The sequence below is a fragment of the Miniopterus schreibersii genome (genome assembly GCF_964146895.1).
Source record: "Miniopterus schreibersii genome assembly, chromosome: 2".
NCBI classification, from domain to species: domain Eukaryota; kingdom Metazoa; phylum Chordata; class Mammalia; order Chiroptera; family Miniopteridae; genus Miniopterus; species Miniopterus schreibersii.
This window is the reverse complement of record NC_138102.1, coordinates 111,847,366-111,919,454: the sequence shown is the minus strand read 5'-3', so window position 1 is coordinate 111,919,454 and position 72,089 is coordinate 111,847,366. Positions and strand designations below refer to the sequence as shown.

General features: G+C 38.1%; 2 protein-coding genes across 2 annotated transcripts; both read right to left on the bottom strand.

Moving 5' to 3' along the window:
* Positions 1 to 20,029: 20,029 nt before the first annotated feature.
* CCER1 (coiled-coil glutamate rich protein 1) lies at positions 20,030 to 21,223 on the bottom strand (the record flags this gene model as incomplete). Its single annotated transcript, XM_081127760.1, has 1 exon — positions 20,030 to 21,223. The coding sequence occupies one exon, from the start codon at positions 21,221 to 21,223 to the stop codon at positions 20,030 to 20,032; it is 1,194 nt and encodes a 397-aa protein (XP_080983886.1).
* Positions 21,224 to 31,632: 10,409 nt separating this feature from the next.
* On the bottom strand, positions 31,633 to 67,707 carry EPYC (epiphycan). The gene is made up of 7 exons (XM_081128177.1): positions 67,614 to 67,707; positions 65,153 to 65,330; positions 43,073 to 43,244; positions 40,672 to 40,830; positions 39,624 to 39,826; positions 38,270 to 38,365; positions 31,633 to 32,277 (listed from the first exon to the last, which is right to left on the bottom strand). Exons 2-7 carry the CDS (start codon positions 65,315 to 65,317, stop codon positions 32,107 to 32,109), a joined length of 966 nt encoding a protein of 321 aa, XP_080984303.1. The 5' UTR covers positions 65,318 to 65,330; positions 67,614 to 67,707; the 3' UTR covers positions 31,633 to 32,106.
* Between the last annotated feature and the right edge of the window lie 4,382 nt (positions 67,708 to 72,089).

The window sequence follows — 72,089 nt, the reverse complement described above, 5'->3', positions numbered from 1 at the left end:
TAATATCTAGCACAATACCTGGCACATAATAGGTGCCAAATATTGAGTTGAACTGAACTGAACTAGGGAGTGTATAGGAAGAATTGCTCATTTAAAAAGGGTGAGAATTATGAGAATTTAACTTGAGTATGAACTTGGACCTAGAATCCAAAGGACAGGATCAGATAAGCAGAATCACAAACGATCACACTCCAATCTTTGTGTACATAAAAAATGTTCTCCCTGTGTGCTTTCTGTCCTCTCTGCTGCCTCAAAGTTCTACTAATAAACACATGCTATCACTTAAAAAATAAACTAAACTAAAATAAAAAACTGGGACCGATTTTAATAAGTTTAAATGAACGATGGTATCAAAGAGGAACACAAACATTAAATTGATTTAAGAAAGACTTTGTGTGCTGAAGTACTGAGTGGGGGAAATGGCTTAAAATCTATCATATAACACAAATTGAATGATTCAGCAGCATAAAGCAATTATTTAAAAAGCTAACATTATGCTGGAGTATATTAATAGCAGTATGACAAACTTATCATGAATAGTAATCCTTCTTCCATATTTGGCAATAATCAAAACTTTCCTAAGTATTTATAAGACTTGTAGAGAAATTGGAGCTTATTCAAAGAAGATCAACAAAAATGAAAATAAAACCATTAAAAAATGAAAATGGGACTATTAGAAAAGATGAAAGGGACTTGGGGACTCCAAGGAGGTCAGAGAACAGTAAGGAGGATCATGAATTAGAACTTGTCATCAAGCCCGGCCCAAAACTTGGCACAAGGTTCAATAAATAACTCGACTAATTAAAGTACTGATGCTGAGGCTCAAAGGAGAGAGATTTGTGATCCTGCATTAGTATAGTGGCCAAAACTGCATGAAATAGATTAAATTTCTAGAAATAGATAAAAGGTTATTTGAAGGAGAATCTGATGGTATCAAGTGACTAAACGCTGGAACAAACATCAGTGAGAGATCTTGAAACATTCCTTCACACTGATTTATTAGACTCATTTAGATGGCAAACCGCTTTGAATAACTTAGCTAAGTCCAGCCTAGAACAGACACTGGACTACTTGCCCTTTTAAGCACTTGAATAGAATTATAAGACCTACTTGCATATTACATTGTTTTCTGATCTAGAATGTCTGTGGCTATAGTTTTACTTAATCTATTTCTCCTGTGTCCATCATGACTATTTTCATATTTCCCACTTTCACTCTCACACATATTTTCCTAGGGATGATGGAGATGGTTTATTTTCTTCTTTTTTTTCTGACCTGGTAATAGATTTGAATGAAGTTACAGAAAGAAAGAACTCTTGATTTAGAAAGCTGACTCCACTTCTTGCATAAATAGTAATGGTAATAATTATTGTTATAGTATCTATGAAGGACTTAAATATTCCATGAACTAGGATGGGGATTTTATATGATTTATCCCATTTACTCCTAAAAAACATTCTCTGACCAAGGTAATATTATTATATTATCTTTCATGGGTGAGTGAAATTAATTGTTAAGTATAATTCTAAGTAACTGGAATTAAAAGGCAGAGTGGTGGTTCAAATACAGAATTTTCTGACTCTAGATCATAAATTAACCATCATTCTATTCTATCCTGTCCTATTCTGTTCTATTCTATTTTTTATGTTCTATTATATTATTTCACTTTTTTATTCAAAAGATATTTTATTTATTGAAGCACTTATTTATTGTATACCATGATTTCTGTTGGTGCTGGGCTATAGATTGGGTCCCCAAGGAAAGAGTCTGAAATGAAGACTTGCTTGCAGGAAGTTTACTGGGGCATACTCTTAAGAACAACATTTTGAAATAAGTGGAAGAAACCGAATTGAACAGAAGGAAAAAGATGAATTGTAACATGGTTGCAAAAACTTCTCAGCTGGACTCCTGGGAGCTCTTAAACTGGATGGCCCTTCACAGTCCTCTCAGATCGTGGCAAGGGGTCTGGGCTCCTCTCATCCACCAGGTACTGAGTGGGGACCTCATCCAGGGAAAATACTTACCTTGGTGAGGGAGATCCCCTTCATCAAAGGGCAATTTCAGGACAGGGACTCAAATTTAGGCCAGTCCCAAGTGGGATACAACAGTATAAAAACACATTGAGTACCTACACTCAAGATGCTTATCTACTAGTGGAGAAATGGGATAAACTGTCAAAATAATATTTTTTCTGTGGTAAATGGTGATATATTGTAAGGAAAAAAATATATAGCAGGGGAGAGGGAGTTCCAAAGTGAGGGTTGGGTATGAGACAATTTAGATAAAGCTTCATTAAGAAGGTGACATTTGAGAAAAAAATTGAGAGAGATGAGGGAGACATATATGAGGCTAGGTAGTGAAATAAATTGTGATTGCAGAGAACAGTGCCATGCCGGTTTCCAAGAAGGAGCGTGACAGCAATGTTTGAGGAACTGTTAGGGGAAGGGGTACAGCTGGCCAGTATGGCTGGATTTCAACCTGTAAAGAACAGAATGATAAGAGACCAAAGCCAAAGAAATAATAAGAGATAGGAGACCAGAAAATGCAAGGGGCCCTATGACTCCTTAAGGACATTGGCATTTATTCTGAATGAGTTAGAAGATTATTTGAAGGTTTTGAGCAGAGGTGTGAACAATCTGATAAACTGTAAAAAGTTTCCCTGTGTTAAATACAGACTATAGGGAGAGAAAGGCAAAAATAGAGTAAAGTTAAGCTATTGCAATAGTCCTAGGAATAACTGGTGGTTGCTAGCACCAGGGTGGTAATAGAGGTGATAAGAAGTGGTTAGATTTGGAAGGTGGAACCAAATACTTTTTTCATCAAGGCTCCACAACTTACTCTCTGGCCTTAAGCAAACCACTAATTTCTTAGAGCCTTGGTATACTTTCCTTAACACATAGGTCAATATATATACTCTATTGAGTGGATTGTGGGGATTAAATATACATCATGTGCTTCGCATAGGGCCTAGAACACTATGGATGCCCAATGAACACTACTTCTCCCTTCTCTTGCCTCCCACCTTCATCAATGTTTTGTTTTTTTACTTTCATCACTTCATTTGGTCTTAAAATATATACTCTAAGGCAAACATTATTACCTTTGATTTTAAAATGAAGACATATAATTCCATTAATTTAAATAATTTATATAAAATTGTGCTTAAAGTTAATGAAACATCTCTGGACTTAGCCCTAGTGTTATCAGAGACTTTGCACAGGTGGAATTTCTCTGTTGCTAGTGGGAGTGGGGCTTTTACAATATCTTGAGAAAAAGAATTTTCTAAGACTTGCATGGGAGAATGAGTGATTTTATTTGCATAGAGTTATATCCCTTGGTTTGCAAAGTCCTATTTCCCTTAAACCAGTCTTGGAAAATGTGCAGATGGGGCCTCAGTAGAGCTAGAGGCAAAACCAGTGTCCAAAGTTTCCATTCCATGGCGTTGTTGAGTCCAGCACAGCATCAGGCCAATTCTGGTCCATCAGTCCATTGTGCATGGGTTCCACGTGCTGTGGGCCATGTGGGTGAACGCAGGGGAGTGTAACCCTGCAACAAGAAAGCCAGGAGCATAAGAGGGCCAAGAGCAAGAACCCCCTTTGTTTAGGAGCTTATGTATCTCAGATTTCATGCCCTTGCAGTGGCCGCACCTCTTCTGGCCAATGATTAGTTCCTAGGTGTGACTGATAGGCAGGTACCTTCCCATGTCACCTTACCGGGCATGTGCCTAAACTGCCTCTGTTCAATCCCTTCCCCCATCAATTTGAGGGGAATAGACCTGGAGAATGTTACACTGCAGCTTCCCGGTAAGGCTGTACAAATGGCATGCTTATATTATCTAGCCTTCCCTTTGCTGCTTTCCTGTTACTAATAACCAGGTTATTACAACGGCATCACTATTACAGTGGACCTTCAAGTGTAAAATGGGGCTTCCTACAGGTTAGTGTTTGACTTCTTCTAGATACCCCATAAGTCTCATAAGAAGCAAAATGCACCCTACTTTTTGATGAATTTCAAAAATGTGTTCTCCAAATTTTAAATTTTAAAGGTTTCTTTTAAAGAAACATATGCTATCCCAGCTGTCTACATTGGGTAAAACAGACACTGACATAAGAAGAAAATAAGGAACGGAATATAACATTTTAGATACACTTGAGACTTTTGAATGCTATGAATGCAATTAAATCAAGTTAACATGCAAGTATAAGAACTGTGGAAGAGTGAAACTCCCTGTAATACATGTAGAATTCCAGAATTTCAAAGACAATAGTCTCTGCAACACATGTATTATTAATAGGCCAGAAAAATCACAGGTTATTAAACAAAAAACAAAATGCTGGCTGTATCTTATATTGGTATATTTAAAGTCACATGTCTATTTATATGATTTTTATATAAGATTTCACTATAACAAGTTTTACAATGTTGTTCTTCTTATAGCAACAATGTGAATAATTATACAGAACAGTCAGTGCATGTCTCTGTATGTTTTATTTTCTCTTGGTCAGAACTGGAGATATTGCAGTAGGTTATGGTATTGTTGAAAATGGTCCAAATCAGTAAAAAAAAAAATAAGTCAGTAAAAAAAACACACACCAAAAAACATTAGACCTGCTAATAGCTAATCCTGACCCTCCAAGTGGAGCCAATAGCTTAAATACAACTATTTTTTATATAATAGACTGATAGGACTGATATTCAATATCAGTCATTGTATGATTTATTTTTCAAAGTCAATTGGGTTTTGGACACAGATCACTGTAATTTCACTTTGTTCTCAAAACGGCAATAATAACGGGACTGCAAGGGCCCCAAAGGAAAACAAGGGCTTCCCAAGGTGCCTTCCCTCTCCAGATAATCTCCCTCTAACGTCTAACTAAAGACCTACTAAAAGGAGAGTTATGGGATCCTCAAATGAACCTCATAGTCAAAATCATAGTGGGAGCTTGTTAAACATTTAGATTACTGTCCCACTTGCAAACTCTCCCAAGTCAGGATCTGTGAGGTGAGACCCAGAAATCTTAATTAGTTCTCTGGATGACATTTTCACATACTAAAGTTTAAAAATCACAGATTCTAACTTCAGAAATAACACTTAAAAGTTACTGAAACTCACTGATCCTCAGTTTCCTTATCTGTAAATTGGGGGTAATTATATTCACCTCATAAGATCATTGTGAAGATTACATTATAGGAAACATGTGAAGCAAGCAATTATTAGCACTATTTTGATCACTGTTATTGACCCATAGTTTATGGTTTTCTGGGCTGGCTTAATGGAAAAACCAAGTGTGTGAGAATAGTTTCAAAAAGCAAGTCAAGTAATCATGAAATTTAAACATACTACTAATTAAAATGAAGCCAGAAAGGACTTGGCAGAGTAAAAGAACAATGTGTTGAAGAGTCTGAGAGTCTCAATGAGGTCAAAGAAAAAAAATGTTTAGTAACAACATGGAGAGTTGGCAGGACAGAGAGTGGAGAAAGAAGTGTGTTCCTTCTTCAAATTTCTAGTGTGTGTGTGTGTGTGTGTGTGTGTGTGTGTGTGTGTGTGTGTAAAATAGTGGGGAATGTGATGCTATTAAAAGTACATGACATCAACTACAAAAGTTGTGAAACATAGGCATGGGACAATTTGATATGGGACAATTTAAAACTCTCAAGACAAAATCAAAACCTTATTTCTATTGCACCCAGAGGGTCTGTTCTCTCCTAAAAAGCTGTGTCACTCATATTTATGAGCATAAGGTGTTAGAAAACAGAATGAGACAGGAAAGTTGCCAAGGAGTGGGGAGTTAAAATTTAAGATTGCATTGGTCTAGTGGTTCCTGGTTATGACAAGATCAAGGTACAGTGACAAAATTAAGTGACTAAGGTGAAGTTGAAGGCTAATGGGGTTGAGGTCAAGCTCCTGTGAAATAGCAATTTGTCATTTGAGTTTCCAACATAGCTGGGAGGATGGCCGGATTTGGGGATGGAGAGAAAGTTTGTGCTCTGAAGGCAATAAATAATCAGAGGAAGGTGGGTAATGCACAGCAAGCTGGCAGATGTGACAGAGGGGCAAAGGTCCTGGTCATGATGTGCACCTCATTTCCATCAGTTCGAAAGAGTAATGGTATATAAGTGGGCCACATTGTGAGGCTGGGGTTATGCCTCCCGGCCCCGCCCCAGTTCCCATGAACATGAGAGGGTAAGCAGTGCATGCTCAGGCAGCTTCCAAAAAAGCCAAGTTCCCGGAGGAGCACCAGATTTCACGAAGCTGGAAGGCTGTGTCCTGGAAAAAGCTGAGGATGCTGGGAAAGCTGTTTCCCATGTGGGGGGCAAGCCTGGCTTCCGGAGTGTGGTCCTCGTGCTCTCAAGCAGGGACTCTCTCTCAAAAGCGGATCCCACACTTTGGGCTTTATGTTCTGTAAACATCACCTTGATATTTTTATTAATTTTATCTTTGAATTCGTGTTTTGTAAGTGAAATCTGTTGCGATGATGGAGAATGCCTGGGGGCTGAGAACCTCCCTTCTTGCCTCACCTGTGTCCTGCCTCCCCACTGTTTCCCTGAACAAGACCTCAGCCAACACTGCCCCACACCCTACCCCCCTGCCAGCAACTGCTGCTGCCCCCGGTGGGGCACTAGGCAAAGGCTTGGGGGCCTTGGGGGTGGTCAGGAGTGCAAACCCCACGCTGGAAGCTGTAGGGCAGACTGGACTCCTATGAGGGGCTGTACTTGCCTTTGCCCTGAGGGAGCATGACATGAAATAATTTTTTAAAAACCACTGTGATTGGTTTAAAAAGAGGCCAGAGAAGAAAGAAAAAGCTCCCCCTCCCCACACACACACACTGCATTTTACACAAGGGGATCCACATTTACATTTTGCACTGGGCCCAATAAATTGTGTAGCTGGCCTTGACTGGAGGTTTCCAAAGGTAACGGGAGGATTGTAGGAGGAGAGCAATGGTGTGAAAAGTGATTAGAGAGGGGACACAAATGAGACTTTAGCAGAGGATGGATTGATCAACTGAGATAACCAGGGACAATGGACTTTGCATTTTGAGCAGTGGCCAAGGATGAGATTGTGAGAGACATGCAGTTACTCTGTCAAAGATCCAAATGGATTCTGGCAAAAGTTTTAGAGGGAGTGCACTGAACTCCAATGCCTAACTTTATTGCTGATGGCCTCTGCTCAGGGTACCAAACAGAAAGTGAGAGGTTCTGATAAGTTGGTTCAATAAGTCCTTTCCCAGGGGCTATTTAGTCAGAAAAACTTCACTTCAATTTTGAAACAGCTCCTCTTGTTGAAAACAGCAGTACATTCATGATATGTGTGGGCAGGTAGAGGCCAAGGGAAGTCCATGGGGACAGAATTTGGGTCTCATAAAGAGTTGGATGCAGCAAAAACCTACCAAGCTTACAGAGGAAAAAGAAAAGGCTAAGAGTCCTGGTTTTTCAGTTACCAATTTACCCTAATTAAAGGCCTCAATTTCTTTGAGATTTACTTGTAAAATGGGGAAGATGGAAATTCCTGCTTTCTGACTGCCCAGGATTGTGAAGTGTCAAAATACATAATAAATGTGACATTGCCTGGCAAGTAGCTACTTAAATGTTAATTGGAACTTTCATTCTGTATCTGTTTTCTTTGAAGGATAGGATACTTCAAATTACTCTGGAGGCATTTAGGAGAGAAAGGCTGGAGACCTGCTTTATAACCGCCAGCCCACACCTCTCTTTAAGGTTAAACCTTAGGGTGGAGTGATGAAAAATGTAAACACAAACAAAACAAGAGCAAAAGATGAAATTCCAAAGTAGGAGAAAGCTGTTTATATACACAAATGTCAAGTGTGAATGGGTGAGTATCTTATCCTAGATATTAGGATAAGAAAATGTGGGTTTTAGAATATTTTTCACTCCATATCATTTACCTACAACTAAGTATCTGACCTTTTTCAATGTCATTGCCTCTTTCTCCTTTAAAATGTGTTATGGAAGCATCTAAAATGTAAGTGGGCTTCACCCTACTTACCCACCTTCCCTCTTTTACCAGTGAAATGCCCACAAAAGAGCATCTGAGGACAGTGTGAAAAAAAATTACTAAAGAGATCAATAAAGCATTTCATTAAATAATAATGTCAGGATTTTCAAAAATGAGCTATAAGCAGTCCAGAAACTGAAATTTGAGTAAAATATTTGTCTCCCCAATAATTAACCAAAACCCCAGCTTAATTCAAACCAATGTTTTTGAAAAGTGTTTTTTCAAAAGTATATTTACATTTTTTAAGTAGATATCTCTTCAATTTTGTGATATTTTGGAGACAGATTTAATAACATATTGTCTCCCCCCTCACACACCCCTTAGTGAACATAAGAGCTAGAGTAGGATATAAATATTCATGCGAGCTCAATTCTCTTAGGTAGAGGTGCTGGCATTCTCTTCTTTGAAAAGATTGCCACCTAGGGGAAATTGCAAGTTAAAGCAACATCTGCAATGCACCACACATGTTGCATAATATCTAATTAGCTATATTTAAGAAGAAAAACATAGTGTTCCCATATTTCAGCAAATGAAGTGAGCCACTTAGGAAACACATACTAACTAGTGGGCCTAGAATGTGTGTTTGTGTATAATTTTATTTTTATTTCTAAGTATCATTAGAATGTCATATAGCTTTTGTTTATATGTTAGGGTTTGACTTATAATTTCCCCCCCCCACGTATAGAAATATTTTTAGAAAATACACATCCTGGCATTATATTACATGGATAAAAATTGCATTTTGAGCAAATTATTTAATTCAAGTATAATCAGTAACTTTAATTAGTACCCTGAAAGTATTTAAGAGCCTAATGCATAAAGGAATTTCCACTTAAAGTCTTAGAAATAAGGAGAAAAACTTTTCTGCTTAAACTCATTTATGTCTGAAAATTTCTGACTAGGTCCCCACATCAGAGTAAGTGGAATGGGAGATAATTTATTTGGTTTATACAGGTAAAATGGCTATTTTTCTTTGCTTTAATTTCTGATATATTTGATAAATGTCTTAGACAATCACCTCACTTTCTGAAAACATATTTAACATGAAATATAAACCATGTAGTAGCTTTTACATGGTATGTTAAAAATACGGGAACTTGAAAGAAAACAAAAAATCTTTAAAGTAGGTTTAAATGAATGATTGAGCAGTTGGGGAAAATTTATTTTGTGTATTAAAAAGTTACTAACTTCAAAAGCTAACTTTTAAAAAGTTTCTAAAAATTATTTAAAATTAAATTACATGATCTGAATATAACAATTTTTGGTTAATTAGGTGCCTCTGGATTATAACTCTTTAATGCATCAAGAATTATGGAGTAGGCCTTAAATGGGGAGAAAACAACTTTATAGATTATTTGAATAAGTTTTATTGTTCTGTGTTTACCCTTTTAAATCAGTTTTCATACTGTTTGGTGACTGCCTATTAACTCATCAATCTCCCCCACCAAATGGTAAACCCCATGGGGGTGTAGACTACAGACTATGTTTCATATGCAGTCATTTCCAGAATTCTATTTGGTCAGTGTCTGTTCTGATTAACTAGTACCCAAGGTACCCATGGTTAAATACTTTGAATATAATTCTTAGATGTAGCTATAGCACTTAAAATAATGCCTAGCCCTGCCGGGCGTGGCTCAGCGGTTCAGCATTGACCTAGGATCCAGGAGATGGGGTTCGATTCCTGGTCAGCCGATCAATGACTCTCTCATCATTGATGTTTCTATCTCCCTCTCTCCCTCTCCTTTCTGCTCTCTGAAATCAATAAAGACATGTTTAAAAAATAAATAAATAAAATAAAATAATGCCTAGCATTTAGTAGGAACATAAAACACCATGAGTGAGTGAATGAATGAATGGCCTCACAAATGCATTCTACTCCCTGCTGTAAGTGTATTTTATGGAATGCACCACTCTCTCACAGAAAAAGAGAAAAACATAAAATTAAGAAGTTAATCTACCGTAGAATACATAATTAAAAATTGTAAGGCAAAGGTGAATATAAATTATTCTCATTGCTTTTTAGATGATTACAAGCCTAAACATCTTCATAGATAATTAGTAGACAATGGTACACCAAAGGGAGCTATTTTTTATATGGATTATATATGTATATATATGTGATTTATTTACATATATATTTTAGGAATCATTAATATTTTTGTAATAGGTTAGAAAAATTTCTCAGATGCATTAAGATGAATTATGAATTTACTTGGGTAAGTAAACAACATTTGATCACTGTCTAGTAAAATTATTTAAATTACTTGGCAATCCACATGTAATAACCCTAAGTTATGTTAAATTCAGCAAGCACTGAATATTTTCTGTTTGCAAAGCAGCTGTTATGAGTCTAAACTTTAGCATCTGTAATTTTCATATAAAAATGACTAATAATGAACATCTTAAATTCTTTAAAAAATATGCATTTTAAAATACACTTGCCCAGCCGGGCGTGGCTCAGTTGGAGTGTCAACCTAGGATCCAGGCGATCGGGGTTTGATTCCCAGTCAGGGCACATGTCCGGGTTGTGGGCTTGATCCCCAGTGGGGGGCGTGCAGGAGGCATCCAATCAATGACTCTCTCATCATTGATGTTTCTATCTCTCTCTCTCCCTCTCATTTCCTTTCTCTGAAATCAATAAAGATATTTTTTTAAAAAAAGTAAAATACACTTGACCTTAAGGACTTTAGTAAGATCTTTGTGGATCTGCTCTGTGTATGTAATCTGGACCAGTCACCTTCCTCCCTCCAGCCTCTATCAACAATGAGTCACCAGGTAGAATCCTCATCAAATCTCTTCCTGTTCTATTACTTATGGGTCATTTTTTTCTCTAAGTCAACAACTTTGCTAAACTGGATAAACAAATGTACACTAAAATATTTATTGGGCATTATTAATTGCCAAGTCTCTCCTAATATATGCAGAATTTAATAGTTTATTTATAAGGAAAAGCATTGTCTTAAACTAGAGGAGTAGTGAGGCTTAATGTTGGAGAGACTTAAGCTAGAGGGAACACAAACATGCCATTGACCAGTAGAAAGTATTTTGAAGAAAGGAGGGTTTTAAGGTACACCAAAATTTAAACTCCGTCTTTTGTCCATATTTAGGGCTGGGTCTGAAGGTAACCTTAGTGACATAAGAGTTGTAATACATTATGTGTTCTTATTTCCTATTGAGTTTCACCCATATTTCCTATTTAGATTCTTATTCTAGTTCCTGATACCTTCCGTATGGTAAGCTTTTCTCAGCTTTTACACTTGGACTCTTCACTATACCCATATGACCTCCCGATACTGGCTACCACTTTTATTTTTTATGCTGTATTTAATTTTTTTTCTAACTGACTTCCACGTGGCAGTCCTCGGGCTCTTCTCCTGCCAGTATTGAGTAATTTTCCATTTCCACCCACCTTCCATTAGTGACAGCTGATTCCTCATACAGAGAATTAAGAATTCTGCAATCAGAATGAGCTTTATGCTTTCACCTCTAGAAGAAAGGGGTCAGGGGCCAGGAAACTGCTCTAATGATGTGAATATTCTAGCGCAGTTTTCACTCTGCTTCTTTTCTCTCTTTAAAACTTCTCATCCCATAAATAATTTATCACAAACCTTTGGACACCAATTACTGAGAGTCAGTACCTTTCCAGGACAGTATTACAATATGCGATACAGCTGCAAAAGTTTGACTTGGTTATTGACTCAGAGTTATGTCCTTGAATAATCTGAATGGAATTTAAAATTTCATTATACTCTCCCCTCCATTTCACAGAGTAGAGTTAATGATATAAGGAAACAGACTCTGTGGCTTCCTACCTCTGTCACCTATTAGCTGCACAACTGTGGGTAAGTTGTTCAAGGGCTGTTAGCCTCAGCTTTCTCATTGGTAAACTAAGCATATGTGCTTAGCACAGGCCCTGGCACAGGTCTCAGCAGATGACAGTTTAAACATGGAGTAAAAAAAATGTTGGTCGTCTGAAATTTCTAACCCAGGTACTTTAAATTGTAGAATTACAATAAACTTAGAATGTATGTTCGGGTGCACTTTAAGAGGAGGATCATTGCTGTGAGCATTATTAATCAGTTCACATTCATGATTCTGTGGTCCAGCAAGTTGAAGCCAAGAGCTTTCTTGTTACAGTAAAGGATTTTGTGCCCAGTCCCTATGAGGCTCCATCTATCCACAGGGACCTGTCCATTGTGTAACAGAGTTCAGGGTGCAAGAGCTGGGGTGGGGTGCCTGCTCTCTAACAGCTCTTTCCTTGCTCACTGTTCTCCAGGCTTTTCTGCTGAAACTGGTTTTAAGTCACACATCATGAACAAGCCACTATACTTCCTTGTTAGAACTACCTAATAATCATAGTTCATTTCATAGATTTATTTTATTCATTTCATAGTTTCGTTAATTTTTTCCATGACATTAAAAATGTTTATTAAGGGCTTCTTAGATACATTGAAAATAGAAAATTAGTTTCTTGCCCTATAGGATTTTTAGGTAGAAGAGAACCACAGACAATTAACTACAATTTCAAAAGGATAATGAAATTGTCAATACAGTGAGCGTGAAGGAATTACAAAGCAGGAGTCCTACCCTTTCCAAAGGTGCTCTGGAGCAATTTAATGCATTCCTAGGAAAGTTGTGAATGTGGAAACTGCCTCTCAGGCTAAGGCAGAGCCAATCCTTACCACTGATTTATGTACCCAATAGAAGTGGTTAAGCAGCTGGAAAGAGCTGGAAATGGGGCAGTAAAGAAGATATTAATTATCCTCTGGATGCCAGACCAACAAATAAGCAGGTTTGTCTCTTTCCCTAATAAGTCGTGCTCTAATTAGTGGCTGTGATCATTAATAAATTAAGTGATGCTCAAGTGTCAGAAGAGAACTGACCATCACAAGTCTTGCATTTAAAACTAGGCCAGTGAGCCCGGCCGGCGTGGCTCCGCGGTTGAGCGTCGACCGAGGATCCAGGCGACCGGGGTTCGATTCCCAGTTGGGGCACATGCCCGAGTTGTGGGCTCGATCAATGACTCTCTCATCATTGATGTTTCTGTCTCTCTTCCTCTCCTTTCCTCTCTCTGAAATCAATAAAGATATATTTAAAAAGTAATAATAATAAAAAAAATAAAAAAAAAAAAATAAAACTAGGCCAGGGAACACATATTCTCACTTTTCTTTCTAAGAATTAAAGTATTAAGCATTATTTTATTTAGCAATTTGGATTTAAAATTTAAGCATTAAAGACAAAGTGTTGTCTTCTCTGCTGTTGATATTAAAGGACATACAAATATACTGTGTGTGCAGATTGCTGATGTTAGTGGTGTTAATGTCAAAATGAATTCAAAATAGATTTATTACAGGAATGCTTTTAGATAAACTATTATTAACAGTATAAAATTATTATAACCATATAAAATAATAATTCATAGAAATCCAAGGACACTTGTGAGTCTGTTTTCCCTCTTTTCTTTACAAACTTTGGTAGTTTATATCTATGGCTTAGTCTCATGGGTCAAAAATATGTTAAAAACCAAGGTATATGGTAACACATTCAAATAAATAATATAAATATCTTAATATGGTGGTTGTACCAATGCTTTTACAGCACCCATCTTATATGTATGAATGTATTACGTGTCCCAAAAAAACGCATCTCTAATATAACAGGAACACCAGGACCATTAGTTGACATTTAAATGTTTTACTTTGCCACTCGGTGACACCTATTAGTTGCACAGCATATGGTTCTGCATGGGAAGGCAAAATATAAAGTAAATGAGAGAAAAAATAGTTTTATTAACTTTGTTTTGTATTTAAGTATTTATGCCACAATATACCTTGAGATCTTGGGTTTATTGCAGGAAACTGTGGCATTCACAAAACTCTATTAAGGAAAACAAACCTTAAATATTCCTCTTTTAAGAAAAAAATAAAGGTGAACATTGACTTTGGAAAATCCACTGAGGGTGGGAGCAGATATAGTGCCACTTGTTCTTCACCTCAGCTTGTCATTTTATATTATAACCTCTCAGCTTATAAGAATGCTACAATCTATATAGATACAATTATATATAACAGAATTATAATATTGCTTTTGGTAAATGTTATATGAAATGTCTAATCTACTAGCGGCTTTTGTGAGAGCTGGTAAATTAAATTAACACCAGTTAAAAGTCTTAACTTACCAGAACTAAAAATGATATGTTAAAAATCTAAATGTATTCATAGAAGAGACAACTAAAATGTTTTATAACAGAAATATCAATCACTATAAAAAGTTCAAATGCCATATAAAAGCATCAGAAAATGACAATATTAATATCGTTATGTATAGCATAAGACAGAAGAACCTTCAACAATGTGGCATCATTCTGAATGACATACAATTATCTTACACACTTATAAAATTACCTACAAATTCTTATGAATATTTTCCTAAATTTTTTATTTTACTTTAATTATAGATAAGAAGTAACACAACTACATCTTAGACTAATTTATTGTACTCAGGTGTGTTTTTTCCCCCCAAATATGTGTATATTGGTACACATATACAAAAAATATTAAACAAGTTATCAGATTGTCATCTTATGATTTATACCAACTCTAAAACTACTACTAAGAATTATAATTGAGGCAGAAATACCAGTATCTTTTCCTTAGGTGCCACTATTATCAACCCCATATTGAAGAGACTATCCTCTCTCCAGCCCTCCTTGGAACTCGGGTCAAGCTTATGAAGAAAAGTTTGTTCCTGGACAGGTTGTTTTAAATAAAGCAACAGAGAGATAGGTTCCAATAACATGTGTACCCACAACTTTGAACTCAAAATAGAGTACTTGAGTCCCTACACAATTTACTTCTCTTGGCATTTCAGTTTCGTTATCTGTAAAAGGAAAGGAAAGCATAAGTTCACAGGATGCTCATGTTTAAAGGTGATGATGTATGCTACGAATCTTGCATATGCTCAACTGTTTTTTTGGAATCCTAGGTCTATGTTCTGAATAGCTTAAGTGTCCTAATAGGTGGCTTATATAGTAGGTATTCCAATATGTATTGGAATTTTCAGTAATTTAGGTATAGCATAAGACAGAACCTTCATCTTTAAGCATCACAATACATGTATTTTGAGTTTGAAAAAATGTGTTCTAATATCCATGCTTGTATTAGAAAGAATGATCCTGACTTGAATGTGTAATTCTTAGCACTAGCCATTAAGGTATCAATGTCAGCCATAGGAAGAAAGGAAACATCGTTTACTGGCAGTGGAAGGAGGAAATAAGGGCCGGAAAGTGTATTTTGAGGATGAATCCAGCTCCGAGATCTAATTGGTTCTCATAGTCTGCACAGTGGTAGGTGCAGCTCAAAGTAGTTTATCTGATTGCAGTTATCCAAGGAGAAACAGGGCAGAGTGAATGAATCACTTCTTCATCCAGTGAGATTTTACATTTAGGGTTGTTCTAATCATTAACATGTGACTTAGATATCGCACAATGTGGCAATGGTCTCATCTGTGCATTACTGAATACTTAATACAACTGGTGAGTATTGAATATCACTGCTCTGAGTACTGGCTAAGTATTGGCTCATTTAGTCTTCATAATCTCATTTAATCCCAAGACACAGATACTACAGGTGAGGAAAATGAGAAGCCAAAATGTCAGTAACATTCCTGAGAACACTAAAGTAACAACTAATGGAAGTTTTGAACCCCCAAACCACAATCTTAAACATGAAATTCATATGAGGGCTCTGCAATGGATCTAACCCCTAAACCACAGATCATCTAGGTCTTTAATGTGCCTGTATATCACTTAGAGATCTTGCTACAAGGTAGATTCTAACTCCGTAGGCCTGTATTGGAGTAGGGCATCTGCATTTCTAACAAGCTTTCAGGTGGTGTCAATATTGCTGGTGCCAAAATCATGGCACCAGACCACTGCATTTGCACGCTATTTTACCAGAAGCTAAAACTAAATTTCATGAACAAGTAGGTTACTCTTAGTTCAGTAGTAACAGCTAATTTATTGGTTATCTTAGTTAAAAAAAAATTGCGATGAGGTGAGATTTCCTGAGCCCTGTTAATGAATCTAGGCTGATCTCATGTTTAGAAATTGAAATGATAATTTTGATTATAAAATGTAGGTTAGTGTATAATAATTAACAGTGAGTTAAGTCTACAACACAATTCTTCTTAAATATTCAGTTATTTGGTCTTCACAATAGGCCTGAGAGGGAATGGAGATGACAACTGTGTTTGAGGAAAATGACACAAGGCTACCACCACAGGTCTCTTAGGCAGCAGTGACAACACACGGGTACCCAAACTCTTCTCCTCCATCAGCTGACCTTGATGTGGGACTATGTTCCATTAACTGGCTAAAAGTAAATAGGTGTAGGACAATGCTAGTACTAACACAGCTATGACAGACCCACATTCTGATCTTGCTTTAAATACACAGACAATCAAGGCCAATGTGATTCAGAAGCACTAAGAGTAATTTTCAATTGTGATTGTATTCATTTGAACCTCTCTAAATATAAACAACATAGCTGCATATATCATTTTATTATGCTGCTAAAAGTTAAAGACGTTTTCTGTTTAAAGAATTTATATTTTATTGATTTTTAGAGAGAAGGGGAGAGAGAGAGAGAGAGAAACATAGATGGGCTGCCCCCTACCAGGGGTTGAGCCTGCAACCCAGGCGTGTGTCCTGACTGGGAATCAAACGAGCAACCTTTCAGTGCACCAGATGACATTCAACCACCTGAGCCACACTGGCCAGCACAAGAAGCCCTTATCTTACTCACTCCCTTGCTCAAGACCACCTATGGGGTGATATCTGTATCATTTTCTTTTTTCTTTGAAGATGCTGTAGCTGGCAGGACTGGTTATTTTACCCTGTGTGCTTATTTTAATAAAACTAAATATGTTGGAATTGCTGTCTTCATATGCATGTTATAAAATTTTATTCAGAATTCAGAGTTGATTTCTAAATGTCAAGTATATTTAGCATCCTTACAGGACTAATATTTTCACAGAAAAAAATCTCTAACTTATTGTGGAGGCAAAGTAATGAAGATAAATCAAGAAATGCTGCTGTCAGTCACTAGAAAAGGAAAATGTCAGAATCTCTGCAAGTAAAAACACCTGAGAACAGACAGTAAAGATTCCTCAAGCCCAGGCCTTCTAAATAAACTGATGATTTACATCATTTTTTTGACAAATGACAAAGGAAATATCTCCATTCTTGAAAGAAATGGCTAAGTAGCACCTCATTACCATTTTGTTCACTCAACAATTTGGAAATCACTTTAATAATGAACTTACTTTTAAAAATTGTGTTTTCTTCAAGTGTACACTTACCTCTGAAACTAATGACTGGGTGTATTCTAAGGCATATTAACACTGATACTATTGAATCATCCAATTGTACTGAACAAGCTGTGCGGAAGTTCTCACGGGAGTTTACAACCACGGTTTCCAGTCGTGCTGAGCAACAATCACTAGGGCCCCGTTGCGGTGTTATCATGCGAGGGAGGTTTCTGAAGAGGGCAATAGGTGTACTGATGGCCAAACCCCGAGCCCCTGACATGATTCAGCTATTCCTTATCAGCTGCAGGGTTAGTAGGGGGACCAGCTCATTATCTGATGAATTCAGGGAAAGAAATCCTCACTAGTTGTATTATCCTTTAGTTTTTGCCGGTGCCTACTCAGAAGGTATGGATAGCCCGGAGATGACCAGATAATATGGCTTTTGCTTACCCCTCTCGCTTCTCATTGGCCACTCCTACAGGCCAGTCTGGTCCTCTGTCCTCAGTTCCTCAAAGGCACCAAGCTCCTCCTAGCTCTCGGCCTTTAGACTCTTAGCTACCTCTGCCCGCAGCTGCACTCTTGGGTTCTCTTGTGACATATGCTCTCATAGTGCTACATTTCCTTTAGAATAGTTGCAGTGAGTAATTTTTCTAACTCTTCATTTAATGTGTTTTTTTTTCTGCTGAACTATAAGCAACAGGAGAGTAGGGGAGGTGCTTACTCACCACTGTACCCTTACCACTCTTCAAAGAGCTTAGCCCCTAGGTTCAGTAAATGCTTCTCGGATAATGGTACGTGAACTAGGGTGAACTCCTGAGTCATGGCTCATGTTTTCATCTTTTACAATGACTACTGGGCAACGCCTCGTGTGTGTAGAGACAATGTGTTGAATTTTTAATGTAAAAGTAGAATCTTCGGAAGAATAAATTGGGAATAGTTCAGATGTGATTGTGAAGAAGTCAGTCCTAAATGAAAGGGTTTATTTAATAAGAACATAGTTAAGACTTGGTGATTATTTGTCATGGATAAAGTGTTTTGGAGCTATGCCTTGTAAAGATTTACTGACCAGTATAGGGATTGATCAGGAGCAGAATTCTTGGTTTCCCTCTACTTATATATATTAGAGATGCATGTGGGTGGACAATTTTAAACTACTTTTATGGGTAACTCAGAAATTGCATCTTGCAGGAATGATTTCTTAGAGTATAATTAAATGTTTGGTCATTCACTGCCATGGTTTGGAGTGCTTGGCATCATTTAAAAATTCCTACAATGTTTGCATGTTTTTCTTCTTCTGTTCATTCTGTTGGCTACTGAAGTATATCACTGAATAAATTTCTAATAGTTAAGAAGTGAGAAGCAAAATAATTTCATTTAATACTTTAATTATTTTTTTTTATTATTTTTTTAACAGGTTAAGCTTTTCACCCTGAAAGCTGCAATACACTGGGATATATGAGTAAAACTCAACATTCAGGTAAGATATCACCATACAGTCTTCAGAAAATAAATACTAAATTTTGGTTCAAACTATACTTGGAAGTACAGTTTGTCAAAGTAAGTAATTTTTGAAATGGCAGGCTCAAATTCTTCATCTAGGGAGTCCATCTATTCTGGAAATATGCTATGGATGGAAACTTTTTAAAGTTGAGAATTAAGTGCTCAGGAAGGAATTATTCCTTAAAAAAAAAAAACAGTCTAAATAAGAGCTATTCTTTTGGATGATGTATTTTCCCTAGGTAATTGTTTAGACATTAGAAATTAATTCATGCAAGCTTGCACTTACACATCTGTTTTACTCTCCTTTGTAAGTAAAGAAATGGTATTCCACCCCCAAAAGGGCAATAATCTTAAAAAAAAAAAATCCATTCTGCAAAAGATATTTTTATGGTTCCTGTGAACTTATGACAAGGAATATATCTAGGAACAAGGCTTCAAAATCTAAGCTATGTTCCATTGCTTGCAGTTACCTTGGATTTTAACTAGATGTGCAAGTTGACTTCTGACCATGGGGAGTCTTCTCCATGCATGGTATGGGTTGCTGAGGCCATGGCAGAGAACCAGTTCCACAGAAGCAACTTCATGTTCTTCTGAGGAAGATCCATAGCACTGTGGAACAAGAACTATAAATGAGCAATGCCACAGAGACTGCAAGTGGGGCTACCAAAATACAACCCTCAAAAATCAACTCTGAGGTGGAAAATCTACAAGAAAAAAGTTTAAATCAATAGTTTCAATAAAATAATTTAAGTTATCATGTCAAGAGCACTGATGCATATTCAGTAGAAAAGGCACACGTGCTTCTTACGGATGTAACCAAAATAGCTTTTGATTGCAAGCACATTAAGTAGATAATCATATAACTTTGTTACCAAAAAAAAAAAAAAGAAGTTTTCAGCAGTGCCAGACTTAAAAAGAAAATTCAGATGTCTAGAAAGGAAAACACCAAATGAAAACATTCAAACTGGAGTAATAAAAATATTTGGCCTTTAATAATTTTGAATTCAATTATGCATGAAAGCTCCACTTCCCCCGCCCATAGTCACACGCAAACACACCAATTTTTAAAATGTTTATAATGGCCAAAGAAAGGGTGTACAGGGATATCTTTATTAATGGAACTCACTTTTTAATTAGTTTTTAATTACGTCGCTAATCCATGTTGGCCTCACATCAGCTCCGTGCCGTTCTTCAGGTCCCTTTCTAGCAGTCGGTGTCCCGCAACACGAGGAGAGCTTCCTGGGGCACCTTGGCGATGAGCTGTTCCGGGCGCAGAAAGGCGCAGTCTATGAAGTTCTCCCGCTCCTCCTCGGCCGCCAGGAACGACAGCGGCATGTCCAGGGGCAAGTGGTTCTCCGCCGCCCTCCGCTCTTCCTCCTCCAGCCCCTCTTCCTGCTCGCCCTCTGCGTAGTCAGCCTCTTCCGCTTCCGCGTCCTCAGCCTCTTCCGCCTCCGCGTCCTCAGCCTCTTCCGCCTCCGCCTCCGCGTCCTCAGCCTCTTCCGCCTCCTCGTCGTCGGGGGTCGCCGCGTCCTCCTCGCTCTCGGCGCTGTCCGCGCTCTCCTCGCTCTCGGCGCTCTCCCCGTCCTCCTTCCCGTCGCAGTCCTCGTCGTACTTCTCCTCCTCCTCTTCCCCCGCCAGCTGCGGGGCCGGGCGCTGGTTCTCCTCCCCGGGGGCAGGGCTGAAGGCCAGGCAGGGGTTCTGCCCGAAGCCGCACAGGGCGTCCGGCAGCTCCGCGTCGTCCTCGTCGTCCTCGCCGCCGGCCGGGGCCCGCTGTCGCTCCAGCGCCTCCTGCTGCCGCATGTCCTCGTAGATCTGGTTCATGATGAACTGGGTGGTGTTGCGCGGCGCCTGCATGCCGGGCGCCCGCCACCCGTACAGGTTGACGGGCCGCAGCACCGGGCTCACGTCCACCCGGGGGCTCGTGGGCCCCGGGCGGCTGGGGTGGCGGCGCAGGCCGCGGCCCCTGCGGCCCCAGCGCTTCTTCCGGCCGGGGGGCCTCGCCCAGCCGGGGCTGCAGGGCCCGCGCCAGCAGAAGCAGCAGCACAGGCAGACGGGGTGCAGGCCGTACATGCGGGTCACCTGCACCGGCCCGGGGGGCTTCCGGTACCCCATGGGAGGTGGGCACCAGGGCCCTCCCCAGCACCCCCAGTTAGAGTACATGGCCCAGTAAGGACTTCGGGGTGGCTGGAACCAGGGGCCCGGGCCGTACCGTGGCGGCTTCGGCTGTTTCCGCTGCGGCTCGTACTCGCCTCCGGGGCCGTGGTGTTGCCGCCGCTTGTACACCGGGGCGCCCCTGCGCCCGCGGTGGCAGGAGGACCAAGTGCGAAACGGAGCGGGGGATGCCCAGCCGCCGCCCGGGTTTAGAGGCTCTTCCCTTTTATTGAGGGTCTGGGTCATGGTTCCGGGAGCTTCCAGAGGTCTAAGCGGAAGCGTCCTGAAAGCTGTCCTCAAGCTTGGCCAGATCTGACGTTCTGAGGAGCCTCGTCACCCCGTGTCTCCGCACAGCACCACGTGCCTGCAGCTGCGATCCCGCCTGTCCTCGCCAGGGGGACCCCTCTTCTCCGCTCGCTAGCTCACTCGCTCTTCTGTGGCACTCCCTTGTCCTTCGCACCCGGGGGTCTCGCCCAGGTGGGTTGGGTGGGACTGGCGCTGGGTAAAGAGGGTGGGGAGAAAGGTGTTGACGGGCAACATGAAGGGGCAGTCACTCCCGGGTCCCACACACACCCCGCCTCCGAAGAGGTTCGAGCTGGCGACCGGGGCAGGCGGGGGTTGAGCGTTACCTGGTTTCTCCCTCTCAACCCAGGTGCTTCTCCGCCGGCGTCCTGGCCGGACTGAGGTGGCGCGGGCAACGACAGCCTTTAAATACCCGCGGGAGCCCCCCACGTGCCACCGCGTCCTTGGTTGCCCCGGGCGACAGCCAATTGGAGTCGAGGTCGTTCCGCTGAGCGAGGAGGCCGCGTTCTGCGCAGAACCAGGCGCCCGGTGAACGTTCGCAGGGGGCTTGTGACGCAATTTTGGGGAGGCGGGGGTCGGTGGCTGGGTGTCAGCTGCCCTCCCCGGGGCCCGACGGGGGCCGTTTATTCGGACCCTTTGTGCCACCTCCGGGCGTGGGAGCGTAGAAGACGGCCCTTCGGCTGCGCGTGGGGCGCGCGAGGGACACCTGTGTATAATAAACGTGTATCCTCCCTCTTCGGGGGGCCAAGGGGGTAAAGAGAAAGCTCTTGGAGTCGGAGCGCTGGGCCCCGGTCCCGACGCTGCGGTCAGGCCCGCTCCTCTCAGAGCGGGGAGCCCTGGTGCGTGACACCCGCAGCGAGACCGCGAGCGTTTGTTGCGTGGCTGCTGCGCGCGGCCGCCCCTGGCGCGCAGTCCTCCCGCGGACCCGGTGCGCGGGGCATTGTGACCGCGCCTCGGCCCCAGGTTTGGGGCCTGAGACTTTAATGTGCCCAAGGTCGTGGGCTAGTGAACCTGAGGGCTAGTATTTGAGACTCGCGTGTTTAAGCCCAGAGCCTAAACTCGACCTCTGCACGGTACGCACGCGCCGCAAGCGGGGGCTCGCGGTGGGCAGGCGGCCCGGTGTGCGGAGCGCCTCGCTCGCGGTTCCAGGGGCCAGAGGTCCCTGCGCGTAGCCCGTGAGTGCCCGAAGACAGATCCCAGCGCGTCTTTCCTTTGGGCCCTTACTGGCCAGGCAGCGCGCACAGTGGGGGGCCTTTGCGGTTTTACGGTTAAGAACGTGGGCTTTCATTTAAGTAGACGTAAGAGCTACTCTGAATGATACATTTTGTGGATACATGTCATTATACGTTTATCCAACGCCATAGAATGTGTAACACGGAGAGTGAACCCTCGGAAACTGTGGGCGCTGGGCCACAGCCATGTGCCAGCCTAGGTCCTGGGTGGTAACAGCTGTGCCTCTCCGGGGATGTTTGTAACGCGGGCGGTGTGAGTGAGTGGGGAGGGAGCATACAGGAAATCTCTGTACCTATGAACCTAAAACTGCTCCAAAAAATAAGGGCTATTAAAAAAAAAAATAGAAGTGCTTTGACTTCGATTATTAACCTCTGTAAGCTTCCAGTTCCATACCCACGCCATGAATACCTACAGTGCTACTCCACGGGACTGTGGTGAGGGTGACATAAGATCCTGCATTAAAGCACTTGGTGCAGGTGCTCCGTAAGCACTCAGTAACTGAAATCTCATCATTATCATATTTAAATACTTTAGGACTTTTAAAGAAGTTGATATCGTATATGTAAAGATAACTACCCCTGTACATGATGCAAAAATAGGCATCCCCACCCTTGTGTCCTTTGCTTGTCCCACTTTTTAGAAATAACAGCTGCTGCCAGGCGTAATCCCAGAGTATATCTTCCTGATTACCTCCCTGTGGTGAGTGAAACTGCAAAATGGAACACTTCCCGCTGGGAACCTGAGTCTACATGCCTCCATTAATGACAAAGGAGTAAAATGTGCAGCGGCCCGGAAGCTTGCAAAGGCCACTTATGCATTCCTGGGTGAAAATGGAGAACAGTATGGGGGAGTTCCCGGACCAGGGCTCCAGCCATTGCCGGGGGACCTGTCGATGCCACTGGCTTCATTCAATTTCATTGGCTCTGTGGTTTGCCGAAGACAAGCCTCCTTGACTCGAAGTGCAGAGTACTAACACTTTTAGCCTCCAGCGTCCTTCTCTGGATGTAGACTCACACATTTGGCAGTTACTCTCCGCAGGCTCTGCTTAACTCAAAAGGGACTGGTGAAGTCCCAGATTTATTTTTCTAAGGACATGTGACATATACAATATTGGGCTTTAACTGAGAGCTTTAGAAATTGACCATGTGGCTATAGTGGAATTCCTATCAGTTTCTTCTTTGCTTTAAAATAGATGACTAACTGACAGATCATTAAGGACATAATTTTTTGATCAGTTGATGTAAATAACATGGCTTTATACACTGTTTATATGGTGATGTATATATTTTAATTTTCATTCTTCTATTAAAAACATTCATGTGGTATTGTCTCACCCCACGCTTCCTCTTTGTAAGAGACGCAGCAAGTTACAATGTATGATTTTCAGTTTTTGAACATATTGGCGTTATAATACAAATTGTTCATGTACTGGTTAATTACCCAAGACAATTAGCACCAGAACATGTCAGACACACCCTTCAGAAATACAATTAAGGAATTTTAAAGACATATTTTAATTGAACACGTATTCTTTAAACACTGCAAAATAAAATGGCCTGATTCTACATTAAAATGCAACACATTTACCATGTTTTTATATATTGTATTAGTTTTCTATTGCTTCATTAAAAGTTCACACAATCTTAATTACTTAAAACAACCTACATTTGTTATTTTGGACTTTCCAAGTGTCACGAGTCCAGGAGCAGCTTAGTTACGTCCTTTGCTTGAGGTCCCACCAGGCTGTGATCAAGGCATCTGGCAGTTTGGGTTCTCATCCTGGGCCTCAACTTGGGAATATCTGTTCCCAAGATTATGTTATTGGCAGAATCTGTTCCCTTGTGGCTGAATAACTGAGGGTCCTGCCTTTTAGCTGTCTGTTGGCTGGAGGATGCCTTCAGGTTTAGAGGCCACCCATAGGTCCTAGGGAACAACAGTAGCTCCTAGAGGCTGCCCACTGATCCTTGTGACCAGCTTCCTCAATACGGCTGCTTACATTATCAAGCCAGCAAAGGGGATCTCCCTAGAGTTTTCTAGCACAATAAATACACACACACGTGTGTATCATAACCACGGGCTTGACATTTGTGACATCCATCACCTCTACCATACCCTATTGGTAAAAAGCAAGGCCCAAGTCCTACCAGCACTCAAGGAGAGAAGATTAAACAAAGGGATGAACACCAAGAGGCTGGAAATAATTTGTTTGCCATGTAATATCAAGTAAGTTTAGCAACATATGTCCTTCATATTAACTAGTTACAACTTTATTTGGCCAGCTTTAATGCCATTGTTGCATTTCGAATTCTGATAGGTGTCATATGGTGGCATGGTTTTGCTATGCTTTATGTTTTACAGAGCATAATGTTATTAAGTTGGAAACACCCTGCAATCTTGTTGCTGGTTTTTGTGCTTTTGTGTGCCTTGAATAAATTCTAACACTTGATGGCAGTAGCAACTCATTCAAAATTCAGTCAGCAGGAGTCCCTATACAAAACAAACTATGAGAAGTTACTTTGTTTTTTATATTTTATTAAGCATGCCATATTCAAACTATCCCAGCTTGCCAATATTAATTGCTATTTATTCTGGTTCAGTGGAATTGGTTATATTTATTAGATTTTAACATTTTTCAATTGGCTTTTGGAAAGCAAACCTCAACCAATTAAACTTGTAAATAAAATTTTTTAGAGAGAAGTTGTATGTACCTGATATATTTGGACAGAGGAATTAAGTACAACAAATATTTTCAGATTCATCTTTGTAAGCAATGCACTGATATAGGATACAAAAAATAATAATATAAATAAAATGCATTGTGTGCACTCTCAAAGATTTATATTTTTCCACCCTGAAGATATTTACCTATAGCAGTGATTTTCAATCTTTTTCATCTCATGGCACACATAAACTAATTACTAAAATTCTGTGGCACACCAAAAAATATATTTTTGGCCGATCTGAGAAAAAAAAAAAAAAATTGGTACAATTTTGATTCATTCACACTAGACGGCTTTTGTTGTGTTGGCTGTTGACACATTTTTGTTTGACGATTTTAGGGAATGGAGGTTAGTGCCCTTGACTAAATAGTCAGGTATTGCATGTTTTAAAAATTCTTGCGGCACACCCATGTGCCTTTTGCTGCACAAGGTTGAAAATCACTGACCTATGGCAATTAAAACCAAAACGGTTGGCGCCATCTAGTGGTCACAGCGGTAAGCACAAGGTATTAACCTTTCAGGTTTTTCCAAAGTGAGATAAAGGGAGAGAAAAAAATTACTCATTCCTTTTTCTGGATAATTTGGGAAGTTGTGGAGTTAGTTTCCAAATTAGTGAAGCGTGTTGTGCATCTGGAAGTATTGGTATTTTTTATTTTTTTATTTATAAATAGAAATCCTCATATTTTAGCAAATTATAAAAATTAACTATAATGATATAACTATAAAGACAATGTTTCTACAGATTTATAGAGAAGTAAGAATTTTACACTCACAATAATACTATGTGTAGGTGCTATTCACTATTATTCTTTGAAAATATAATTAATCCTACAACAATTCAGGATTTTCAGAGGATTCACACAATGTAGTCATTTGAAAAATGTGTGCTCAGTAATAATTACTTAGGACTTTTAGCATGGAAATATTTGCTTATAAATAGTTTTAAAGCACATTATGGGGCGAGAATGAAGTGTCTTCCCCCATGGAAAATAACCTGTAATATTTAGAGAAAATAAATATGTGTAGCAAATAAATAAAAAAAAAATCTTAGTTTTAAAAAGACCGAGTTTAATCAGAGGTCAGTTTTAGAATTATAGATTTCAATTAAGAATGTGAGGCATTTGAAATGGTCCTTTAAATAAAATACATTTAGAAGGAATACTAAGTTGTTGTCATCACATTTTCAGGGTTATAGTAAGCACTTTGTCTTTCTAGAGTTCCTGGTGAATTACATCTGCAAAGTAGCCTTGTTCGTAGGCGGTCACGATGCCTGTGAGAATGTCAGTTGGCCCTATAAGTTTGCATAATAATGCTCCTTCCAGTATTTTTATCATTTCTTTCTTTTTTTTTTTTTTGCTACAACTCTCTGCCCCCCATGATTTTATGAAAATGGTGTACTGAGAAGGCTGTGAGAACAGAGAGGTATTCTTTGTTACTTCCTGGGGGAATCTGAGATCATCAATAATGTTCCTGCGGAGAAGGACTTTCATGGGCCCTTTCCTCCATAAAAAATAAAAATAAAATAAAAATTCTAGTTTGTCTCGTTGCTATAAAGATTAACATATTCCAGCCTAGATTCTTTATTGCATGTACATTATTATTATAGTCATATTTCCTTTTTATTGAAAAAAGTGAAGATATTTGCATAGATCCCTAAAATTATCATGAGCCCCAGGCACTGTGCTAACTGTGCCTATGAGTAAGTCAGCACTGCCCTGGGATTCTCCCTTTACCCTCATGGTCCTACGCATCTCACTCATCCCAACCTTCTGATCTTCCAGAGGCCAGGTATCTGGAGGACTACTCGACCCCAGAAACCTTTCTTCAAACATGACTGAATGATCCTGGGCCATTTGGAAGGCACTGTGATATGCAAAAAGATAATACTGAGCTTGGTATATATATTAGTCTGTTTAAGCTGCCAAAACAAAATATCATAGACTGATGGCTTAAACAATAGAATTTTATTTCTGAGTTCTGAAGGCTGGAAGTTCAAGATGAAGATCATAGCTGATTTAATTCCTTGTGGGAGCTCTCTTCTTCCTGGCTTGAAGGTGCTGACTTCTCACTATGTCCTCATATGGCCTCGCTTTAGTGTACACATTTGCTCACGTGCACGCACGCACACACACACACACACACACACACACACACAATCTGTTATTCTTCCTCTCCTTATGAGTCCACTAATCCCACCTCGAGAACCCCGCCCTCATCACCTTGGCTAACCCTAACTGAACTCCCAAAGGCCCCATCTCCAAATACCATCACATTGGGAGGTAAGGCTTCAGCATAGTCATTCATATCCCCAACACCTAAGATGTTGTGAATAAATACATGCAGAACACCTTAGTAGATGCCCGGTACATAGTTTGTGTCCAAAACTTGGTTGCTATTATAACAATGTGTGTATATTTATGGACTAACTTTAAAATAACATTTAGTATACTTCAAAGTTAAACTCAAGGCCTAAAAACTATTTTCAACACTACTGACTGAGGCATACTCTTGTAAAGCCCCTTTTAGTTCACTGTCTTCTTCTTTATAGCAATGGTGTTCTGTGGCTCCTAATATTTTAAATAAATTAACATTGTGCAAAGTTGCCACAATAATGCTATGGGCATTCTGGGAGCTACCGATTTGTCTACTGTCCGTGTTAATCATTTAACCTTGTGAAAGTGCATACATGGTGAGATCTAGCAGATGATTTTTCATTCCTCCATGTTACTTTCCCTCATATTTCCCACAAATGCAGGTAAAAGTAACACTAGAAGATAGTTTTGACTAAAACTATGTGTCTATATGTTAAAAATAACTTAGCAATGTGCTAGCATTGAGAATTTTGCTAAAATTCTGAATTTTGCTAAAGATTAATGCAGTTTCTTTCCTTAAACTGTAACAAATGATTCAAAACCAAATCATCTATTTGGCTGCCTCATTGGCATACAAAACTGAAAAGTTAGTGATGTTCTTAGTATGTTCTTTCGTCCATATAGAGAATAACTTTTATCTTAGAAATATAGTAGTAAAATGGCTTCATTAAATGTTACTATTTCCTTTTCATTATAAATGCCACTACCGATATTTTGTATATATTTCTAGGAAGATTTAAGGGTAGAGAAAGAAGGTCGTAGTCTATGGGGAATCACTATTTCCTTAATTCTCCTAGGATTTGGAGATAGTAGTAGGCAGAATTTTAAAGATGTCTTTTCAAGACCTCTGTTCTATGATTATTTAAACACTTATCTAGGTACAAGAGCAGTACCCAAACAAATGTTTGAATAACCAGTGAGCAGAGATCTTAGAAAGCAAATTGCAAAGCTGCAATGGTAAGCAGTATGGAGGTTCCTCAAAAAAAGTTGAGAGTAGAATTACCATAGGACCCAGCAACCCCTCTTCTCAGTTCTACCTGAAAAATTTGAAAACACTTATTCATAACGATACATGTACCCCTATTTCATTATTCACTGTGGTCAAGATGTGGAAACAACCTAAGTGTCCCTCAATAGAGGACTGGATAAAGAAGATGGGGTACAGATAGGCAATGGAATACTACTCAGCCCTAGGAAAGGATGAGATACTTCTGTTCGAGTCAACACGGATGGATCTTGAGAATATCATGCTAAGCAAAATAAGTCAGATGGAAAAAGTCAAGAACCCTATGACTTCACTCATATGTCATATATAAAACTGAAAGCAACAAACAAACCACAAGCTAACAAAAACTCATAGAGACAACGCTGTGGTGGTTACCGGAGGCAAAGGGGAGTGGTGGGAGGTAGAAAATGGTAAAGGGGGTCAAATATATGATGATGGAAGGAATTTTGACTTTGGGTGGTGAATGCACAATGCAATATACAGATGATGTATTGTAGATTGTACACTTGAAACCTATATAATTTATTAAGTAATGTCACCCTAAGAAATTTTTAAAAATTTAAAAACCGCAGATGTAGTTAAAGTCCCAAATCAGTTGACCTTAAAATGAGGTCTATCAAATGGGCACTTTAATAGCAGAGAGTTTTCTCTGGCCAGCAGCAGAAGAGGAAATCAACGAGATTAGAAGCACAAATAGGATTCAACATGCTATATCGCTGGCTCTGAAGATGGAAAGGGCCATATGATGAAGGTGGGCCTCCTGTAGAAGATAAGAGGGGCCCTTGGCTAACAGCCAGAAATGGGGGACCTCAAGAAATAAAGTCTTCCAACAAACTGAGTGAACTAGTGGAGGTAGACTATTTTTCGTATCTTCTGTGAAGAGCCCAGATGTCACTTTGATTTCAATCTTGTGAAATCCTAAGCACAGAACCCAGCTGAGTTTCTGACCTACACACACTGTGAGTTAATAAATGGGTGTTGTTTAAGCTGTTAACTTTGTGGGCAATTTTTTTTAGGCAGCCATAGCAAACCATTATATAAAGTCACAATGTTAGAATTAAATTCTACTTTTAATCCAATTCACAATAATGTAGTTATGAGGGAGTTTATCTAAAAAGTTAGAACAAAAACTCTTTCGATCAATTTCTAAATATCAGATTGTAGAGCTTGATGGCTTGATGGTTATCATAAGTTTTTAAACTTTTGAGGTATACAACTTATGATTAAATGCATGATTAGGTTTTCTTCATAGGTCTCAAGCAAATACATATTTGTGTTCATACTTTTATTATTTTTATTTTTAAATATATCTTTATTGATTTCAGGGAGAGGAAAGGAGTGGGAGAGAGAGAGAAACGTCAGTGATGAGGGAGTCATTGATGGGCTGCCTCCGGCCGCCTCCCGCACGCCCCCAACTGGGGATGGAGCCCGCAACCCGGGCATGTGCCCTGACCGGGAATCGAACCCCGATCTCCTGGATCCTAGGTCGATGCTCAACTGCTCAGCCACACCTGGCCAGGCTGTGTTCATCCTTTTAAATTGAAACAAGGAAATGCTTATGCAGCTAAAGTGGAGACACATTAAAACAATTCTCTTTAATTGTTGCACTACAGAAAGTCTAGATTTACTTACATTGTCTACAAATAATGGCATATGATGAATGATAAGGAGCAATGAAAAAAAATTTAGATGATTTAGATGCAGAAATATATTTGCGTAAAAGAGATAGTTGAAAATAAAAATATTGTCGGAGATACATTGCCAACTGTTTCACTTTTTACTTTATTAATTCAGAAATAAATTATGCAATGATAAAAGTTTTATATTAAACCATTTTAGCGAGGTTGGAGAGAATCATGCATTCTCTCAGACTGTTGGTGAAAATACAAGCGGATTAGACATTTTTCAGGGCAATTTAGTAACATTTATTAAAATTTAAAATAATATACTCTTTCCCCCTAGCTGGCTTGGCTCAATGGATAGAGTGTCTGCCTGCAGACTGAGGGCCCCAGGTTTGATTCCAGCCAAGGGCACGTACCTGGGTTGCAGGCTCGATCCCAGCCCCGGTCGGGACACATGCAGGAGGCAACCAATTGATGTGTCTCCCTGACATCTGTTTCTCTCTCTCCCTTCCACTCTCTGAAAAGCAATTGAAAAAATGTCCTCAAGTGAGGATTAAAAAAAATAAATAACCAAATAAATAATAAAATAATATACTCTTTGATCCAGAATTCCACTTCTATGAACTTATTTGTAAATGTACTCTCACATATGCACAAATATATTTATATCCACACAAGGAAATTCTTTGCAATTTTAGTGTAAATACACAAAAACAAAATGTGTATCTGTGTAACAGGCTGATAAGTGATTTGCAGAATCAGTAGAACTGTATGTGCTAAGGAAAATAATCACTAAAAAATATTTTGAAGTGAAACAAGCAAGGTTCAGAATAGTGATTATCTTTCATACTTAAAAATCCATGTTTACGTGGATAGATACGTACATAATGGTGACAGGTGTATACATGTAGTACATGAATATGTATATTTGTGTAAAAAAGGGGAAATTGCTTATATGAAAGTTTTTGTTTCTTATGGAAAACATTATAAAGGTCTGCAGGAAACCATTGACTAATTGTTTGTAGGAAGTGGAATGTGGGTTTTGCAGCTGGAAGTGCATTCACCTTTCATTGTATATTCTTTGTTTTCTTTCAGCTTTTAACCATATTCCTGCATTAGGATCACACATTTCAGGAAGATGAACTTTCTTCAGAAGGCATTTCTGACTCCTTCCCTAGTGTGTTATCATATCATCATCTATATTTTCCATTTTTATATTTAATTTTTTGACAGGCACAGAAATACACCAAAATAACTAGTCAGTTTAGCAAAGGTCTAAAATGAGTTGACAGGTCTGTAAGATGATAAAATATTATTATTAAAAGACTGAAGCTCTGTGCATAATTGCTATGGTTATTTGCATATTGTAATTATAATGAATGTTTTCACACAAGACCATTATAATTTTTAAATACTTTTATTATTTTCCTCAATGGATTTGGAAATAGAAACATGCGCTTGTGGGGGGAAAAAAAAGAAATAGGAAAGTTTAATTAAAAACATCTAAATCTTGGTAATCATCCTAAAGTGTTCATTTTAAATTTCTGTTTCTTATATGCTTAATTTGAAGTTACAGAGAATACGAATCCCTAAAACTTGCAAATTACATGTGATTTATAGAAATATCTAGGAAATATTCTCTATCATTCAGTTTTGCACTATTTGTACACCTTTTGATTTACTCCTGATGTGTGGTGTTTTCTAAGATTACCTAACTGCCATCATATTTTAAAACTTTGAGTTGTACTTTATGTAACAATATCACCTTTCCGAACACAATGTGAAAGTATTATCATGCTGAGTTTTGTTTGTGAAGAGAGCAGTAAGAATTGCTTCGCTGTAGTAGGCATCATAAAGCTAATCATTGTCTGATTTAGACAAGGCTCCCAATCGGCAAACGAGGTAGGCACATGTATGCTTGAGGAGTTTTGCTCAGATTGATGGGGTTTCCGTCCAATCGGATATCTTCTAGTGCCTTACGAATGTAAGTCAAGTTTTTAATGTCGCAGAAAGTATCTTCGTGCATCTCCAGAATGTTGTTATTCTAAAGAGGTGAAAATAAATTATAAAACAATATGTAACATATTCTTAGGACTGATTAATAACAGTGCATTTTGCTTCACCACGTTTTTATTTTTTTGTTTCTTCTCTCATCCAAAATCCACACTATGTGATTATTATACATCAAGCACTTTCCAGGCAATGGGACAAATCGATTAACAAAATAGACATGTGCTTGCCCTTCTAGAGCTTATACTTCAGAACTGGGAATATAAGATAAGGAAGAGAAAAAACAAATTTACAGGGAAAAAAAGTTATTTCCAAAAAGATTAAGACTATGAAGAAAGGATGATGGCTGTAGAAAGTTATCTTAAGGGATAGCAACGGAGCTCAGAACGGAATGGCAAGAAGTCACGGGCATTGAAAGAGCCCAAGGTTAGAGTAACCCAGGCACGGAAAACACCAATTTCAAATTCTGAGTAATTAGCAGAGAATGTTCAGGAATGAGGAAGAGTCAACATGGCTGAAGTGAAGTGAGAAAGACAGTGAGCAAATATCAGGGAGAGAGCAGGCCCAGCTCAGTTGGTGGGAGCATTATCTGTACACCAAAAGGTTGTGGGTTCGATCCCCAGTTGGGGCACAGATGGGAGGCAATTGGTTGATGTTTCTTTCTGACATTGATGTTTCTCTCTCTCTGTCTCTCTCTCTAAAAATCAATAAAAACATAAACATATCCTGGGGTGACGATAAAATATAGCTTTGTGGAATATATTTCACAAACCATAAAATTCCCCCCTTTTAAGCATATAGTCTAGTGGTTTTCAGTATATTTACAGATTTGTCTAAACATCTCCACAATTTAATGTCAGAACAGTTTAAACATCCCCCAAAGAAACCTCATAGATATTAGCAATAACCTCCTTTCCCCCTATCTCTAACCCTGGCAATTTCTAAACTACTGTTTATATGAATTTTCTAATCTGGGCATTTCACATACAATATATCACCTTTTGTAACTAGGATATTTCACTATGAACTACATTTTCAAGATTCATACATGTTGTAGTATGAATGAGTGCTTTTTAAAAAATGGCTCGTTTATTTTTCATTTTATGGATATACCATCTCTTTACTTATCCATTAATCAGTTAATGGGAATTTGAAACATTTCCACTCTTTGACTCACATAAATAATGCTTCAATGAACATTTGTGTACAAATTTTGTGTGGATATATGCTCAATTTTCTTCACTAGATACCAGTTGAAATGCTGGGTCATATTGTAACTCTATGTTAAACATTCTGAGGAACTATCAAATTGTTTTCCAAAGTAGCTGCACCATTTTACACTTATACCAACAATGTATGAGAGTTCCAATTTTCCCTGTATCCTAGACAACACTTGTGATTGTCTGTCTCTTTTATTTTAGACAACCAAGTGGACGTGATGTGTACGATGTGTCTTGGTGTGAGCCTCTTAGGGTTTATTTTGTTTGGGACACTCTTCCAGGGCTTGTATGTCTATTTCCTTTGTGAGAATAGGAAAATTTTTTGTCATTATTTTTTCAAATAGGTTTTCAATTCCTTGCTTTTTCTCTTCTCCTTCCAGTACTCCTATGATGCAAATGTTGGAATGTTTGAAGTTGTTCCAGAGTTCCCTTAAGATATCCTGATTTTTCTGGATTTTTTTTCTTTTTGTTGTTATGATTGGGTGTTTTCTGCTACCTTACTCTCCAATTCACTGATGTGATCCTCTGCTTGATCTAATCTACTATTGATTCCCTCTAATGTATTTTTCACTTTAGTTATTGTAGTCTTTATTTCTGACTGGTTCTTTTTGATAGCTTCTATCTCCAATTTTATGTTTCCTATCTCTTTGCTGAAGTTCTCACTGAGATCATTGACCTTCCTTATATCCAGCGTTTTGAACTCTGCATCTGGTAGATTGTCTGTCTCTCTTTTGTTTACTTATTTTCTGGAGTTTGCTCTTTTTGTTTCATTTGGAACATGTTTCTTTTTCTCCTCATTTTGGCTGCATCCTTGTGTTTGGTTCTATGTATTAGGTAGACCCATTATGCTTCTTGGTCTGGTAGAATGTTCTTATGTAGTAGGTGTTCTGTGGGGTTTGGTGGCATAGTATCCCCAGTCACCCAAGCTGGGAGCTCCAGCTGTGCCCCGTGTGGAAACTGTACATACCCTCCTTTTGTAGATGAGCCTTGATTGGTGTTGGCACATCAATGGGAGGTGTTTACCCTCAGGTCGAATGGCTACAAGACTGACCAAAAACATTGTGGAGGATTTGTTATGCAAGAGATAACCCCATGGAGCAGGACTCATTCAGGGGGACTCTGATGCTCACTGAGTCCACTCCTTGAGTGTGTTGTTGTGGAGATAGTTGGGTCATGCTTCAGTGTGGTCTGAAGCTGTTCACCAGGTGCACTGGCTCTGGGGCCTCCTGGGAAGTACAGATCAAGGTCAGCTGCCTCCTGTACCCTGCCGGGGGCCACCAACATGAGCTACCAAACAATATACAGATGGCTTCCACTGGTGCTAGGCTTGGAGGCTCTCAGGAAAGGAAAAGCTGCAAACCAAGGCCAGCTGCTGCTAGTGCCAGCCCTGGAGTCACTTAGCAAGAAGTACAGGGCACTCTGAGTCCAGATGCTGTTTGTTTGAAAGATTTTAGGGAAGTCTGCAACATAAGCCAGGACAGGCTGTTTTGTATGGAATAGCCACTGGAAATGGCTTGGGTGAGCCTGTAAATTGGGTGGGGTGGGATCTCGATGAATCACCAAGGTGGGACAAACAGTGTTAGCAAAGTTCTCGGAGACTCAGATACCACACCAGCCTGCTGGCTCTGTAGGGGAAGGCTCAGCAAGGAACAATAGCTTCTGCCAGCAGTCCTGTCTGGGAGAAAGCTGCCCCTCAAGCCCTCACTTTGTTGCCAAACAATTCAGTTCCTCCCCTATGTTCTTGGTGCCGTTTGAGCTGCTGCCCCAGTGCTGGAAGTCAGAGTGAATGAGTCGGTCAGTGAGCTAGTTGGTGCATGTACCAGCCAGGGTCCAGAAGAACTGCCTGGACCCTGGCTGGTATGACTCAGTTGGTTGAGTGTCATCCCATGCACCAAAAGTTTGTGGGTTTGATTCCCCATCAAGGTACATGCCCAGATTGCAGGTTCAATTCCCGGTTCGGGTGTGTATGGGAGGCAAACAATCAATGTTTCTCTCTCACATCGATGTTTCTCTCACTCTCCCTCTCTCTCTAAAATCAGTAAAACATTAAAAACAAACAAACAAACAAACTAAATAAATAAGAAATGCTTGGGACTCTAGCAGCCCTTTGTCTCATTCAGCCACAATCCCCTCTGATTTTCACAGCCAGAAGTTTTGGAGACTTCTCTTCTCAGCACTGGAACACTGATGGGCCTGGTGTGGGGCTGGGACCCCTTGCTCCTCAGTGGGGAACCTCCACAGCCAAGATATCCCTCCTGATTTTTAACCATGACATATGGATGTGGGACCAGCTCATTCTGAATCTCTGCTTTTCCTACCAGTCTTGATGTGGGTTCATATGTGTATCCTTAGTTATAGGACTTCTGTTCAGTTAGATTTCAGGTGGTTCCAAATGATGGTTGTTCTATATTTTAGTTGTAATTTTGATGTGGTTGTGAGAGGATGAGAATACTGTATTTACCTATTCCATTATCTTGACTGGAAGCCCTCAAAGCAATTACTTTTATTTTATTTTTTTTAAAAAATTATTGATTCAGAGAGAGAGAGAGGAAGGGGGAGGGAAGGGGACAGGGAGAGAGAGAAACATCAATTTGTTGTTCCACTTATTTATGCATTCATTGGTTGATTCTTGTATGTGCCCTGACCAGGTATCAAACCTACAACCTTGGTGCATCAGGACGACACTCCAACCAACTGAGCTACCTGGCCAGAGCAGACAATTATTTTTAAAGAAATATATTGTATACACAAACACATTGTGTTTAACTATAACATCAGAGACCTGGTCACTTTATAGAGTCAATATCATCACAGACAATAATAATAAAATTAAATTCATAATTACAAAACATATTATAAAATTTCCTTGAAGATGTCTTTGAAAATCCTCCTTCCAGTCATATACATTAAAAAACACTCCCAAGACAGAGCCATCCAAATCAGGATGAGGAATGGAAAGGAAGTAATGAAGGAAATACTACTAGAAAAACTTTCAAAAGGGACAGGGATCTAAGACTCAGAATCATATATACATAAAAGGACACCAAGAAAGCATGGAGATTATATTAATAGAATAAAAGAAACAACACGGGTAAATGTTTACAGAATCCACAGGGAAAACATAGAAATCAGAGACTTACTCTTACATAGCAAAATTACCTCCTTAAAAGATTGTAATATTAGACTATGATATTGTTTCTTTGAGCTCACAATGGATGTATTATCTACAGATTTATTCCACAAAACACATGAAATTATTACAGAAAGTTGATTATAGCTGAAGACCAAAAGTTATATCTGAAATGAGAATAATTGACCCTTTATCAGATGTGTCCTTGGCAAATATGTTCTCCCGTGCAGTGGGCTCCCTTTTTGATTTTGTTGATGGTTCTTTTGCTGTGCAGAAGCTTTTTATTTTGATGCCATCCTGTTTTACTTTCTCCTTTGTTTCTCTTGCAGATTAAAACCACAATGAGGTATCACTTCACACCTGTCAGAATGGCTCCATCAACAAATCAACCAACAAGTGCTGGCGAGGGTGTGGAGAAAAGGAAACCCTAGTACACTGCTGGTGGGAATGCAGACTGGTGCAGACACTATGGAAACAGTATGGAGTTTCCTCAAATAATTAAAAATTAGCCTGCCATTTGACTCAGTGATCCCACTTCTAGGAATATATCCTAAGAAACCCAAAACACCAATCACAAAGAATTACACACCCCTTTGTTCACAGCAACACAATTTACAAAAGCTAAGATCTGGAAACAGCCCAAGTGCCCATCAGTAGATGAGTGGATAAAAAAGCTATGGTACATGTACACCATGGAATACTATGCAGCTGTATAAAAGAAAGAACGCGTACCCTTTGGGACAGCATGGAGGAACCTGGAGAGTATTATGCTAACTGAAATAAGCCAGTCAGAGAAAGACAAGTACCACATGATCTCACTCATATGTGGAATCTAATGAACAAAATAAACTGATGAACAAAATGGATCCAGAGACATAGAAGCATGGAACAGACTGAGGGATCTCAGAGGGAAGGCAGGGAGGGCGTGAGGGTGGGGAGAGATTAATCAAAGAACTTATATGTTTATAAGCATAACCCATGGACACAGACATTGATCTGTGGAAGGCCTGGGGGTGGAGTGGATGAGGGGTGGAGGGGATCAATGGGGGAAAAAGGGGACATCTGTAATATTTTCAACAATAAAGATAAAAAAACAAAGAAAAACAAAAAAAAATAATTTATCCTCTTTGTTTTAGCAACAAATATGTTTGTTTTAATTGAACATATTTTTAGTATATTTAAATGAAATACATTTAGAAATTATTAGATCATAGCATTTTTGAAAATGTGTTTTCATTCATTACTTTAAAGATAAAATGTAGCTTAGTGGCATTTAAAATCTGAAAAAGCTGCATTTTCTTAATGCAGAAAGAGGGAAATCTGTCATTGCTCAGCAGATAGAATGCCCTAGGACTGGATTTAATTCAACAGATAAAACCTAAAGCTAAAACTCAAATGGCTAAAATTGACATTTTCCCCCCTGAAAACTAGACATCAAATGGGACTTTTTTCTGCCTTTTCCCCTTCCATTTCTAATCCTTACACACTTCCTCAGCAGATAAAACTTCTGAATTTTTTTCAAAAGAAAATTTGTGTGCCAAAAAATGCATTATTATTTGGCAAAGAATGAAAGTAAAATCTAACGTTATTACAAATAAATCAGTATTAGGGTCATGAATGTGCATATACCTTGCAGTCATGGAGCTGTGGGGCATACTTTACTAGTAGAAGCCTACCTGGAGATGAAGGGCCCGTAAGTTTTCTGGGAGTGGCAGAGGGATGTGGTCCAAGTTGTTATCTGTGAGGTAGAGGTGATGGAGATCATACATATCCTGGAAACATTTCAAATGTAGGGACTTAGTAGAAATTAGTGGTGCCACAGTTGTATTTTCCATTCCCTACCCATGCAATTATTTATAAAACACCACATGCCCGACCAAGTCTCATTCAGTAAAGTTAAGGTAGATCAGTTTTCTAAGTTACTAGACAATTCAAATGACTTTTGGAAGAACTGAGGACAAGTAGATATCTCTTGATGAAAATGGAACATGTTTCTCAAGCTCTAGGAAGAAACTTGCTTTATCCACTTTAACTTTCTCAATTTAAGTAAGTCACTGACTTCTCATTCTCTATTCTGCACTAGAATTTTGAGGATTTTGGTGAGGCCTATTATAGGGATGAAGAATTTCTTTCATGTTATAGGGATGGAGAAATGAGAATTTCTCCCCAACAAAAGACTTATCTTTCTAGCCTGAGTTTCAGGGAAAGGACAGCCTAGCAAGACAGAAAACTTTTAGACAATAACAGGTCCACTGTAGCCAAATACCACAGGACACAGCGTGACTCAGCAGCACTTGTGCCAACAAAAGATGAGTGGAGAAAGTACACTTCTCTCTGCCCTGACTCCCTTGCCCAACAAGGTGGTGTTACAGGATGGCTGGTAGATAAAACTTCCACCATTGCCCAGTGCTAATGGGTCCACAAGACACTCTAGCCACCAAGGAAGTAATGTGATGTCCTTTCAAACAGTATTTTTAATTTATTTTGTTCACTATGTATTTAGAGGAGCAGCTTGAACAGAGTAAAAATGAGTAAGAAAGCCAGTGGTTAGTGTTCTCAGACTCTACACTGTTATTCCAAGCAAGTCTCTCTAGCCCCAAGCTTGCTTCCTTCACTTAGAACACAAAATTCATAAGATTAACTGAATCCATCCTTCTTATAAAATAACTTAGAAGCCTTCTCTCCCCAAGGCACCAATCAAATCCTGTAAAAGTAGTTAGCCTTTTAACCACATGCAATGCTCTCCTCCAGTGGAGCTTTTGGTAAATATCAATTATCTGCCTGACACTGTTTCCAGATAGCCACCCACTTCTCAGTCCATTTCTGCTTTCCGTTCTTGGTGCCTGACCAACCTCAAAATGCACCAGAGCACAGTATTTCCCAAAAGTATGACAAGTAGTGTTGTAAAGTTTACTTTATGAGATAAAAGTCTCATCCAAGTGAATTCCTTTATAGAAATAAAAAGGCTAGTCGCTGACCGAAAATGGGATGGGAAGATGAAAGTCTTTTATGCCCGAACTTAAAACTCACTTTAAATGCTTCTTGCTTTATGCCTTTCCTTCCAAGCCTGTTGTTGCTGACATCAATGAACGTCAGAGTGCTTGGCAACTCGGGGAGTTGCCGTATTTTATTGTCACGTAGGACTAGCTCCCGGAGCTGAGGCAGCTTTTTGAATGCATCTTCATCAATCTCAGATATTAAATTTGATGTCAGATCAATCTTCCTTAAATCACCTAGAAGGAAAAGTGAAGGAAGTAGTTAATTATTCGTGAAATGCATAGTGCACATAAAATGTGAATATAAATTTCCCACACACAAGGAAACATAAACAGGAATTTAATTAGCAATGGCCAGTTAGTTAAAGAATTATTTCTAGGTACTTCAGAACAATGTGTTTCCTCCAAACACTACTCATATTTTTGCAATTATAAGAAAGTATAGCTTTAGCAAATAAACTGGCACATTATATTTAAAATAACTGGTCTTTTCCTGATAATCTAAATAAACTATACCTGGATTTTACTATTAAAATGTTTTCCTCGGGGATGACAGATTGTTGGATTTTCTACTAGTCAAAGATACGTTAGTATTAAAATAAAAAGGCATTAAAAAGAAATTTGAAGTGATTAAAACACTTTATGAAGACAAGTACAAAAATTCTTCTATGTTGGCAGCAATTATAATGTCACAATGTAGGCCTGCATTCTTCAATCATAAAGTAATTGTGCTTTAATGGAAGTCTCTTCAAAGAAAAAAATTCTCATAAATATATGACCGTGACATTTTACTCTTAATGTCATAACATGATAATAAGTTGTTGCCGATAAAATAAAGTTATTTATGATTTTTATTTAGTTGAAAATATCAACAACTATATAGGTTCATGATGACCTTTAATTATTCATCATTTTTTTATCATAATTAAAGCAAATCTTTAAATGGTTAAATAAGAAAAAAATAATTGATTTAGGAGTCATATGTTATTATCAGCTCTCATCTTCAGAACCAACATTTTATAGTGCAAAATACTTCAGGAAGTCTGTGAAGGAGAGAAGGCCATTAGTGCTGTTATCCATACTTAGGCTTGCAAAGTCATTTCTGTTGATCTTTTTAATTCTGTTAAAGCGGGAATAGAAATAAGCAGTGTTCTTGGGCAGTGGAGGAATAGCATCAAGTTCATGGTCATCACAGTATACAGTGGTACTTATACAGGTACACAGAAGGCAAGTTGGGAAATCTAAAAAGATAGAGGCAAATAATTATACTCCAGTAACAAAAGCAATTTCTAACAATGTGATTAGCGATGTTTCTTAAACAGGATGAGAGTCTCATTCACACAATCCTGTTATATTTCATATTTTCTTTTTTTTTAAACTTTATCTTTATTGTTGAAAGTATTGCAATGTCCCTTCTTTTTCGCCCACTGACCTCCTCCACCCCACTCCCACTCTCCCCCTAGGCCTTCCCCACATTATTGTCTGTCCATGGGCTCTGCATATATGCATACAAGTTCTTTGGTTAATCTCTTTCCACCGCCCTCCCCCTTCCCTCTGAAATATGTCGGTGTGTTGCCTGCTTCAATGTCTCTGGATCTACTTTGTTCATCAGTTTATTTTGTTCATTAGATTCCACATATAAGTGAGATCATGTTATACTTGTCTTTCTCTGACTGGCTTATTTTACTTAGCATAATACTTTCCAGGTCCCTCCAAGGGTAAGAGATTTTTTTTTTTTTTTATGGCTTCGTAGTATCCCATTGTGTAAATATACCACAATTTTTTTATCTATTCATCTACTGATGGGCACTTAGATTATTTCCAGATTTCATATTTTCTTACACAGTTTTCTGTAAATGTAATGCTAGTCAAATATACCAATTAAACTGACTCAGTAATTAGTCAATTTTTTTTAATGTTTTAAAATTTTATTTTAAATTACTGAGTGGATACTGCACAGTTGTTGCTTTTATACTTAGAAATTCTATCTTCAAATGGGAACATTAATATTGTGGTTTTTATAAATTGTTGAAAGTGAACAAAAGATAAACTCTTCTATCAAAAATAAAATAATGAGAATCAGCATTTATTATGTTTCTTATGGGCTTGTTACTAAATTCATTGATTTAATCCTTACAAACACTATGAAGTCAGATCTATTATTTATCATCCCACTTTTCAGATGAGAAAACTGAGCCCAAAAACCCAAAACATTGAATGCCTTGCTCAAGACTACTATATCCAGCAGGTTGCAAAGCCAGTTTCAATGCTCTCTTCTCTCTTTTACTCTCAGTATTTTCTTTACAGACTTTTCTCATATCACCTGTAACACTTTATAGCCTCTAAATCTGTTTCCATGTCTGTCTCCCTGTTCTCGGCAGAAATAGTTGTGAGAAGAGTAATCATTTTAAGGTAAATTTTGTATCTCCAGAGCTTGGAGTACAAAGATACTTGGTAACGACTAAATCTTTGTAGTGGAAATTCCACTCATTTTTCTATACCCCCCCCCCCCAGGCCATTGTCCGTGTCCGTGTGTGTGTGTGTGTGTGTGTGTGTGTGTGTGTGAGAGAGAGAGAGAGAGACAGAGAGAGAGAGACAGAGAGAGAGACAGAGAGAGACAGAGAGAGACAGAGAGACAGAGAAAGTATTTTGGTGTGACCCCACTAACTCCAAGGATGACACTGATAAATTCTAACAAGAAATACAGACAAATTATAGAGTCACGTTTAGCACCAGTAATTCCTTCTCTAACATAATGCTCTAGTTGAGATCACCTTTAAGCCATACAAGATGGAACTCAGTGTAACGGACCACTTTCCTCTCTCTGCTACCTCCTAGGACTGAGTGAGAAGAAGCCCACTTTCCACAAATAAGAATCAGAACAGGAGAGCTTCAAACCCAGCAGTGACACGAATGGCTAAGTGATCTCTGGCAAGCCCCCACCCTTTTAGAGCTGGTTACCTCAGTAATAATGGAAAGGTTAATGTTAACCCCTTCACAGGGAGTTTGTAATACTCAAATGAGAGAATGTGAAGTGCTGAGCATTATGGCCCACAGATACCATGTGTTCAGACAATGTAAAATATTATTATTATCACCATCGCCATTGTCATTCATCAACAATAACCTTATCACCTGACCTGCTGTGGCCTGACCTCTCAGACAAAGAGTCTGATTTTGCTACTAGGGTATCCTTTGTTCTAAAAATGTATTCCATCAACCACAAAAGTTTTGAGTAATGATGTCAGACAAATGTTTTCACTCCAACTCTTTGGTTATTTGAAAGTTTCCATCATGCCCAAGATGAATCATTAAAACTATTTTTTATTTGAATATAAAATACATGTGTATCTCCTGCTTCAAACCTAGCTTATTGCAAAACTTTCTCCTTGGGTGATGTGGCTTCCCTGTGGACTTGGAGCTTGGCAGTTTAGAGGGATGACCAAATGGACTTAATTGCAGTTCCACACTGATGGACCTGACCTTCACTGGTGTGTGGGCCCAGAACCCTGGTGAATTCAGGCTCCTGGGGGGAAGAACCATCAATTAGTCTGGGGGTAGACTCCTCCTCCTCTTCCTCTTCAGCCTCCTCTGGCTGTGGGGGTGGGGTGAGGAGCTCTCTGTTCCCTGAAGGCATCATTGTCGCTATTTCAATCTGAAAAAGAAGCAGAATTCTATCAGGCAACCTGGATCACCCTGTGGCAGTGAATCAAATTTCAACTACACTCAGGGTTGCCACGAGAGGGCACTCGTGTTCTGAAGTTCAACACTGACTGGTCTGCCTGCCTGGGAGAGCACATGTGGTTCCAGCTACAGCTATAGCTATTGTTTTTAATTAGTTTTTCTTATCAAATCTTCTCCAATGCCATTTTTTTGGGGGGGGGGAGGGGGTTCTTGCATTTTTAAACATCTTTATATGTTTGTTCATTTCATAAGTTTTAAAAAACCTAATTTATTGTTTTCTAAATACATAGAATGTATAATTGTGATTCAGATTAACCCAGAAGTGTAGAGTCCCCTACACCCTGTCACCCTACCTCTACTCCCCTCGAAGATAATAACCAATAAAAAATTGCCATGTACGTTTTAGTCCTTTTAACTCTTGGTTCTCTGAATTCAAATATTCTGTTTCTTTGCAACAACTTATACTTCTTCCAATTGTATTTTACCAAAAGCTCTTCTTTCTACTAAAATACAATATATGCAGACTATATGATTTGATGATGATATGCCATTTCCCATATATTTTCAATATTACTTTGAATAACAAGTATTATCAGCAATATTTGGGAATGTTAAAATCAACCTTTTTGAGAGTTTTGACAATAAGAGGCATTTAAAAAAATATCCAAATAACTTTTCAGGGAATGTATTTTAGATTACACTTGCTTTTCTGTTCTTGCATGCCTATTTTAAGTAATGTTATTGCATCTCAGATCACTGTTTTCATTTAGAATAACTCCTTACTCTCAACTCCCTTTCCTTGTCTCAATGTCTATTCCTTTTATTAATAAATGTCTGGCTCCCTGATCTTGTGACCTTGGGCAGGAAATTTGTTCAAAACAATTGGTTGGCAACATGCCAGACCCACCCACTGGGGCCTGGGTGCTTCACAGCATCCCCAGAAATCCCAGATTTTCTCTTTATCAGACTGATAAGGCCTCTTGGTCCTTTTCAGCCTTCTTTATTTGCTTTCATTAAACAAGCAAAAAACCAAAAAACCACCACAACAAAAAAATACCTTCTAACTTATTTGATGTCAAAATGATATGGAAGCTATTACTTTTGTATGTGAAGTATGTACGTACATAATTAGGCCAGATATTTTCTGGATATTTTCTTTTATTTATTTATTTTAAATATATCTTTATTGATTTCAGAGAGAGGAAAGGAGAGAGAGAGAGAGATTGAAACATCAATGATGAGAGAGTCATTGATCGAGCCCGCAACTCGGGGAACCAAACCCCAATTGCCTGGATCCTAGGTCGATGCTCAGCCACCGAGCCATGCCCGGCCAGGCTTTCTGGATATTTTAAATAAATGTTTTAGATAACAATATCATTTTAAAGATACACTTACTTAATGTCACTTTTGATAAATTTGAATACATTGCTTAACAAATAAAAATGATCCTTTAAAAACCCCTAAAGTTTCTCTTGTCAGGGCACATTTCTGACCTGTGTCTCCCTCTGGACTGCTGCAGGGTGTCTCCCTCCCCGCCCTTCCGACACGGCCTCTCCAAGCCAACTGGACAGAACACTCTCAGCTATGTGGTATATCTTTACACCTCAAGGCTATAGCATAATATACGATCAACAAGTATTTGTTGAATACAATACAAAAAGTTTCCTTGTCCAAAATACATGCAATCCACAGCTCGATGCTGAATTTTAGAGATTTTGCTGACAAGAATCTCTGCATGTACTAATGCTTACTTTAATGCATTTTGAGCATGGCGTCAAACCAGAACAAATCCTACTGCATTCGGTGCATTGGGAAGCCATACATGAAGATATCGTGGCCATCAATCTTCACTTGAGAAGACTGGGCACACTTGCTTAAGCAGAGAGACATACGGGCTCCATCTGCAGGGTCAGAATGGGGCAGGTTCAGCAGGAATAGATAGGCAGGGAGACCAAAAGGAGGCGCCGGGAAGAGCGGAAACTGAGACAGATGTTTCATGGAATGGAGGCAGCCTAAAGGGAGAAACACATTCCAGACACGTTGCCTTGAATCTTTGGCTTTAGAGGAAAAATGTTTGCACATATTTTTTACGGATAATTGTTTTTCCACTGATTTGATGTGAAGCTGCAAGATCTCACTTGTCATCCACTATAATGAGGCGAAACAGCTTTTGTGTTTATTAGAAGCTGTTTTGTTCATGCTTACTCGCTATTAAAATGGGAATGCTGAACAACTTTTTAAGACCAAAGGGAAGGAATGTCTTTTCGGTTCAGCAAAATAGCAGAACTGTAACTTCAAAGTATTGTGCCTGGAGAGCCTTTTGCATTGCAGGCACATTTATTGTCACTACTGAACAGAAGTGATTCAGGCTTTCTGTCTTTTTTTCCTCTCTTACCAATTTTCATAATGTGATATGAAGTTGTGAGGAGATGCAGGCAAAGAAATGAGGCCGGGGAGACATGACCACCTGGCTCTCCTTGTGGCAGACTTTTATGCTTAAGCTGCAGAAACTTAAATTTAGGAATAAACACAAATGGCCAGAAAACATCCCTGCTTCTTTTTCTTAAGCTACAATTGGTAACATACAAACTCAAATATATAGCTGAGCTTCTGATATAAATATCCATTTTTTCTTAGTTTTTCTCCATTCTTTTTTAAAAATATATTTTTATTGATTTCAGGGAGAGAGGAAGGGAGAGGGAGAGGGAGATGGAAACATCAATAATAGAGTCATTGATCAGCTGCCTCCTGCACACCCTCTGTGGGGACCAAGCCAGCAACCCAGGCATGTGCCCTGACCCAGAATCCAAATGAGATCTCCTGGATCATAGGTCAATACTCAACTGCTGAGCCATGCCGGCCGGGCTCCATTCTTCTTTTATACTTCCTATTTTACTCTGACTTGCTTCCTAATGAATTGACTTTTTAATTTGTTCATTATATTTCCCTAAAGTTTAAAAATACTATATAAAGGGTCACTCCTACATATGACCTTGAGCTTAGCCATTACTGTACTCGAATATCTTCTTGACCTTCTATCAGCAAGGTACATGTTTGAGTTGCTTGATTTGTAGAAAGTTGTCTATTTCTATTCCCTTGTTTACCTGGTCTTAGATCTGTAGATAATTTATGTCCTGATAGACTGTGCTTAGGTGTACATTTCATGTCCATGAAAGAGTCTGTCTATACCAGAGATGACAAATGCTTAGTCCACAGAGAGTGGCATGGATAGAGTGAGGTCTAACCTCCTGAGTGAGGTCCATGTCAGCCTGCAAAGACAATAGTGTCAAGAAGTGTCCTTAGGCCTGCCTCAGTCTCCATACCATGCACAGCCTTGACCCTATGAAAGCAATTCAACACCTCAATATTTCTTAGGGTAAAGGGGGCTTAAATGATCCTGAAGTGTCTCAAAGTTTCTGCTCCCTGAGAAATGAGGACCCTCAGTGGAAAATAAATGTCACATTTTTTGTACCAGGTTATGTGTACTTAGACTTTTACTGGTAATATATATACTGTTATTAATAATAACAATAGAGTTGAGACTGTCATTCGCTCACAGTCAGCAGAGCTGTCCACAGAAGAATCTTTCTGTGGAAGTACTCAGTGCCACTTTAAATGACAACATTGGGTTAAAAATAATTTTGACCAAATCCATTTGTCCCTTAGCAAAAAGCTCATCTCAGTGATTTATACAACTACATTACACCATGGTGTCTACTTAATTTATTTGCCTTAATTTCAGAATAAAAATATGAAAAAATAGTGTGTTCAGAAACAGCAGTCACATTTTCTCCCAATTGCCTCCTTGCCATAGAATGCCCCCAGTACAGACTTCTTGTTGAGCCTTCTGATCATACCTGTTTAGGATGATCACAACCATCTGCTACCATTAAGCCTTGTGTTTGAATTAATAAAACATAATGCAGTTTATATTTTGGTATTTTGATATTTTTTGATTTTAGCACTTAATCTGCAGCTAAGTTTCCAAAGAGGAACTTAATAAAACTGTAATATATCTGTGATGGAAAGAATGTTAAAAAAGAATTCAAGTTACTCAGATTTAATTCCTACCTTCATGTATGAATGAAAATGTCACTGAGTGAAAAACTGAATTTGTAAACAATGGAAAGTTTGCTTCTCTTTGTAATTATTTAATCAACCAAGTCTATGCCAAGCATTACACTTAAGTTATACTCAACTGTCCATTTTACTTGTCAATATTATTTTCTAAACATCTACTGATATCATTATTCTTTCTCTCTGTCTACAACCATCACCATAATCTATGTTACTATCCTTTCTTGCCTGGAATAGAGCAGCAGTCCACTTACAGGAAGCTGGGCTCTCCTTCAGGATACAGTCACCCCGAAGTGAGAACAAACTCTGAAAAAGACAAAACTACTAGCATCAACCCATTCTCAAAACCCTTTAATGGTTTTTTATTGCTCTCAATAACCATAAGAACAATGGCCCTGCAGAAGCACTGTAACATAGTGGTTAAGAGAAAGGATTCAGACTAGATGATTTGACTCTAGTCAAGCTGTGAAACCTTCCTGAACCTCAGTTTCTCTATTTGTAAAATCCTGGTATAAATAGTACAGCTGTGTTAAGATGAAAATGTTAACACACATAAAATACTTAGAATAATGTCAGACACTTAGTAAGTGGCATGGAAGTGTTTGCTATTACTTTCAGAATAAAGTCAAAATCTTTTTACTTATAAGATCCTCATGGTTTGGCCCTTCTAGTGCCCCCTTCCTCAGTCTCATAGCACCTGTGCTCTTCTGTGGCACTGACCATTGTGAGCTTCTTATACTCCCCACGATCCTTCCTCTCTAGGGCATTTGCATGCACTGATCTTTCTGCTTGGAGCTCCCTCCACTCCCCATCTTTTAAAAAATATTATATTATTTTATTTTTAACAGCTTTATTGAAGGTTAACTGATAGCTTTACTTACTTACTGTATACAATTAGATGAGCTTGAACATAGGCAAACATCTGTGATAGACCATCATCACATTCAAGGTAATAAGTAAATCAAACACCTCCCAAAGTTTTCTTATAATTAACTGTTGATTTGGCAGCCCTCATATCCAGTTCAAATCTTACATTCTCAGGGGATTTACTCATGATCTTCCTGACTCAGACAAATGTGCTGATTGGTCATCCAAGCATTGTGTACTTCTTTTTGACACATTGACCATTACATTTGTGAAAGATTTTTTTAAATTGCTGCAATTATTCCTTCTTTAGATTCATACCCCTTTGCAATATAATTTTTTTCAACTCCTGCAATCAAAAAGTAAGTGCTAGTTTCTCATCCCTTGAATTTAGCCTGGCCTTCTGATTTGTTTTAGTAAACAGAATGTATTGATGTTTGTCAGCTTTGAGGGTTCTCCAGATTTTCTCCCTAACAATGCCACCCAGTCATCATGTGAACAAATTTGGGCCAGCTATTGGAAGATAAAAGAGCATACAGAGCAGAGAAAAGCCATATGAGCTGAGGACAGCATAGTCTGGCCAAACTAAACGACCTTAGCAATGGGTTTCAGGTACATGAGTCAGCCCATTGCAAACCAGAAGCATAGTGCAGCACAGATTGCTGAACTACAGAAGAGTGAGCTAAGTAAATAGTTTTAAGACACCAAAATTTGGGGATTATTTGTTACACAACACAAGATAACTGATACAGAGTTTTATGCTGTATATGTGAATATTTGATTAATGGGGGGGGGGCTGGAAGAGACTAACCAAAGAACTGATATGCATACATGCATTGCCTATGGACACAGACAACAGGGTGGTGAGGGCCTGAGGCAGGAATCGGGTGGGGTGCAAAGGGGGAAAAATAAGAGGAACATCTGTAATAGTCTCAACAATAAAGATTAAAAAATTACTATACATCTATATATCCCCACAAGGGTAAATATATATTTTATGGTGGTTGTTTTTCATCATTATATTCCCAGCTCCTACCCCATTATGTCTAGCAGTTAGGCTGGTAAGTATTGTTGAGTCCCTACAGGTAAATAATGACAATTTTTTGATACTTTAATGGATGCTTTGGATATCAGAGTAATGAAATATTTTAACTTAAGTGCATGAGAGAGCAGGTATGAAAAGAGATTAATTATGGCTCAGACATCTCCATGTCTGTCAGTGGACCTTCATTGTAGGTGCAAACATATTGTGAAGAGAATCTAAAGGCAGTGTACTTTGACTTCATTAAATGAAACTGGTTATGAATCTACTGCTGATCCAAGAATATTGGTTAGGTATGGTCTATGTTTGAGGGGAAGGTGAAGTTATATGCCTAGAAGCAGAGTCGCTCCATTGCACAATTCTGAGAGGCACTGCTCACTTGGCATTCTGTGGGAATGGTGCTCCCTAGGTTTGCAGAATGTTACGGTCCTGCTGAGTACCTGTTAACCCTAAGAGATCAACTAGTCCTGATACCAAGATTCCCCTTATTGTTTTTCCTACCCTCTTTACCTCAGCTACACCTCCTGCAATTTTCACTTAACACACAACTTAGGCAGAGATGAGAAATTTTTTATTAATCTTTTTTTGTTTGTATGTACAATTTGGGAATTAGGACAGCATGATAAATCCTTAAGGAAAGAGAAAGTAAAAGTATATATGCACTGAGATCCTAGTTGACTTATTGATATTTATTGAAAAATAAAGATATAATTGTTTTTATTAGAATAGAAAAATACAGATTTTAGCATGTAAAACAGGGTCAAGGAAAGAATCACAGTGAGGTTCTCAACCCAAGAAATTAAATAACTTTAAGTTGTTTTCATGATGCAAAACTGATCTTAAAAACACACAATGAGAAGAAATCATCTCTCCCAAGCCCTTGGGCACAGCTTCATGACGCCTGACTCCTAGTGATGATAATGCACTTAAAGAAAGAAAAAGTAATCTGAAGAAGATGGCAGCCTATGGAAATTCAATTTAGGGAAAGAGTTTGTTGTTGTGGCTGACATTGTTTGTTGAAGAGAAATGTTAAATTTGTTGAACATAAACAATATAATCACTAAAGAGATCATCTCTGAAGTGGAGAAAAGAGATTTCACTTGATCTCATCATGAATTAGCTGAAAATAATTGGCATAGATTGAATACTCACTATATCAGAGAAACTCTTTCCATTGATTCTGATATCACTCTCAGAACAAGTCTATGTAGAGGTGCAATATGTGCACATTTGGTGAATTTGTAAGTGGAAGATGAGAGATGGAAGGGCTAAGGAAATTGCCTGAGGTCACACAGCTTCTAAGCAGTTAAGACTATGATTTGAATCTAATCTGTCCTGCCACAGGACTGCTTCACTTCCTTAATTCTGATTCTGTACTCAGCCAAATAAAATTTTTCTGAATAACTTAGCGTTTTAGGCACCTTTTTTATTCTGAGAAAGAGCAGTTCTGGAGAGGGAAAGTGAGCATTATCATTACTGGGGAATGACTACTCACATTAGAAACTCATTAATGGGCTTTCTTGTTCATATTTTAAGCCTCATATGGTATTTGCTAGGCATCACTCATCAATCTGCAGTCTGATCTGACCTTAGCTGATTATGTATGAACCTGAAGGCTGAACCTTCAGTTGCTGAACCCAAAGGCTGAAGACCAAGGCCATGTAACCTTGTGGGAGCACCTGGCAGTCACTCAATCTTCCCCTGAATTTGACAATAATTAAAATATCACATAGCATTAATGGAGGTGGGTCATAAAATTTAAGCAGCATTTATGATAATTTTCTCTCACTTTTGTGAGAAGTAAGAATTAATCTAAGTTGAGTCACGTGACTAGTTCTGGACAATGCAATGGGAGAGAAAGTAATGTGCCAGCTACGTTCCTAATCAGTAAAAACCAAGTATACTTCCTGCACATTCTTTCCCTTCCCTCAGTTTATCAACAGAAGACACTGCTGTGGACCTGAAGTCTTAAAGTGAAGATGGTGCATCTCCAGCGATGAAGAAGTTTGGATCCCTGAATAAGTACTTGGAAGACAGTAAACCTGTTGACCTGCACTGGACACTCCTGTCAGCAAGATATCATTTTTTATTGTGTGACGCCATTGGGATTTTAGAGTTGTTTGTTACAGCTTCTAATATAATTTGCTCTAATATAGACCTTTTCAATTTTTGGGTTTTTATCCATTTTCTAATCATACTGAGTGAACAATTTTTAATATTTAATGGGTTAATTTACGTAGCACATAGCATTAACATTAGAAAAAATAAATAAATATACTTTTTTGTCTCTTTTATTCTCTCTGATTTCTCTTTTACAAACAATTGTTCTTTGATCTTGGTTTCTTGCTATAGTACTTCCTGAAAGATTATACCACCAAACTGGAGTAAATTCACCAGATTTTAACTTTTTTATTTTTAAATATAGGTATTTTATTGACTTAAGTTATAATTAATAAATCTATATAATTAATAAATGCCTCAGGTCAAATACCAAAATTAGTGGTTTTCTGTTTAAATAAAATAGTATAAAATCAACATTTGATATTGACTTGTTAGAACATTATATGTGCATTTATGAAAAAATATAATTTTTTTTTTTAGTTTTCTAAAAAATATATCCTGATATATAGTCATTCTTCATAAATTTGCAACTAAATGGGAATGGTTCTTTATTTAATTCAATGTTTAGGTGAGAAATTCAATACAGAAGAAAAAGTTCATAATGTGAAGGTTTCATTTAATCATACCCTCTCCAGCCTGTGCTTCTCCTGCAACCTCCGGACTTTTCTGTTGCTGTTACTCACATGTTTATTTTCTCTTTTTGTTGCCAGAAAGATTTTCTACTTTAGCTTATTCCCGGTTTATTCAGGACTCCATTCATCATCCTCCCCTTAGGCTCTAGTAACTTAATAGGTCTCCAATATCCAGTTCTCACAAATGTATCATCTAGTTCTAATTGAATGTCCCCAAATAATATGGGTAAGAAACCTTAGCAAAGGCCTAAGCAACATTATCTAACAGCTAAGTCAGTTCATGTTCCCTTTACCCTCACTGCCCTTATTCCCCAAGTAAGGATGCCAGAAGGACAATTTGGTGTAGGCTGAAATCAGTAATCTCGTGAGAATGGGCAAGGGGGAGGGAGTCAATCACAGTAATTGAAACAAAGCAGTTGGACTGGAAAACAAGAAATATGAACCTTCTAAGCTCTAGCTCTTTAATTTATGATGGAGTAATTTAGTATTACTTTGTTTCAGTTTTAATCTTTTTTATCTTAACACAGACCAAACTGTTCCTTCTAACACAGCCTTTATTGAGGCACAAAGTATAATAAACCAGGCCTTTTAATATGTAGAACTTCTCTGCATAAAACTGCCATTCACTGATGATAATGATGATGATGATGATGATGATGATGATGTATATATTATCGTAGGGTATTTTGAACAGAAAATCATGTGCATTTATAGAGGCTGTCCCAGGGAGGACGAGCTTATAGCCAATTGGATTTGTAAAAGATATTTATTACATTAAAATTTTTTTTACTACTCGGTATCAGTGGAAGAGCCTTGCAAAATTTTACAAATTTAGAAACCTGACTTTGTCTCTTAGAGGCAGAATTACTTTAAACAAATTCAAAAGACTGTTCTAAACCAGAATGCTGACCTGAACCTTCTTATTGCCACCAACATATTCTCTATAGTCTCTGCACTCTCACTTGGGAACCTAATTAAAAGAAGGAGCTCTTAACTGTTCTGAGACACCATGGATGGACCTGGAGATTATTATGCTAAGTGAAATAAACCAGTCAGAGAAAGGCAAATATCATATGATCTCACTTATATGTGGAATCTAATGAACAAAATAAACTGATGAACCAAATAGAGCCAGAGACATAGATACATGGTACAGACTGACAGATATCAGAGGAGAAGGGGGTGGGATGATTGGATGAAAGAAGGTGAAAAGCTTAACCAAAGAACATATATGCATAGCCCATGGACACAGACAGCAGTGTGCTTGGTGATGGCCAGGGGAGGGGTTGCTGAGTGGAGGTGGGTAAAGGGAGAGGGAATGGGGGACATCTGTAATAGTGTCAACAATAAATTTTAAAAGTAATTGTTGATGTCCATAGAACAAGGGCAAAAGACTAGATAAATCAGCTCTGTAATAGCAAAAGGCAAAGGAAGGGCTGATTTTTAAGGGTCGAAATCTCTAAAATCTGCCCTGGTCAGTGGGCTCTGGTGGTTGGGTGTCCTCCTGTGCGCCAAAGGTTCCCAGTCAGGGCACAGGCCTGGGCTGCGGGCTCCATCCCCAGTAGGGGGTCTGCAGGAGGCAGCAGATGGTTGGTGTTACTTTCACATCAATGCTTCCCTCTCTCTCCCTCTCCCTTCCTCTCTCTCTAAAAATCAATAAACTATTCTTTAAAGAAATCTCTCAATGTGTTGCCTGTCATAAGTTTTTGCAGTTATTAGCATGATAGGAATCATCCTGCCAATAGGAGAAGGCTGCTGAATAGCAGTTAATTGTCTTTGACAATATTAGACTCCATGATCTTCCTTTTTTCTCTCAACACCAAAATGTACTGATCCTCTTCAATCTCCATTCCATATATTTATAGATTCCATATAGTTATAGTAGAAGATTTTTATCTTAAAATGTCCTGGATTTTTTTTCACATATATGTCTTTAATCAAAGTTTTGTTAATTCCAAAGAGAACACACAAAAATTTTTGACCCAGCTGCAATGTCTTTTAGATATATTTTCTTTGTTCTTCTCATATGCATTGTATGTGAATAATATATATTTGCTTACATATTGTTTACCTCTTTCAAGACCACATTGAAGGTGAGCAGAGAGATTGGCATAATGCCATTGTGATTGCCCCTTAGGGCTCACCTATCTGCATCTTATATTATATAGTCTGATGGTTGACAATATTACCAAGCAATAATTTCTGAATGATTTTAAAGCCTGCATGTGTGGACCTTAACAAACACAGTGTAAGCCCCTCATTTTCTAACAAGCTCTAGAAAGGGTTTACTATAACTTGCCTTAGGAGTGCTAGAATAAGAAATCTGTGAAATTAGGAAAGATCCAGTGGAAATCAGGCATATTATCAGAGAGCGAGGCAGGACAATGACAGGCCAAGTCTAATCCTGGGTTAGAAATTGTTATGATAGGAGATTATCTAACTCAGAAAAATGAAGATTTTTACAAATTTGCTTGAACAATGTTTTTTTTGGCAAATTTATAATTTACTAATTTTTAAAAATCTGATTATAAAAGATGCTACAAGACAAAATCTAGAGGACTACGTTAGAAAAACAAAAGCCTGGACCAGAAAGAAAAGAGAATGCACTCATCAGCACACAGTACTAGAGAAGAAAATGGACCACACCGAAAAGCGTATTAAACTGGTTAAACAGACATAGTAAATGGCCCACACTGAAAGAATAGCTGAGGGAAGTCAAACACTAAAACTGTGCCCCGCCCACAGAGATTCTGATTTCAGTAGTCTGGGTGTGGCCCAGCTATTAGGATTTTTAAAAACTCTGAAGTGATTCGAATATATGGCCAAGGTTGAGAACCACCACACTGGAGGGAAAAGTTATTCTTCAGAATAGGATGTCTGAGCCCAAAATGCTAATTAAGCCCTGGAACTTTGAAATGTTAAGTCTCAATGGGCATATGGTAGAAGGATTGTTTTTCATTAGGCTCCCAAGGGCCATGGGCTTCAGAAACATCAACAGCAGTGTCAGTTCAAGAATCTGCTGAGGTTGATTCTTCAGCTGAAAAAAAAACTCTGGGGAAGATGGGAAACTTCCTGGGAGGTCAGTTTGATGAATTCCATAGCGGGAAGCAAGGCTGGAAGCCAGTGGGGCACACAGCTGGAGGGCCCCTGGATGAAGAGATCCTGCCACCGGACAGACATGAACTCAATGCAGCATCAGGTGCCAGAAACCCAGGGCTGCAGAAAAATGGGAATTTAAAGGTTTTGTGGATGTAGCAAAAAAACAGAAGCTTCAGGTAGGCCTGGTGACTGGGCCTGCCACCACTGTCTGCTTAGAAACTATGCTAGAAAACAGGAATATCCCAAGTGCTACCCTGAGGTGAAAGCCATGGGGCTTCTTAATTCAGTGTTGCTTGTATCCTAAGTGCATCAGAATGAGCTGAGGGTTTGTTAAATCCCCTGAGTGCTGGGCCCTCCTCTAGCGTTTCTGATTCATTAGGTGTGGGATGGGATCTGAGAATTTGCGTTCCTGACAAGCCCAGGTGATGCTGATGCTGCCAGTTCAGGTGTCACACTTCGAGAACAACCCCTCTAATAATGGTAAACAGTGCCATAATTAAGCTCCTGGTGGGAAATTTCTCCAAAATGTGTTTGAGCTCAAATTTTGCAGACTAGAAACAATGAACATAAACTGACCAACATCTGGATGCGATTTCTTCCATCTTCTCACTTCTCAGTTACCACCAAGTCTCTTCTTAGGTCTCTGGCAGCATTATGTACTGATTTTGGGACTATGCTATTTTAGGGACTAGAATAACTATTTTAGGGACTCAGAATTAACTTGTTCTTTAAATTTGATGAGGGTTAAGGTCAGTGTCATGATAATAATACATGTGCAATTAGTGCTTCATTCTCTTTCAATACCAAGGTCATGGAGACTTTGCCGTGAACTAATAACAACTTATGTGCCTCTGAAGGAAGTACACCTGTATCTGGAAAAGTCCACTCAGGCTGCAGTTGTTGCGTGAATCCAGCTTGCCTCAGGCACTAAGAATCTGTCTAGTTGAGATGAAGCAAAAGTAAAAGGGCTTTTGAACTGCATATTCTTTGGACTTTTAAATCACAAGGCAAGCATTTCTGAATTTGTACTGCAATCTCTTTAGATTTAAACAAATTTTGACTTTAATTTGCAAGAGATGTTAATCTGTAGACTTATTTTTCCTCAAAAGCTTCATGGAAGTAAGGTAGTTAAATATAAGTTTGTGTCATCTTTATGTTTCTGGATTGTGTGACTGGAGTATAGTTACTTAGCATTTAATTTCATTGCAGAATGTCTCATAAGCTCTGTTATTAAATAATGGGGCTTGATATAATTTGAGGTAGGGCAGAGAACTGAATGAAAGGAAGAGAGAGGCCTTTTAGGTAAATTAATTGATGCTCTCAGATCCGTAGGTCTCAGGAAGGTATGAGCATGACTGTCCAATGAGCAGACTGATTTTCTCTCTTGAAGGTGAGAGCTATACTGAACATAGTGGTTAAACCTGATGGTTTGAAATACCCCCCTCCTGGGGGGTATCCTTTGTTCGCTTCTTTACTCACCCCTCTTAGAAGAGAAAGAATGACTAGGGTAATTGGTGAGTGTAAGAGGAACTAGGCCTAAGTGGTTCATCTCCCCTTTTGGGGGAAATTGACTGCCTGTTGAGAATATATTTTGAACTCATTTGCCTGAGTACCATTTCTGTCTCTCAGTTGATTCTGAAGTTAAGTAGGGTATAGGAGGAGCATGTATCTGGTCCCTTAAAACCTAACACTTATTTCCTAGATAAACTTCGATATTATATATATCTATATATGTTATAATACAAAATAGTATGCATTTTCATATATGTCCCCAACTCTTATTTTTACCTTTCCTCACTTTCTTAATTTATGTTTTCATGTCATAATATAGGATAATAAATAATTAATAATTAATAATACATCATGTATCATTTACTATTATAGAGAATATAGTACAATATACTCTATATTTATATTTTATACATTGCAATATTAATGGATATAGATATTTTATCTATATTTATTCAGATTTGTATTTATTTTATATGTTTATATGTCTATTTATGTACACATTCTAGCATTTATTCATGTAAGTAGGCTTAAATATTGTTCAGAGAAGGTAGCGGGTAAACACATGAATAAAATAATTTACATCTCAGATTTGTTGTCTGGACTGTGACTGATGACACATTTGGGGACATAATTTCTCAGCATGTGTATGTATTTTGTGACTAAACTCATAGAAACCTTATGTCCCAACAGATAACTACAGATCTTGTTTATATTTTTATTTTTTTGCTTCCTCTATTATATTGAAATTGTATATTTATAAGATGACTAGACTGGGAGGTACTGAGAGACAAGGAGGGACTTGGTCTAATTTACCTGCCCCTACTCCTGGCTTTCAGCAAAACATTGGTAAGTGGATCTAAAGTGAACCCATGCCCAATGGAGTCAGCCTTCATTATAGCTCAAATCCCATCCCTTCCGTGAAGACTTTCCTAGGCACCAGTGGATAAGCTTCAGTGGCTGCTGATTGAATAAGTGATTTGATGGTAAAGCTAACATTGATTAAATATCTGCTATGTGCCAGGCTATAAGTTTAACAGTGAACAAGTTTCTTATTTAATTTTCACTACATGGGAAGGTGAGGCTCAGAGGGGTTATATGGCTGTCTGAGGCGAAACAGTTCCTATGATGGACCTAGGACTCACACAAAAGGAGTCTGACTCCATAGCTCATGTCATTCAGCACTGTGAAAAACTGCCTCCCAAGTACAGAGAGGTTGCACACATGAGCAGCCCCTGAAGCGAGTGGTTTCTTTCACCATCTTTGCAGAGTGTGTGCATTAATGCTTTAAGTGTACGGGCAAAGCCAGACTGGGAAGGACATGTTCTCGCCTATTTATTTACTTAGTTTAAGATCCTCACTGTGTCAGTAAATTCCCAACCAGCAAGTCCAGTCCTTCAGCAGATAATATTTAAATTATAAGCCTGTCTCTCATTTTTTTTAGAGCATTTTAAATCCAGAATGTTATCTGGATTTTTACTCTAGCACAGACTAAGGTTTTTGATAAACAAAACAGAATTTAAAATTTATCTTTCTCCCAAATTGTCACACCAGCTGATAATAAATCTTGAAGTTATTCTGTGTTGTTAGCATTATGTCAACGATTGGTTTCCAAACTTAGCAACAGGCTTTGAGCTGTACAGCGTGGGTTACTGAAGAACATCCTTATGGGTGCCACACACTGCCATGTAGATGTGTTAAGCCCAATGGAATTCTGCTTTAAACATAAGTCCAGTGCTCAAATTGATTTAAGTGATCCATATTAATTATCTGAAGGAATGTGGCCATGAACACTGGCAATGAAAGCTGTATCTTATTTTCTATTTTATCTTGAAAATGGACTAGGGAGAAATGTGTTTGGCAAAGATTGCTCAATCCCTGTGTTTCTGACAAAGCAGCTTTCAGTTCAGAAGGATCGTCTTACCTCTCCCTCAAATACTTTGACAGCTAAGAGAGTTGCTTAGATACTATGTTCATTGTAATCACTTGAAAATTCTTGTTTTTCTGATTCTTAATAATCAAATTACTTAATTTCAAAGAAAAGAAACCTCAATATTGGACACAGCTAACAAAGTAAAAGATTAAAGAGGAGAAGCAGAAAAATAATGGAGGTGTTTAGTGCCAAAGCTTCTCTGGTTTGGCATGAAAAGAATCTGGTTTAAATTTTACTCTGAAACTTACTAGCTGAATGACCTTGGGCAAAATTCTGATCCTCAGTTGCTCATAAAAATAATAATGGTAATAATAATAATCATGTCTTATTTCAAGGGATAGTTATGAGAATTAACTTAGGTTTGTGGTCTCATAAAAATGTATAATACAAATTCAAACACAAACAAGTCACTGGCAAGTTCTATCAGTCTTTTTTTTTCCTGATAATCTTACATAATTGTATACTTTATTTGCTTCACTTTTTTAAGGTTTTCAACTAGCTTAAACTAAGAATCAAATGGTTTATCACTGTTTTTAAAACAAGCATATGGAAAGTCAATCAGACAACATGTTGAAAGCTCGTCAGCAAAATTCTTCCCTCTCATCCTCTAGAGCATCTTCTATGAAGGATGAAGGGAAAGATTAGCTTTTTTTCTCACCATATCCTGAAAATGATACGTAAGTCAGGTTGACTACAACATTATCAAGTCACTTCTTCTAATGAGATTTTTATATGTAAACCATATGTTAAAAACTTTGAAATATACTGTATATATTGTATAAAATGTCCAAAGTGAGATCCTTTTTATATGTCATTATCTAAACTAAATATTGATTTATATAATAGTCCAAAATTAGTCTGAGTCTACTGAAGTGATTTCTGATGCTACAGGGCATCAATATACATCATAAAATTATTTCGCATGGCACCATATTATCATGATGATAAGAGAAAAGAAGTCATTGCTCAATTGTTAATTGATACGGCTGCCTTCACTGAGTTCTCTCTCATTCCTACAGATCCACTAAATTTAATTTTAATTCTTTTGATGAAGCCTATAGCTTCTTCATTTATGAATGATATTTTAAAGCTGAATTTATTTATTTCAATGGAAGCTTTCTTTATAAGGATGATTTTAAACAACCTATCTACTTGTTCTCCATCTGAAAGAGAAAAATGGGCCTTAATTTTAAAATCAACTGTGAGTTATAGAAAAGAAAGTATTCCTCCTTTGAGGAATTTCCTATTTGTCAATTATTACGAATGTGTTTCATTAGCTCTGTTTGTCTATTTGTGAAGGCACACCCTATCTCATTCCATACTGACTTCAGAAACTTATATGAGGAGATTAGGATCACAGGAGAGGAAAGGTGGGGGAAGCCATAGGAAACCAGGAAAAAATGAGGCAAAAATTAGGCTCCAGAACTCTCAGCAAAATGACCACCACACTAAGTTACAAGATGTAGAGCACAGAAAAGAAAAAGAAAATCTTCTTAAAAGTTGCAGCCGCCTCTGGCACTGAGGCCTGAGAGAAATGTGCCCTCCACATCCTCACCAAGAACCCTGTGCGATGTCGTAGGAAATCCCTCCACACTGGGCTAGAATAATGCAATCAAGTGTGCTCCATGGGCTCTGTAGTACAACATTCTTGATGTTTCTTGATGATTCAGAGGCAGTTCAAGTGCAATTAAGTAGAAGTGATTATTTAAGACTAAAGTAATGCAGTATAGGTGAGCAGAGGTCTAACTGTCCAAATGGGGCCAAGGAAATTTTACAGGAGGAATGGATGTTCAACTCCTTCAGCAGAGTCACTGGGACCTTTGGTAGGTAAAAGAAATTCTTAATGATCAAGGATAATGGTTTTCTTAGACCTAAGAGAGAGAGACAATCGATAACCCCCAAAGTATGCCATGAAAATGGAAACACCAAGTAACTACCTTGGTCAAAAACACAATCTCAATTTAAGCCACTCAAAGAACACTGAATTTTAAACTCTGTAGTTTTCTGATGAATTCTTTAAGGCTAATAGGGAAATGTTGCCCTGGACCCTAGACCACCAAATATGTAATATATGCAGGGTGGGGCAAAAATGGGTTTGCAGGTGTTCATATGGAAAGTAATCAAATAATTAATAAAAAATAATACAAGAATAAATTCTGTGTTTCATATACTCAAAACTGTAAATCTACTTTCCCCCATCCTGTATACATGCTACTATGTAAGTATAAAAAATAATGTACATTTACGTTACTGCCCATAACTTAGATATAAGCGGGAGAGCCCCTGTTCACAATTATTCTGTGAAGTAGTGAGTTCAAGCCATTCTTTCTTATACTAATTAGATAACAGTGAGTTAGCTAACAACAGTGAGTTAGCTAATTACTGGAGGCAAAGTTACTTCTAGTTCACATTATTCAGCGGTTTCCTTTCTCTTTTAGGAGTGTTGGAGCTCTTGGCATTCAGTTCAACTAAAACCAGTATGAAGTCAAAAGGACCATTTGGAAAATGGCAGAAAATGGAGGGAGGCAATGCAATCCTTTATTAATCTGCTGAAGGTTATTTTCCGATATGAGAAGAAAATATCACTATGACTATATACCTGTGCAATCTTAGTCAAACTCCTTACCTGTTCTTTGTCTCTATATCTTCATCTATTCATTGGAAATGACAATAGTACTTCATAGGGTTTTTTGTATGTGTGTGAGAAATAAAGGAGATAATCCCCGTGAAATGCCTAGAGCAGTGCCTGGCACATACTAAGTGCTCGCTCAGGATCAACCCTTATTCATCAGAAGCAAAGCAACCTATATTTGGTCTCATGGTTTATAACCCCGCCCTAGTCATTCCACTACAGTAAAGGAAAAGCTCAGAAACATGGCAACAATTTTATGTTATACTAACACATGTACCCACTGGGTAATATAGAGCATGACGACAGAAGTGCTGGGCTTCAAATCTGTTCCTAACATAGAATCCAGCAGGTCCTGTGTATTCTAGATCATCAGACATCACATGTCGTCAGTCTGGAATACTATTACTGCATATAATTTTCAAAAACAGAAATGTTTTCATGGCTCTTCCCCAACTACTAAGGAGGTAATGAATATACTACCGCTAGTAAAAATCAATAAAGCTCTGTTGAGATTCTAAACCTGAGGAGCAAGGGGTGGTTTGGCTCATTGACCAGATAAACCATTGGTCTCACAAACTCAAGTCTTGCAGCAAATAAATTCAAATTTTGTTTTCAGAAAAAAATGTTTACTTATTACATATTTTACTAGTTTTCTATTGCTGCATAATAAATTCTAGAAACTGAGCAAATTAAAACTATCTATACCCATTTTTTAACTCATGGTTTCTGTGGGTCAGAAATTCAAGGCTGGCCTGACTGAGTTCTCTCTTTAGGTCTCACAAGGTCAAAATTAAGGTGATGGCCAGGTCTGTGACGTCATGTGGAGATCAGGGTTTCTTGTATCTATAAGACTGAGGTCCCTATAAACTTGCTGGCTGTCAGCTTCCCTCAGCATCTAGAAACTTCTGCATTCCTTGCTATATGGACCCATCTATCTTTAAAGCCAGCAACAGTTTCCCTTGCATTGAATTTCTCTCATGATTCAAATTTTGTCCTTAACTTCAAGACGCTGTTTTAAAGGGCTCATGAGTTTAGGTCTGGCTGACCAAGATAATCTCCTTAAGAAGATTATATAACATAACCTAGTTACAAGAGTGATATCCAAATAAATTCATGATGTTAAGAATTCTAGGTGGCATGGACACACCAGGGGATGGGTCATTTAAGAGTCATCTTAGAATTCTGCTTGTCACATATGTCCAAAGCCTTAAGGATTAATAATTCAAAGCCTGGACCAAAAGGTCTACTCTATTGGTCAAAGATGCCAAGTTTTAGAATTTATAGGAAAGAGACTGGCATTGAAAGCATTGGTCAGTTATCGCATAAATTTACAGTTTAAGAATATAAGTTGTCTTTTCTACAGATAAAATAAATTTTAGGCTAAAATAAGCAGAACCATAATCTTGGTATTGAGGACAAAGAGTGAAGAATCGGATCCCACCATTTTCCATGTGTTTTATTTTCCATCATTTTTTAAAAAATCAACTGTATCCTGTATGGATATATTACCAGTGTTCATTCAAAAATTGTCACATAGGATCAAGAACATGTGTCACGACTGCCCTTAATTTTAAAGATGAGATAAATAATCATACCAGGAGTCACCAGAGTATGAACTTCCAAGGCTGCATTTAAGAAGTTAATGTCCTGAGTACCTACCTATATTTTAGAATCCATTCACATGACTATTGTGAATGGAAAGTCTATTGGCTTTGTTTCGTATCTTCCCATGAGGAATTACATACCAGTTTTTGGTTTGTTTGTAAAGCAATTTATATCAATAATTTGTTAATATCTAAGCTAAAGTTCTTTGGAATTTTGTTCTTCATGCCATCTTATCTATCATATTTTTTTTGGATTTTTTTTATCATAGGTGGTGGCTGAATGGGTCGATTGATTTTTGCTATTGGACAAACCTTGTATTTTTAAAAAATTATGTATAGTTTATATCTTCAAATGTGTTATATTATCATAGCACATGTACATGTATATTTTTCTATATAATTTATCTATAAATTGGTTTTATAAATATGACTTTACCACAAAGGATTGTTAAATCAGGGATGATTATATATTTCAGTCAACCACAGGAATTATCAGTGGCTCTCTGGGGCCCTCAGTTGTTAGGATTTTGAGTTTAGCTAGGCCCATGTGAAAATCAGGGATGTTTGCATGAGGTAAGGGCTGGGGTATGTAAGGATGCTATGTCACATATTTGGTAGAAGTTTGCTATTTAAGAATAAAAGAATACTGAGGGAAGGTTGTATATTAAATTCATCTTTATATAGATATATTTCTTAGCTTAAATTTTTTGGTGGCAGGAAGAATTTCAGAATCTCATGAGAATGTTACAGAGCCTCCCGAGCAGCAAAAGACATATTGACAGCAAGAAATGGCTTAAAAGAAGTCTGCAGATATAGCTCATTGATGTCACAATTTTGCCTAAGGCAGCCTTGGTTTCAAGCAATATTTCCTCTCTGGTGCATATGGTCTTCTGAAGAGAATTAGCAGTCCTTTGAATCTACTCCCCAGCCCTACTCAAAATAGAGGATGCACTTATGGTGTTCACCAAACCTCTCTGGTCCTATAAAATACTTTTTGGATAAATGACAAATAAATTTACATTGAAATATTTAATTTGGTAGACAGCTTCAGATATGCACTGACATATATATATATATATATATTTAATATATATGCAAGATGGAAAAAAGGAGCAGGGTAAGTGAGTTAAACACTAGAAAATTTTCTTCTCATACTCTACATTGATGCGTTAAGTTGGAGCTATAGAGAGATTACAGACAGCAAGATTGGTGATTAATGACCATAAATTCTCAACAGAAAATTTCCTTAACATAACAAAGCCATACAGGCAAATGAATCAAACAGTGAATGTTAATAAAGACTTAGAAAATAGGGACATATCCAATGTGTAGAAGAAAAGTGATCTGCTGTGCTGTCAACGCTAAAACTTTACTAAAAAGTGGGAAAGGGAGAGAGAGAGAGTAGGGGTGATATAAAAAAAATGAAGACAAAAGAGAAAAAGATAGGGGGGGAAATAGAGTAAGGGGAGAAGAAGTGAAAACTATTGTATTGTAAATTCTAATTCTTGTATTTCATAAGTCATAAAAATAATGAGAATGTTTATATCTTAATAAAGATGTATATAATAGTAAAGATATATCTAAGTTTCATACAATTTAAATATATGCTTTTGTCTAAATATTCCATTTTCTTAGTTTTCCAAAGTAGTTATTCTAAGAAGGCTTACACTTGAACGACTGCCCAAAATATGTTATGATCCTATAATGATGATGTAATTTCCCTTTTGGTTTATTTATACTTAATTAGTTTTTGTCAATGTTGTACATTAATTACACTTCAGCATTTCAAGGTCTGTTTGTTTTCTGATTCAGAAAAATTAATCTGTATTCTTTAGTTATGTAAAAAGCCTAGCATTTAATTAGGAACATGTCATCTCAGATTTATAAAATGTGGGCTGTAACCTTGCCAATGCCTACATTACTGCTGAGAGACAATCAGTCATTTAGGAAAGCACATTTGCTCTTGGAATACCGTGATGTCCCAAACCATTGTCCTTTATATTTTTTTATTTCCTAATTTATTATAACCTCACATTTTTTCCCTTTACTGCAAACTTCCCAAAGTTCTTGACCATTGCATATGCCTTATTTTTACTTTTCCTTACTGACCATGGCTTTTTCCTCCAGTTTCTCTGTTCTAACATGACAAAAACTATTCTCCCCCCAATTTTGTGAGAAGATATAAAGAAAACAAAGTGAACTGTAAGAAAGCAAAAGAATGTTTCCATGGTAATCTCTAACAGATTGGCATGTTCTGGAGAAAAAGTTCATATGAAATTATTAAGACAACATCTCAATTTATAAACAGGAATCTATTTGAAGAGAACAATCCCCAATAATTCCTCATACAATGCTTGTAAGAGTACCTCGGCTTGACCAATAGGCATGTTTTCATAGTTGTATAAATTATCCAGGTCTTCCAAGGTGGCGTCATAAGTTTCTGAGTCATAGTTGATGGTCTCTAAAGTTGGAGCAGTCACAGCAGCATCGAAGATGACAAGCCCCAGAACAAGTCTTGCTAATGTTTTCATTTTTCAAGCTTTCCTAATCATAAAATATTAAAATGCATTAATATTTCATTGATAATAACTTATGAATACTTTTCACTAAACAGGAATGATAGATAAATCAATGTCAACACTGAGGAACTCAAGCTGGTAGCTTTCTTTACATGGATAATTTATAAACATAACACAAGAATTTGTTTGGTTTCTGGTGACTATTGATACCAGATGTTCAAATTAAGGCACAAACCTATCCATTTTTTTACGGTAGATATGGTAATTACAGTGAAATTGATTTTATTTCATAGAGAAACATGGGGAAAATGGGATGCAGAAAGACTGTGATATACTTATTCACAAAAACCTTTACATTACTAAGCATTAAGATTGTTTCATCAGCTCTGGAATGTGGGGAAGATGGTGATAATGATGATGATAAATGTAACTGTCACACTGTTTTACAGATGAGAAAACCAAGACAGATTTGGCTCTTCATACAACAAGGACTCATAACTGTTTCTTGTACATTCAAGCCTAGGATCTTTTCAGACAAAATAATAAAGATTCTTTGTCTTTTTACTTTTTTGTTGCCTCTGGGTATTATTAAAATATAGATCATTTAATATATTCATGCATTAATATTTCATGGAATATTTTTCAAAACTTGTTCTTAACTAAATGGAACAGAACAGAAAGTTATTTTTCCTTTAGTCCTTAGTGTTTTATTTCACTGTCTAGGGTTTAAAATCAGCATAATAGGAATACATGTCTAAAAGGCATTAATTGGCAAGATCCCTTAGAGGAGGATTTGTACAGATACAGGACTAAAGAACCTTTTGTTTTGTAATTCTTTAGTAAGCACAATTCTTATTTTCCATGATAACATTATGCTTTGGGGGATATAATCAAGATCTTATGATTTTAATTCTATATGTACTCCTTTGAATATATTTTAGTTTATTTAAAAAAAAAATCTCTCATGTTTAACTTTAAGCATTTAAGTTGGGCCTATCAAAACTATTGCCTAGTGATTATTGAGGAAGCAGATTACTTGTAACACTTTTATCAAAGATATCTAATTTTAAGGCTTTGTGTTTTGGATACGCTTCTTGGGCTTACTTTAAAAACAGTATATGGGGTGCTTGTACCTATGCACACGTATCAAAGGGAATTCATGGTAAACATTGCTTTTAAACTTGAATGCGCTGGCAGACCAACTGGCCTTCAGTTACTTGAAAGAAAGTCTTTATGAAGCAGGCTTAGGCAGAAGGATATGAAATTCCTCTGAGAATAAGAAGCAGTACAAGGACCTCCTTTTTATCCCCTTCTATGCTTTCTTCAAATAATTTTTTTATTCACACTGGATAAACTAAGCCTCTGTTTTACCTGCCTTTGAAGAGATCTGTGCAGGATCGCATATTTGGAACTGTTCTCTGCAATTACTGACAAAGCCTGAATACAACAGTGTGGTTTGCAAATCTTCCAGGAGCCATGCTCCCATATTCAAATGGGAAACACTAACAGTGGCCACTCCAACCTAAAATCCTTTTATTTCTTGTACATTTCTGGCAGCTTGCATTGTTCAAAGAAATTATGCACTTGCTGTTTCTTTCTCTCGCTTCACACTCTGTCTGTATTTGGTCATAAAGGTCTACTATTAGAGCTTCCCTGCATTTGGCATATCCCCTAAAGCTTCCAGCAATAAGGAGATCTGTGTGAATCTTAGAAATAGGAAGAACATATATTCATGTTTAGTTAAAAATATAGATTTCTTCCTTCAAGTAATTTTATTAGTATCTAATGTAGTGTCTTTGTTGAAACTTTGAAATTGTTGTCCACTTGACTCTATTTCCTGATATTTTGAAAATGCATGCTTATATAAAATTTTAAAATATACAGCTCAAAAAGGCATTCTAAATGCATGATTCTAGTATGACCATTGTATTTTTTAAACAGCTGAGATCTCATAATTTTCTTTTGCATAATATTTCAATCAATAACAATCAATAGTGCCTGCCTGTGCTGGCAAAGAATGTGGTCTGTCAGAGCACTTCATTTAAGAAATATATTGGAAACTGCTGCAATTTTATTGGCATTTGTCATGACTACTAAGATCAACCATTTTGCTGTATGTTATTAAATCCTAAGCTAATTCATAATTTTGGATTTTCCAAGAATAATATAAATATAGGAAAACTAAACTCAATCCATTGAATCAAAGTTCACCATGAGATATTAAAGCAAGTTGAATTATTTTTTTAAAGGTTGTTATAGTAGGAAAAAAAGTCTCTAGCCCAAGAAGAAAGCAAGTGTAAAAACTTACCTTTGGCTCCTACTTGGTGAAATGGCATGAAGTGACTGAGGACACAGAGCCAGTGGTATTTGCCCCTGACCAATGGTTGTGAATTCTGGTCTGTGGGAGGTGGAATTTGTAACACTCAATTTTCTGTTTGGAAAAGCTAACCTTGAGAAATGCTTCTCAGTCTTTAAAAACCCCAAACTACTTTATAGTCACTCAAATGAAGCAGTAGAATCCAAATTACATAGTATGTGAAGCTCTTGAAATTATGTTAAAGGAGCTGTAATTGCCAATGTGTCACCTTAAAATTTTTAAATGGAAAAAAGTTTGGTTTTGACATATCTCATCTATAACAAACTCATCAATTAATAAATTAATATATTCAGTGATATTATACATACATATTTCAGAAATATTCTAATAAGAAATCATTTTCCTAAATCTTGCATGTCTTGAATTGCTTTCTTATTCATTGAAATTCAGTAAATGTTGCAGACTTACCTGTTTAATCTTGGGTAAGTAAACAATGATATATATCCAAATTATTTGGATTGTTTAGAATGCTTTAAGAGCAATTAAACAATGAACCTTTTGCATGAATATTTTCAAAAAAATATGTCCAGAAATAATCATAAATATGATCTGAGTGTTTTGTGGGGAAAAGTTTCATTTTCTTCTCTTTTATCTATCAGAACCAAACTAATCAAATTACATTAGAAAACTTTCTTCCAGAGTATGAGATTTATTTTAGGTTCTTGGAACCTGACATGGTTTGTGAAACTGACTTAGTTACAGGTGTGAAGATAAAATGTATTTGAAATAAATTTCCACTCTTCACTTCCATACACACTGCAAACATTTAGAGAAGAAGGAAACTTGCATTTTGTATTCTGCTGGGCTTTAGGTCAATCTGCATGCCTGCCTCTTACCCGTGCAGGCATCAGGAAGCCCCACCATGGCCAGAAGTGAACACTATCAAATTCTAAAGCAGGCTTGGTCCTGGGCAAACTGCTAGAGTGACAACTTTCCACTTTCCTTTTTTTTTTTTTTTTTTTTATTGTTCAGAATTTTACAGAGGTCCCCCTTTTTCCCCATTGACCACTTCCACCCACATTCCTTTCTGCTTCCCTCCCATCTTTGCCCATCTATATAGGGCACTCTGGGTCATTACCCCCACCACCCACACATCCTTTCCAAGGACTTGTCCCCAGTGTGCATTGTTTTCCTCTGGGCCAATTTTATCTGTAACAGAAGCAGTGACACTAGGTAAAGTACAAAGCCTACCAAGACTTCTCAAGCAGGAGGGAGGCCGTCTTGGAGGCAGGGACTTCTCCCTGGCAGCTCACCACATTATCTAGGGGCTACTTTCAGAAATGATTCTGAAAAGGGGCCTGAATCTGAGTTCCTTTGCTGGCTCTGTTTAGCAACAATGTCTCCACTATGCGTTAGGTGATTTTATATATTGTTAACTTTCTTAACACATTCTCAATGAGTGTGATTATCAGTATTCACAAATGAGTAAACTGACACTCAGATGTTAGATTATCCAGTGTCACATCTGTCACGAAGAGAAAATCAAATCAGGTCAAGTTTCCAGATGTTACTGAGCCCATCTGAGGGTTATTGGTGAAAGTAAAGAGGCAGTGGTTTCTCTCCATTTCTTAGATTTTAAGGCTGTTTACCTGTAGCTAGTTTTTAGGCTCTTTCAGATGCTTTAGAATTAAAATAAATGAATACATATCCATGAAAATACCCAACATCTCTTCCCCTTCCTGCATTATTTCATCGAGTCCTCTGCACGTTGTCAGAGAGGTGGACCTACCTAGTCCCTTGCTTTCTGGAGGGTTCTGGCTCAACCTGTAAGACTCAATGTCCAGAAATAACACTTATACACTATCCTTTCACACTCTGGCTGAACTTGTAAGATTCTATTTCCAGGGCTAACACTTCCACACTATCCTTTGAACCTTTGGTGTTTAAGTGATGTCTTCCTTGGGCTGCCGAACACTCTTTACTAATGCAGTCGTGTTGTGACAACTGAGTAACAAGTTATTTATCTTAATATAAGATTGAAAGCACACATGATCATTCCTGAGATTTTTTTTCTGAATAAATAAGCCTTTCTTCTTTATAACAATGGACAATTTAAAGAATCATTTCTCTTGATTTTATTTGAACCCTCTCCAAAATTTAAAAATCTATTTTTAAAGGTAGGAGTTCAAATTTGTAACAATCTCACGAGGACCTAATCTCTGTTGAACAGTCAGGAAGGATTAGTTACCAGTTCCAGCCTTTCTTATCCCTGGTAAATATCTCCTAGTTTCATGATAATTTTCTTAATAGCGAACCTGGTTATCGGACACCCTCAGGAGATCAGTTATTAAAACTAGTTGGATTATTTAGTAAATGAGGCTGTGTGGTTTTATTCTTTAAACCCCAAACATGTTACAAACCTTTTTGGCTACCACTCTTTACAAAATTAATTAAATACAATCCTGCTTGCCTAAGCAGAATTAATTTCAAACAGAATGAAACTATGTTGACGATTGCCTTCTCTCTGCTCTGCAGCAGTGGGGAGCAGAGGGGAGCAGTCACCCTGACAGTTCACTGCCGTCTGCCCTTGTCCCCAGCCCAAAAGACCACATCTGCAAGAGCTGTAGGAGAGGATAGATATCCCACCCAACTGATCATAAGAAATAAAACTATTGCCTGAAATGATTAGCGAAGTTCCCATGAAGAATCCCCATGTTGCCTCAGAGACCTACTCATGAGAAATCCAAAACTGCAGGACTTCCAACATCACCACAGGCTCATCCACACTGTGTGGTCTGTAACCTCCAATCTTATCCAACCTCCTCCCCCAAACCTTCTAAGCTCACTCTGCAAGCTGAAAAGTTTCCTTGTCCTTAGCTTCTTTTTGGAAAGTTTTCCTTTGCTTCCTTTACTTTACAAGACTCTGGCTGTCTCCTGACAAAGGTTTCCTACTGCAGTCCTTTAATGTAGTGGCTGTTTTTTCTTCTTTCTTCACCTAACTCAAAGATGGAGGGATTTTTATTTTTATTTTTTTATATTTTGCTCTACATATTTTCTCTCTCTCTCTTTTTTAAAAATATATCTTTATTGATTTCAGAGAGAGGAAAGGAGAGGGAGAGAGCGAGATAGAAACATCAATGATGAGAGTCATTGATCGAGCCCACAGCCCGGGCATGTGCCCTGACCGGGAATCGAACCCCGATCGCCTGGATCCCAGGTCGATGCTCAACCACTGAACCACGCCCGGCCGGACAACACATATTCTCTTTCAGATAATTTCTTCTCTTTACTCTTTCAAAAACGTCACCCCACTCTGAAACTCTTCACATTTGGCTTGGTTGCCTACAGACTCTGCTGTCACCACCTGCTTGGCTCTTGGCTTCCACCCCTGGTGCACTCACACCCTCTGCTCAGGCCCGGTCATCACTCCCAGTGAAGCCAACCTCCACTTACATGATCCGTCTGTCATGGTGACCTGGGAGTTGCTTTAATTTTTTCATGTGAAGTCTCCACCTTCTTATCCACCCACCACCATTGTCATTCGCTTTAGCTTGTCGTCACCAGGTAAAACAACTCTACTAGTGTAGTATTATTATCATTTTTCTTTTTACCTCATGAGACCTTCATTTTCTAGACTCCATCACTTTTTCAAAATACATTAAATCTCCTATCTTCAAATCCCTCCTTCGCTTTAGATTTGATAGACTATTATCATAATTACTTCCTTTCAAGCACTTTCTGCTCTCTTTTTCCTTCTATCCTGCCTGGGAAAGCCTCAACTTTTGTTGAACTCGACTTCCAACTCTGTACTCTCCTAAACCTGAGCAGCCTGTATATTACTAGTCAAATCACACATAATGATGATTGGCGTCACTTTAAATTCTTAAAGAGAATTTCCAATCCCAGCCAACAGATCTACTATAGTTCTCAGGTCAATTCCCTTCCCAACACTCTCAGATGATTATTTTACAACATTTCTGTCTTCAAACCTCCTATATTCTTTTTCACTGAAAGTCATCAGAGTGATGGTAGAAGTCATCAGAGAAATACTCAATAAACTTTCCACTATCAGATCCTCCTGCACTTGTATGCATCTCGTTTGCTTGCCCTTCCCATGACCGTGCAAGAAGTTTCAATTCCCCCAGTGTTGCCTAAGGTCATATTCCCTTTCCCACTTCTCAAGGCCCATTGTTTTTTAATTGCCTCTTCCCTCTCTCTGTCTCTGTGAAGTCAACTCTACCTGCGGACACACATGCTCTGGGAAAAGGCCACCAAGGCATTCTCTGTAATGCAGTGAATTGAATGAAGGTCCATAAAGACATAGTTTCCTAGTATCTGTGAGAGCACAAAAATCTATCTGAAGACCTACAAATCCTCCAATTTTGACTTCTGATATTATGCCTCATCTTTAAAAATCAATAGCGTTTGGACTCTACATTTTCACCCTCTTACTAGTTCATTGTCACA

Coding starts and splice junctions, on each gene's coding strand:
- EPYC (XM_081128177.1), bottom strand. CDS start 65,317: ATGAAAACATTAGCAAGACTTGTTCTGGGGCTTGTCATCTTCGATGCT. Junction 40,831..43,072: donor GGGCCCACACACCAGTGAAG/GTCAGGTCCATC, acceptor CTATCTTTTTAG/ATTTCCCAACTTGCCTTCTG. Junction 39,827..40,671: donor AAATGACTTTGCAAGCCTAA/GTATGGATAACA, acceptor TTTTCCTTCTAG/GTGATTTAAGGAAGATTGAT.